The sequence below is a fragment of the Lipophrys pholis genome (genome assembly GCF_963383615.2).
Source record: "Lipophrys pholis genome assembly, chromosome: 9".
Lineage (NCBI taxonomy): Eukaryota > Metazoa > Chordata > Actinopteri > Blenniiformes > Blenniidae > Lipophrys > Lipophrys pholis.
The window spans coordinates 11,039,521-11,111,609 of NC_137639.1; the positions used below are offsets into that span (position 1 = coordinate 11,039,521).

General features: G+C 42.7%; 3 protein-coding genes across 4 annotated transcripts in view; 2 read left to right on the forward strand and 1 right to left on the reverse strand.

The window, feature by feature from the left end:
* Positions 1–16,371, forward strand: part of zfpm2a (zinc finger protein, FOG family member 2a) — a 125,446-nt gene extending 109,075 nt beyond the window's left edge. Inside the window, exons 6-8 of the mRNA XM_080470852.1 lie at positions 11,742–11,948; positions 12,635–12,862; positions 13,228–16,371. Of these exons, the coding sequence (XP_080326978.1) occupies positions 11,742–11,948; positions 12,635–12,862; positions 13,228–15,809 (3,017 nt within the window). The 3' untranslated portion in view covers positions 15,810–16,371. The remainder of the gene's footprint in view (positions 1–11,741; positions 11,949–12,634; positions 12,863–13,227) is intronic.
* A 1,712-nt stretch (positions 16,372–18,083) lies between these two features.
* Positions 18,084–46,323, reverse strand: LOC308114170 (uncharacterized protein). The gene is made up of 11 exons (XM_080470853.1): positions 46,142–46,323; positions 45,791–45,956; positions 45,564–45,635; positions 45,366–45,442; positions 44,671–44,771; positions 41,860–41,976; positions 37,059–37,133; positions 22,967–23,105; positions 18,616–18,698; positions 18,426–18,522; positions 18,084–18,319 (listed from the first exon to the last, which is right to left on the reverse strand). Exons 1-11 carry the CDS (start codon positions 46,199–46,201, stop codon positions 18,152–18,154), a joined length of 1,155 nt encoding a protein of 384 aa, XP_080326979.1. The 5' UTR covers positions 46,202–46,323; the 3' UTR covers positions 18,084–18,151.
* Positions 46,324–67,172: 20,849 nt separating this feature from the next.
* Positions 67,173–72,089, forward strand: part of oxr1a (oxidation resistance 1a) — a 175,774-nt gene continuing 170,857 nt past the window's right edge. For both annotated transcript variants that reach the window (XM_080471135.1, XM_080471136.1), the window contains exon 1: positions 67,173–67,384. The gene's annotated coding sequence lies outside the window, so the exon portion shown is untranslated. The remainder of the gene's footprint in view (positions 67,385–72,089) is intronic.

Below are 72,089 nucleotides of genomic sequence, written 5' to 3' on the forward strand. Positions count from 1 at the left end.
TCACACTGTCTGGATTGCTGCTGCTGCTTTTGGTGGTCCGTGTTTAAAATGTACTTAAGTGGATTTGGTGTTTGTCTTGCGTTTGAGCGAATGCCTTTGAATGATGTCACTCAGCGAAGAGGTCAGATTCATTATCCCCCTGCGTACTTCCTGCAGGAATCCGGCCTCCCAAGGTTAAATTCAAACATTCCAAGTTTTTCTTTTTCTTTTTCTTTTTTTTTTTTTTATTGAGGAACGAAAGGCGTTTGAATAGAGAGGAGTTTCATCTCCTCAGCCCCCTTGCTCCAGCTAATCTTAACCCCTCCTCGCAATAACATTTCCACTCCGCTTCCCTCGACTCCAGACATATTTGCTCTCCCTTCGCCGCTCGTGTCCTGTTAAGATTTTAAACAGCAAACATAAAAATGCGGAAGATAACCTGTGAGAAAAAAAGAAAAAGGAAAGAAAAAAAAAACACAGGGAGAGAGCTTTGGAGAGACTTGACTCCGAACATTATTTTAAAGACCAGATCTGAGAGCTCTGGCGCAGCAGTCGGGAGCGATTATCTGCTGTGATCCCTCTCCGATGCACCAAAGTCATTCATCTGCCGATCCTCCAGCCCCCCACCACCACTACCCCGGGTTTTTTTTTTTTCTTTTTTGTGAGCTCCTATGCAAAGGCGGACCCCTAATCATGTCGACACCGTGTGTCAGCGCCGTGGATGAGCAAGGCCTTAGAGATGAGAACGGCTCTGTAAACATGGGCAGGCAGCAGGGAGCTTCCCTCTCCCCCACCACGCTGCTTGGAATAAGCAAAAGGGAAGATTTAGGGATTTTGCGGGGCCAAACTTTGTAGTATCAGCTCCGGGTCTTTTTCGACGTTTTTCCAGGGTGCTGCCTATGGGATATTGTTCTTAGCTTATGAAGTGCCGCCCGCCTGTTATAAGCTGTGTCTTTTGTCAATAGTATTACAATATTTGGAACTGAATCTTCTCTCTCGCCCTCGCTCTCTCTCTCTCTCTCTCTCTCTCTCTTGCTCTCTCTCGTTAGATTCAACTCTTCCACGCCTGCCACAGCCCACATATTGTCTACATATTCTGTCCCTGACCTTTGCTGTTGACCTCCAACACTCAGATAAACCAGCAGAATCTTTATGACGAACTCCTGTAAAGCTGCGGACGCCATTTTTCGTTTGACCTCCGCATTCATAGAAGTTTCCCCCTTTCGCCACCCATCACTGTTGATTATGAACTATCATGACAAGAGTAGTAAATCTAGTGTAAATCAACCGTGTGCGTTCCGTAAACAGGTTAATACAATTGGCTGTATCAAAAGGGAAGTATATTAACAACAGTCAACTGTGCTCTCTTCCCCCCTGTCAGGATTCTATTATGGAGCAATGCTCCCGCCCCTTGTTTTGATACAGCGGTAATTTAAAGACCGATCTTAATTGACTTATTTTTTCCGCATGTCTGTCGGAGCCTGTGCATGCACTGCAATAAGAGTCTTGTTTCTTTATTGGGCCACACACAATGTACTGAGTTCAATTTTACCATTCATAATGAATGCAGCCTCGCCATTCAAATGCAGCCATAAGCACACAGCAGATAAGAATTTAATTAAATGTAGATTAAAACCAAACAGGAAAACACACTGGCTGATAATTTTTTATCACGTCCCCTGGTCATATTTTTTTTTTTTTCCCCCTCCCCTCCGCTCATACTTTCGACTTGTTCTTCCTTGGGCTACATCTTTTCTGCTTGCCAAAAGTGGCGAAACACCTCACACATCTCACCGTGGTGCGGCGAGATTGTGTAAAAATGCAAAAAAGAGAGAGGGGGGAAAAAACGAGGGGCGGTCACACGATTAATCAGAATCCTCGTGTCTGGGGAGGATGGAGGCTGGCAGAGGATTGAGGTGGTGGGGGTTGGGGGGGTGTAGTACAGGGGTTGCAAGGAAGGAATTAGTTGCTTCATCCCAAATTTGCATCATATTCCAAAAGGACAATCCCCAGCACTGTAGGCAAGGGGAAACATATCTCGCTCTCTGCAGGAACAATTAAATATATTTCGACAATGCTGAATAAATGTCACCTTCAGTATCAAATTGTCCATACTTGCTAAACATGTTGTTACAGTGAGTGCCTCGAAAGCATGCCCGAGCAGTGGGAGAGGAGCCACGATTTTCTTTCTTTATTATATTATTTTTTTTGTTAAGATGTGGACCACAGCCTCAGCTAACACAGTGTAACACACATTCAGGAGCTGTTCACCTCAGGCTCTAATAGTGTGCTGAACTCCACTGGGGATACCAGTGAGCAAGAGACAACCGCGGTCTTGTCAGGGATTTCCCACTACTGAAACCTTACACCCGGGTACTCAGTCACATATTAAACATACATTGTTTTAAAAGATCTGCTGAGACCCCCCTCCCACCCCCCCACCCCCCTCCTCCTTGTTGTACATTTTAATTATGAGAAAAAGTGACAGCCCTGGTGTTAATGATAAAGGGAATGTTGGTGGAGGTTTTTCATCTCTCTCTCAAGAAGAAATACATTAATTTCTCACCATCTGGTGTACTTATCATGCAGCATATTAACTTGCATCCAGTTTTTCCAACACTTTCAAGCAGCTGCTGGCGTCGACAGTTACCTGGATGACTTGAAAGATAAAGTCTGCACTTGTAATCAGAGGTGTTGGTCTCACCAGACTGGAAAATTCCAAATGAGTGGTTGTGGATCTGAATTTAAGGGGTGCTTTTCTTTTTCTTGTGCGGCGGGTTGCGTCAGCAAAAGAGGTTGAGAAACACGCCGTGGCGGTGGAGTTCTGCGCCGAGTCATAACCGGCGCGGCGCTCCCGGCCCGGCCTGGCTGTGCCTGTGCCCGCCTGCCCACCGTGCCTGGTGCCGCATCTCAGTTCCACTCTATTACCCTCACGCAGGCGATTGGCCTTTTCTGTGGGGAAAAGAGCAATTTCCTGTCGCAGTCTGTTTGATCAAGTGCTAAACCCTTGTGATCAATAGAGAGACAGATGTCGGCTCCAGATGGCCGCGTGGTGATACCTGGGGCAGCGCGGGGGCTTGCCAGGACGACAGAATGGCAATGAGCAAGGGCAGCGGCTGTGCTCCCGATGCACCAGCCACAGAGACACAATGTGACAAACGCAATTAGGCCTTTTAGCTGCAGATTATTTATTTCTCCTGCAAACCGACAGAAAATTTAATTAGCACATACTTTAAGCAATATGTAGAATTACAGGGGGTGCAGAGACAGAGGGCATGCTGGGATGTTGGCCCATGTGTGTGTCAGAGAGCGAGAAAGTGTGTGTATTCCGTCTGTGCGTGCCAAATTAGCGCGCTTGTAAGGAAAAAAAGGTAGCGGAATACACGTTGTAACGCATACTCGAGTAGAACATATAACTTGATAAATCCCATTCCTCGTGACCAGATCAATAAACGTTGAATTCCAAAATGGATGACAGGTGCATCTCTCTGGCTCTCTGTCCTTCTGGAGAGGAAAAAATAACTGCCAGCACCAGAAGGCCAACATGGACCTTTCCAAAGAGGAGAGACAGAGGAGGAGAGAGGCTCCCATTTTTTAAACGGCAAGCATTTGCATTAGGGCTGGCATCCACCATACACCCCCAAATTCACACACACACACACACACACACACACACACACACACACACACACACACACACACACACACACACACACACACACACACACACACACACACACACACACACACACACAGAGACTGTGGCCAGCCAGCCCATGTGGCGTAGGGCCGGAGCCATGTTGGAGGAACCACTGAGGCGCGTGGCGATGGCGCGGACGCTCTCCCAGGAAAAACTGAGCTTCGCCGTCGTTGGCCCCGCGCCGTTCACCTGCTCCCGCCGAGGCATGATGGGTATGGGGGGGACACGGGCCACGGGGCCGCAGCTGGAGCAGGAGGGGAGGAGTAGAGAGAGAGAGAGAGAGAGAGAGAGGGAGGGCGAGTGGGATAGCGGTGTGCTGTGGCTTCCCGTCACGAGGGGTCTTCTGGTCCCATTAGCGGGGCTCGGTCAGGACGGGCCCCCACCACCACCACCACCGCCCCCACCCCCACCCGTACTCAGCCTGCCCGCCGCCGCAGCGGGGGCCGCAGTAAACACATGTCGACCGGCCACAACCGGGACACAGGCAAAGCACTACCCGCAGAGAAGGAGAGCTAATAGAGTGCTCAATGGGACAAACCTGTCCAAATAAAGAATAAAGCAGAGTGGAGCCGAGCCGAGAGGAGCCAGTCACAGCTTTCCTTTAATAGTCTCCTCCACTTTCCTGTGGACAGGGAGGAGCCCACTGTGTGTGGCAGCTAATGAGGGAGAGCAGCTTTGTACTGGAGGAATGTGGCTGGTTTTGTTTCAGACTGACAGCTCAGGACTCCTCACTGATATCTGCAGTATGGAAAGTGTGAAATATTCTCTTTTTTTTTTTTTTTTTTCTTGCTGTGCATGAGAGAACATTTAATTTTTTATGGGTACAATTGAAGAAAAAAAAAAATAAGATTTGCATGTTTTTGGTGATGTTTGGGGTGCAAAGCAATTCATCCTATAATTGAATACATTTCATTAGGAAATAAATACATTTGAAGTGGAAATACTCGGTCTCTGTCGTAGCACAGTAATGGAGCAAAAATAGCTGCTAATTCTCATTTCTATTTTCTTCCCCCTCAAAATGATTACAGCACCATTACCAGGCAAACATCCCCCTGCCAGCCGGTATCGGTCTCACCGTGCTAGAAAAGCTCCTCGAATCTCCAGAGACGAGCCAGAGAATCGTCTTTTAATTTCAAAGTGAAACATTAAAACCAAATTTTTGTTAAACATTTGCTGAATCACACTATTGCATCATGCCCCCCCCCCCCCCCTTCAACTGCCTTACCCCCCCCCCCCCCCCCCCCCATCCCAGCATCTTCAAACAATTCATAAATGTGTGTTGAATGACATTGTTCAGTGTGCTGCGCTGCTTTCATGTCTTTGTTGCCTGTGAATGTATACAGTAAGAGAGCACGGCGTGTATGAGACTCCCCTGGGAGGACTTTTTAATTTGTGGATTCTGACCCGCGTGCCATTCGCTCAAGGCCATCCATGAGCTCTCGGTACTGGCTATATCTGGGAAAGAAGGAAAAAAAAAAAAACGTGATACTAAAATTAGTGCGGACAATGTGGAGCAAATAAAAAAAAGAGAGAGAAATGTAGTAGTGGGGGCTGTAGGGTGTCAGGAAAGACAAGAAGACAAGGACAGCCAGGGCTCTGTAAACACATATTTACTCAACAATATTTATTCCCCTGGAAAAATTAGTTGAAGCTTCTTCATTTGTCAATTGTTTTGAATAAGAAAAGTGATTTAATGTTCACGTCATTTAAGGAAATGCAGCAACAAGAGACAAAAGATCATCGGACATTAAAAGGAGATATTTCAGTCACACTGACACGATGTAATTTCCAGCCAAAGATCAAGTTAAAACGAGGTCAGAAGAAGAAGAAGCCTTTTGATCCCAACGCATCTCTCATGAAAGTAAAATCTTTAGCACCTACCTGCGAGGATGTATAGGCAGACTGGCGTCTGTGCTGCCCTGCCATGTCTGAGGCAGGCGTCTCTGCATCATCACAAGCAACAGCAACATCCACTGGGGGCCCGCCGGGGCTTCAGCATGAGAAGAGTGCCTCCTAGTGGCAGAGGGAAAACATGAGAGAAGGAGGAAGTGGGAGAGAAATATAGAAAGAGTCAATCTGTGTCAGCGCCTTAGTGAAAATAATAGTAGAGTCAGCTAATTCTAGTTTAGTGTACCGTCAATAATAGTAAGCTTGTTTGACCCTGTGAATGATGTTTCCTGCTTGGGTCTGGCTCAGCGTTTTCCTTTCTTGCTGCTTGGCTTTGCTCTGCTCTGCTCACTCTGGCCTCAGGATTGTGACGGCCCGTTTGACAGCAATGAGTCATCCTAATGTGTTCGACTCTGATGATCCAGAAACAGTCCAAATATTTACCAGCATTCATGAGGAGGGGTTTGTTTAGCGTTTGTCACAGCAGCCATCAGGGCCCTGCTTGTCAGGTGCAGATACAGATATTATTCACCCGGCACTCCTGATTAATGTTTCCACAGGTTCTGGAGAAGTTGACTGGGAAGTTGTTTATTGTGTAGGAACAAAGGGGGGGGGGGGCAGGAAGAGAGAATGAAAGTGGCGGCGGTGAGCAGCCACTTGATATTCGTAGGTGTGAGTGGCTTGTTCCCGTTTGACCAGGAGGAGTTGGGAGCTGATTCGAAGACAAGAAGAGGAGGGGTCTTTAATTACCAACCTCACTGTGGCTTCAGGCACCACCGGCCTCACTTCACAATTAAGACCAGCAGTTAGATCAGAGCCACTAGTCGGACAAGAGACGCTTTAAGTGTCAACATCAGGTTTGACAAAGGAGAATGAAAGCGGGTTTATTTGAAACTTTGCCTTGTTAAACCCTGTAAAAGGGTCACGGCGCACTCCCGTGTAAGCAGACCCGAACAAATCTTGCTCTGAAGCGTGCTCCTCTCTCAAACCGCTCCCTCCTGCTTTATAATACATGACCCCGCGATGCATTCGGATAATGCCAAGCGTTCCCAGGAGGCCCATTTGAACTCCTCCCTTCATACGTGGCTGTGGTGCAGTGGGACTGTACTCCAGTGCCTGTAATGGCCTCTGCAGCGGTAATGTGTTTGGACAGATGGGAGCGGCAAGTGCTGATGTGCTTAACTACGCATTTTACAGCTAAACTATTAAAGAGTTGTGCTGTTTACACACCAACATTTGAATACCTGTCTTCAGGCCAGTTTAATTATCCGGGCCCTTCTGTTATTTCTGCCTGCTTTGTTGTCTCTCAGCTTTTGCATGAGGCATGAGAGATTTGTTTGCAGCTTCATTAAGATATGGTGTTGGTGGTGTTGGTGGTGCGAGTGGTTTGCGGGGAGCAAAAAATAAATAAATAAAATAAAATAAAATCCTGCTCGAGTATCTCGCACCCTATTCTCCCATCCCCCCCCCCCCCCCCCCCCCATGCATTCGTAGATACTGTACACATCCGTTTTCCTATAAAGTCATTTAAAGTGAGAAAATTAAAAAATGCCCTGTGATGCCTGCACTTTGAAATCTCTCGGGGCTTTAGGCGAAGGGGAGGGTGCACACATACACACACACACACACACGCTCACACACCCACCTCCAGTCCCCCGCGATTTATCCTGAGACGTTTGATTAGTTTATGAGTACTTATAGAGAAGGAAAGGGTCTGCATTATAATTTTGTTTCATGAATTCCTTCATATGTTCATCTTCAACTGCACGTTCAAATAAACCATTAATCAAAGAGAAGAGAGGGAAGAGGGCATTTAGCCAGCAGAGCCATAGTCTTGGAGCCTCAGTGAGCTGGTGGATATGGTATTGAGAGACTGTAGGAAGCAGTGGTTTTTAATTATCTGGACTACGTACAGGATGCCGTTTTTGATTGTTTTAATGAGGCAGCTGGCCTATTGTCTCCCCTTAATTCCTCCATTGTTTTTAGAATATGTCATAGTTCTTTATTCTTTTATCAGGTGCTCTGCAGGAGGATTTAGACAATAGCCTTCATTCCAACTGCATTGGCCACTGCACAAAGGCAGCTCACACTGCAGACAGTTAGCAGGCAAACAAGTGCAAATCACAAGCTGCACTTTTCCCAGCCTTTTCCCCAGTTTCACCACTTTAGCGTTTTTGCTTTTCCGCTCTTAACTCCTGCCCCCCCCCCCCCCCCCCTTTTAGCCTCACCCCTCCCCCTTCGATCATTTCGTGCCAAACATGCCATTGTCAGAGGTGGCTCACCTGTGTTTCTGCGATTTGAATCACCTGCCATAAAATAGGGCTGTCATCTGGACAGAGGCATGACGAATCTTTTTGAGATTGTTTCCTTCATGGAATATTTGTTTCTGTCTGTTGCCCACCTGACACCCCCATACAGCTGGATAGTATTTTTTTATTTATTTTTTAATCCTTGCATCTTCATGTTACACATTTCTGCACAGGCGTACGGATTCACGCAAGTGTAGCACAGTGGGAATGTTTGTGCATGCATGGACTTGTATTTTAAGACGCTGTGGTTGCACACTTAATCATAGATATCGTGCATGTGGACACATGGACGGGACACATGCACCGTGACACCAACAGATAAGAAGCTACTTGAATATTTTGTTTGCCTCACTCTCTCGGTTGGGTTCTGCGTTGTGGTTCTCGGTGTACACTCTCGCAGGTGAAATCTGCGTCATTTGCACATATTTTAAACCTGTCAATTTGCTCCTGAAGTGGAAACGGGTCGACTTTACTGGGTTGTACACCAGCGGTATCCATTTTAATGTCAGAATTTGAACAAACACCAAATTTATGCGACGTTTGAAGCCGCCGTCTTCACTAATAGGCACCGTGTCTACAGGAGTCTAATGTTGGACTGTGAATTAAAATACTTTGCAATACTTTTTGCACATGATCCTATATTGCTAAAGCTACACAGAAGATAATGGTGCACTTCAGGGAATTTCCCGAGCGAAGTTGCCGTAAAAAGTGCGACAGATCAGGAGACAAACAGTGACAACTTCCAACTCTAATTGTGATGACAATATAAGTGCAGTCGAAACCGTAATCCTGCAGGCTGAGCACATGTATCTTACCGCCCTGTCGTGGTTGAGTGAGTGACTGTAACAAGCGGAGTGCTGCCTCAGTGTTTTGTATAGCTCAGTAAAACTGGGACATGCAGTCCTAAAAACTCACTTCCAGCATTCTCGCACACAACAGATGGATCTGTAGCATTCTTGGCTGAAGGGATGCAATCGGAGTGCATATTCCCGCTGTCAGAAAGCAGTAAAACATTTTCATCAGACTCCACATAATCTGCTTCATTTCAGCTGAGGAGAGCATACAGTATCTTTGATTTGGATTGATCTGGGGAGAGAGAGAGAGAGAGAGAAAAAAAACACAAAACACTGATTTGTATCGGAGCATCAAGGCCTAGTTCATGATTCTCTTTGTAAGCTGAGCGTGTGTGAACCAAGAGATCCTTACAGAAGAGGGAAACTTTTGTGGCTATGGCTGCGATATATTCCCCGCCATTGTCAGTGGCAGTTTGTATCTACCTTGATGGTAACTTGGGCAGACAGTGGAGAGGAGTTTTGTTATTTTAATTAGGAGATAAAAATTCAAAGGGCCTCTCCAGGCAGTGTGTGGTATGACAGAATCAAAACGATGAAGTGGAGCGGGCTGAAGTGTGTGTCTCGTCACAGCAGATTGGCCGACAGATAGGCACTGCTCTTTAAAGTGGCGCAGGCACGCACGTGCTCCTGCGCACACACACACACACACACACACACACACAAAAATCATGGCGGGGAAGTCTGCACACAAATGGGACTTTGAAAGATAGCATATTTTAATACCATTTCACTCCTTTTGACACGTTTGTGCTGGTCTAATTTTCAGTGCTTCAACAGCAGATAGGAAGGTTCTCCAGAGGTTTTAATCAGGACAGTGATGTGAAATCTACAATATTCAATTTTGAATTGGAATAATGGTGCCATTCAAACTTGAACCCAAATAATAATGTACACATAATTATTGTCAGCGTGGCTCTCATTCCATGTTTCCTGCCGGACAGAAATGTGAATTGTTTTCACACGGCGGCTCACTTGTGCGCCTTCGTCATGTCTACAGGGCGCTTTTAAACCTGGCGATTCATGGGGTTTGTGTAAACATGAGTAATCAGTGTTCCACATGTGCGGGGGCTTTCGAGCAGTGTCCCCCTGCCTTCACACCTCTCCTCAGGACTCTCTTTTATTCCACATCAGCCAGGGCTCAAATCGCATGTCCCCCTCTCAGCCTGACACTCCGTCGGTATGTTTGCACATCTTTGAAAGCGAACAGCGTGCTTTAATTAATTGTCCAGCTTTCCTCAGAAACAATGTCCTAATTCTGCCATTTAGCGGGAGCGTATCATAGTTTGTTGTTATCTCCCCAGCCAGATTTCTGTAAATAGTCATATTAAAAACTTTAATCTCTTCAATGGAAAATGAAGTGCAGCTGAAAAGCCTGTCATGTGCTGAGATAAATATTATCTAAGCTAAAACCTTCACTCTCTCCCTCCACCCCCCCTCCTTCCTTGCTTCCTCCTGCTCCCTCCCTCTTTCTCTGACTTAATGAATATGTTCTGAAGATTTCAGAGGAATGCTTAATCCCAAAACACAACAATCTAATAATATGGAGGACCTGTCTCAGTGTTCTAGCTGACAACGGCACTCTAGGCTTCAGTTTATTCCAGCCGCGGTTTTGCTTCCGGATACGAGCGCCAGCAGCCTTAAAAGACGTTTGAGTGACAGTCGAAAAAAAAAAGGGCATTACCTTTAAAGTGTGTATTCATCCAAAGTACAAAATATGCATTTTACCAGGCTTTTAGCATTCTGCCAACATAAATATGTGTAAATGCTTATAGCAATAAAGAATGACATTTAAAAGGCAGTGTCTCTCCCAAACCAGTGTCCCTCCAGACAATCTTCTCAGTTTTTCATTAATACTAAAGAAAGAAGGTCTTTAGAAACAGTTGACAGTCATTTTTTGTCAATTATCCAGAATATTGTGGGCCCTGGTTTTAGTTGCACCTGTTTTTGCTGAATTTTGTTGTAGTAATGTTGCTTTTCCACTCGCAATTGCTGTCAGTGTCAATGTGGTCCAGCCATCCATCCATCCAAAGGGTACAACTATTTTTTTAAAGGGATTTGGACATCTAAAAACCCCATTGTAAAGTAATATTTCCAAATTCAACATGTTTTCAGTTAATCCCATTTAAACTCCCGTCTCTGCACTGGCTGAACACTTTATTGAAATCCAATAATTTGTATTTGTTGTCTCGCAGACTTTGTCCAAATCAAAGGAGCCAAATTCAAATAAAGTCCGATAATTAGCGGAAATTTGGTGATTTAGTTAATGAGCAAGCAAAACGCAGATTGTAATGAATAATAAAACTCTGTGTAATTTCTTCTGTCGGGTACTAAATGTTCACTATGACTTCTCATCTCTTTATTTTTTCTAGTTTGTGAAACAAAAATCAAAGTTACCTCTCCGTACATTGGTTTGCTGTCAACATGTCTATTATTAGATGTTAACCCCAGAAAGTCAATTCAGAAAGAGAGAAGTATTAAGAACTGGGGCTTTAGTCTCATGTTGTTTAGGCTGTTTGACTTGAGTCCTGATGGCAGCGTCATGAAATGTCCATGCCAACCTTTAATAATAACAGCAATAGTGTCCTAATTACTGTTAGCTGTCCGGCTAAGTAGCTCACAACACTAGTTATACGTAGTTATCGTTACATAATTCACCTCAGCGTGAAGTGAAGCTCTTTGCCCTCCAAACATGATCACTTCACATATACCATTGAACCTTGCAGACATAAATCATATCCCCTTTGTTGAGCTCATACATTCCAGTCAAAATTATGTGAGCAACTCATTTATGGGAACTGTTTTAATTTGTTCTTTATAGGACGATACATGATGTAGTTTTATGGTTCTTCACTGACTTCTCAAGCGTTCAATTTCAAGAACCAGAGAATCTTTCCGAAGTTGTTTATCCAATGAGCAAACAACTCTTTTTTTCTCGTGACATTTAAGAATAGAAAGCCTTCTCCACTCTCGCAGCACGTCTTTAAATGTCTCCTCTATCTCTGCTTTGTCCAGGTGGCCAACTGTGGTGCACCACCACCAAGAACATGATGGAGGGCGAGGAGCTGGTGGCGTTCGCGGTGGACTTTGACTCACGTCTGCAGGCGGTGAACCACATGTCTCTGAGTGAGGGCATGTACCCAGCCAGGCTGCTGGACAGCATCCAGCTCCTGCCGCAGCAGGCCGCCATGGCTTCCATCCTGCCCACCGCCATCGTCAACAGTGAGTGTCTGTCGGCGCACGCACCGCGACACCGGTGCACGAACACCGAGCTGGAACCAGACGTGCTTTTGTTTAGACGAACACAATCTCACACACACATGCTCTTGTTTTCTCTCTGGCTCTCTCTGTCTCTCTCTCTCTCTCTCTCTCTCTCTCTCTCTCTCTCTCTCTCTCTCTCTCTCTCTCTCTCTCACACCAGTCCACAGCCTGCACTCAGTCACCTGCTTAACAAGGAGCGTCGTCTCCGCCGGGCGTAGATTAACCCAGATGAGTCTCTGCACTGGAGATAAGAGCCATCGACCTTCAAGTTTTGGGTTCACATAAACACACTGAGGCTCGAACTAACGTGTTAATTGCAAAATACACGCCTCATGCAAATAGTGTGTTTATTTACTTAGCGAGGGCTATCTGGGTTCAGCTCAACAGGGAGGCTTCTGTAAGCAGATGGTCCAGTGTTCTTGTTTGCCCTTGAGAAAGGGCACCAACCCAGTGGTAGCAACACAGCGATACGCTGCAGCTGAGGATTTGGTGGAAAAGCCTTTTAATGCAAGCTTTGAGAGTTAGAACGATAGAAGAAGAGTGTGTGCATGCATATGCTTTATCTTCATACTTATGTGTAAATATAAAGAAAGAACTGTTTGTATCCCGATATCACATCCCCTCTGTCCCTGTCTGTGTCCCTCCAGAGGACATCTTCCCCTGCAAGGCCTGTGGAATCTGGTTTCGGAGCGAGAGAAACCTGCAGGCGCATCTCATGTACTACTGCAGCGGGCGGCAGAGGGAACCGGAGACGGTCGTGGAGGAGAATGACAACGGGCCCCACCAGACCCCCAGTATTTGCCCGTTCCCACAGTGCAACAAGAGCTTCTCTGGAGCCAGGGCCTTGGAAATGCACTTGAGCACCTCACACAGTGGTGAGTGACAATGTCGAACTTGACTTTCACCACAATTGTAATGCATTGTTTATATTTTGTGGCTCCCGTAGCGAGCTTGATTTGATTTCTAAAAGGAAAACGTGTTTTACAAAAATATAACGCAAGGAAAGAGTTGTACGCATGTTTGGAAAAGGGACTGTCATATCTTTAAAGCAATATACATATCTTGCTGTCAGCTAGTATAGTTGACAGTTTATCCTTGAGCAGGAAAAAAAAAAAAAAAACCTAGTGGATGGGAATAAGCTTGGCATAATGCATGAGCGTTTGATGGTTTCTACAGTTAACTCTAAAGGAGAAGTGGGAGGCGAGATTCTGAGCATTTCTCCCTTTTATCTCCTTCACAGGTGTCAAAATGGAAGAGAGCCTCCCTCCTGGCACCAGCTTGAAATGCACAATCTGTAACTACACGGCAGATTCTCTTATTACATTCCAGCATCACATCATGTCTCACCTGTCACAGGCGGCCTTCAGATGCAATCACTGCCATATCAGCTTCCAGAGCCACAGGGAACTCTTACAGCATCAGGACTTACATGGGCACGGCAGCAAACTTCACAGGGAAGGCGACGGCACCGAGCATTCCCCCAGGGGGCCCGAGGAAAGCCTCCAGCAGCAGCAGCAGCAGCAGCAGCAGCAGCAGCAGCAGGCCCGCGCTGAGCTGGCCAACAGGAAGGATGCTCTGCTGGGAAGTCCCAAAGGGGCCCTCAACAAGGAGACCAGCACAGACGGAGAGGCTGACAAAGCTGAGAAGAAACCCATGCTTTCTGCTCAGAAGGGAGAGGCCCACCCAGGCAGCAAAGCCAGTTTTTCGTACACTAGGATCAAGTCTGAGCCCTCCAGCCCCCGACTGGCCTCCTCCCCTGTGCAGCATAACATGCCTACATTTCCCATGGGCCCCTTCTTGTCTCAGTTTGCTTTCTCCCAAGACATTTCAGTGGTCCCACAGGCCTCGGAGATTCTGGCTAAAATGTCGGAGCTAGTTCACCGGAGGCTGCGCCACGGAGGGAACAGCTACCCCCCTGTCATCTACAGTCCGCTCATGCCCAAAGGGGCCACCTGTTTTGAATGCAATATCACCTTCAGCAACCTGGACAACTACTTGGTCCACAAAAAGCACTATTGTAACAGCCGTTGGCAACACATGGCAAAGTCTCCCGACTTCTCCGCTCTCTCAGATAAAGTCCCTGAGGCGGTGAGCCCCAACAGTGGTCACAGTTCTGTTAGCTTGTTGGCCGGCTGCCACCCGACAGAGGCCGACAGCCACCTCATGCAGTCCGCTTGCCTCAACTCAAATGTGTTGGACATGATCAATGCCGGGGCCAAGGGGCCTGATAAGGATCTGGCAGGACAGGTGAAGAAGGTCTCTACCCCGACCGGGGCTGAGGAGCGGCTCAACGGCAAGCAGCTGGAAGGGAAAAGTCCCAGTACGGGCTTGGTAGAGAGCGACAATGATCCCAACAAGACGACTTGTGAAGCCTGCAATATCACCTTCAGCCGCCACGAGACCTTCATGGTCCACAAGCAGTACTACTGTGCCACTCGTCACGATCCTCCGATGAAACGTATGAGCGCTAATAAGGTGCCCTCCATGCAGAGAACCATGAGGACCCGCAAGCGCAGGAAGATGTATGAGATGTGTCTCCCTGATCAGGACCACCAGAGGCCCCCTATGGGTCAGCCGGGTTTTCTTGGAGTTCCTCCTATGAACCCCTGTACGTCACAAGAAGCTGTAGAGAGCCTTGCCGACCGCTTTCACCCCCGCTGCGATATCTTTCCAGGAATGGTACCCAAACACCTGGAGGCATCTCTGACTGTCACAAAACCTATTCTGGCTCCTAAATGCAATACGGTGGAGCAGCAGGAGCTGGACGCCCCCATTGATCTCAGCAAAAAGTGTTCACCAGACAAGACGTGTAGCTCTCCGAAAAGACTTTTGGACTATCATGAATGTGCAGTGTGCAAGATAAGTTTTAACAAAGTGGAGAACTACCTGGCGCACAAACAGAACTTTTGCCCTGCAACAGCCGCCGCCGCCGCCGCCGCTGCTGCCGCCGCCACTCAACAGCAACAACCACAGCAGCAGCACAATGAGAGCGGCAATCCTGAGTCGACCATGTTCCCGGATGTAAAGAGTGAAGGCAATAACAACCCAGACGACGTGTATGATAAGAGCCCGGGCAAAAGTGAGAAGAATGGCAACGGGAAGGTGATGGTGCAGAATGGAGGCATGTTCCCCCCTCACCTGGGGACCGTGCAGGGACTTAAGCCTTTTGCAGAGCCCCAGCTCATCCCATCGAAAGATGAGAACAAGAATATGTTTCTGCCCCACTGTCTTTATCCCGGAGCAATAAAGAAGGCGAAAGGTCCCGAGCAATTATCGCCATATTTTGGGATAAAGCCAACAGATTACGTGACTGGAGGACCGGTGATGCAGGGAGAGGCCGGCGAACAGGAACAGAGCGTTAATGGAGGAGGAGGAGTCGGTAGTAATGGAGGAGCAGAGACGGGAACAACCAGAGAGCAGACCCCACAGCCTGCTGCTAATGGCTGCCCCCATCCTGGCAAAGAACCCCTTCCCCTCCTGCCCAAAAACCGGGGCATGGTTATCGTCAACGGTGGGCACAAACCGGAGGAGCGTTCAGGCACAGCCCCGCCACAGCAGGAGAACCAGCCCCAGTCAGACAGCCAACCCCCTAATCCTTCACCGACGTGGGCCGCTGAAAACCAGGCCGACTCCAACGAGAACATGTCACCTTCCTCCAAGTCCCCGAACGAGGAGGCGGCCCCCACAGCCAATAAAGGCGTGAACGGCTCTGGAAGTGGCAAATACTGCCGCCTCTGTGACATCCAGTTCAACAACCTGTCAAACTTTATTACCCATAAGAAGTTTTACTGTTCGTCACATGCCGCAGAGCATGTAAAATAAGTAGAGAAGAATAAGACACCCTCTCCTTCTCTTTCCCAGTCCTCCCCACCCCTCCTCCCCCAAAAAGACTTTTTCTCCTTTTTCCTCCTTTGTTTTGGTACACTGTTGTGTCTGGAATAGTGCATCATGCAGTGCTAAACGCTGCTTGTGGACAATCAAGAGAAGCTTCTTCTTTCATCGTTTTAAGACTTAAAGATGCAAAACCATTGGTTAAAAAAAAGAAAAAAGAAAAAAGAAAAGAAAAAGGAAACAAGAATAATATTGGTGCCACTTTCACATTAATTTATTTTACAATCAGTATTAATAGGAGTAGTGATCTTAATTTAAATTCCAAATGAAATTTATATCAGAGTTGTTTGTAATGTTATTGTATAGTCATTCTTGTGTAGCACACATATTGTTTACACTGTAATGTAGGCTCAATGAAACAATAGACAATACAAAAATGAGATGCATTTTAGACACAAAAATAGCTACTGAGGCACTTGTGTATTCTTATTTGCTGTACCAGTTTCTGTATATGCACAAAATGTCACCTGCAGATTGCTACTAATGACTTGTGAGCCTTAAAAAGAAGAAAGAAAAAAAAATAAAATATCACCATTTGGGGGTGATCACGGGCACCACCCTGCAGCTCACATTTTGGCATATACACATGGCTTTGCATACATATGTGGCTGTTTGTCCCTGTCTCTTTTCTTCAACTCAGATGTGGATGTTTTCATGAGGATGGCAGCATTCTTGTATAGTACTCGTATTTCTGTTTGATGATACACTTTGGTCTCCCTTTTTGAAATTTGCTCTCAATGCAATACTTTGTAAATGAGGGAACATTACTGAAAGCAGTATTATGAAATGGGGACTGTGCATATAATTATTTGTAACCCCATTGGGAAAAAAAAAAAGAAGCTGTACAAGAATTAAGTTTATTGCTGACAAACAAGGTGGGTGGGAGGTCAGTGGGGATACTGATGTAAAATGATCATTCCAATGTCCTGATTATGGGAGAAAATGTTTCTTAAAACGTTGTTGCTATGCATGTATATGGATGGAATTAAATTCCTGATCTGTTGGAAATTTTTATTTTGATGTGGTGTCATAATTAAACTTAAATCCTCAGGATAAACCAGTGCTCTTTGGTCTTTCTTTCACATCACCACTGAAGATGCACTGTTGTTAAAAACAGATGCAACTCTGAAGAAGCTTTTATTCTGTTTGCAACATATACCTAATAATTATTAAGAGTCTTGTCTAATATTGGTCCGTGGAGGGCCGGAGCCGATCCCAGATGACAATGGGGAAAATACAGACAGTTACACATTCACATTTATTCAGAATAACCAGTTACTTTAACCCACGCGGCACATGAGACGATTCAAACTGACATTTCTCACTTTAAACCCAAAAGTGCAAACCACTATACTACTATGAAACCTGGCAATATTCTGTAGATCCCACCACAGGCAGCTGCCACTCTTCTTCTAACACACTGCTGATGCTCACAGGCTATAAGATTTTCTTTCCTTTTACTGGATCACGATTCTCAATAGGACCTCCGCATTGCTGGTGACCAATCCGATACTTCTCTGAGAATGGTGACAGTACTGAAGGCCAAAGAGAGTCCAACCCGATAATAAGAAAGTCTACCTGATAAAGTGGCCTGTGTGTGTGTGTGTGTGTGTGTGTGTGTGTGTGTGTGTGTGTGTGTGTGTGTGTGTGTGTGTGTGTGTGTGTGTGTGTGTGTGTGTGTGTGTGTGTGTGTGTGTGTGTGTGTGTGTGTGTGTGTGTGTGTGTTGTGTATATAAAAAAAAGTGGTAACTCGGTTACATTTGAGTGAAAAATGAAGCAAGAGTAAGAAGTGAAAGCAGTTTTCCTTCAGGCTTTAACATGGAAGAACATGCAGAGAGGAGTAAAATGAAAAGAGTTGAGTGTGTGTGTGTGCGTGTGTGAGTGTGTGTGTGTGTGTGTGTGTGGTCTTTGCATTGATAAGGAATAATGTATTAATTTTTCAGCACTGCCCAATCAGGTGAGGAGCCTGAAATAACAACTTGAAAGATAAGATGAATCTAAGACAGAAAATATTTCATCACACCGAATCCCCTCCAGTTATCTTCATTTAAATAGCTTCCAATGAAGCAGAACTGTGCAAAAATATTTTCAGGAATTGACTTCTTGATGAACCTTCACAGGTGCGGAGACAATCTGTACCAATGGCTGCAGAAAAAAGGTTAAAAAAAAAAGGAAGATAACTTCAATTTTTTATTTTTTTTTATTGAATGTTTAAAACGCATTAAACTCTCCCTCTGTCCGTGTCTGGGGTGCAGCTCCGTTTTGGCCACGGGTCACTCGCTCTGCTGTTTGGCTTGTCGCTGGTTGACGAGCTTCCTCAGGTGCTGGCTGATGGCAGATGGCTTCTTGTAGATCATTCGCCGGTCTGCTCCTTTTATGTGAATGTGATTGGCTGATGGGTAGGATTCCTTCAGAAACCTCTTTTGAAGCTTGGCTACCATCTGGTGCAGGAGTGGGGTAAGGGAGGGGAGAGAGTGATATTTACCAAGTTACTAGAGCATTGTTCGGCGGCGCATGACGTCGTGCGGATACAGGAAACACGCTCACTTGGTTCAGGTCTTCGGGCATTTCCTCGTCGAACGACTCCCCAGTGATCACGCTGACTGACGTCCGGCCGGAGAGGGGCTTGAACTTAGTGATGTCCCTGTTAAAGAACAACGTCAACATTGTGCAGTGTATTTACTTTTGTTTACTCCAGACGTCACACGAAAGTGATGGCTCGGTGTGTTTCTCCTACCTCACTTGAGCTGCACTTTCATTCAGAAAGTAGTGCTCGTCCACAGCGCTGCTCTGATGCGCCGGGTTACTGAGCAGGTACTTCTGCGAGAAGCACACAAAGAGCAACTCCACTGAAACATGAGCGCACCAAGCAATGCCTCCGTGACCTTCGCAAACAAGGAAACCGCCTGCGTGTGTCGAAAAGAGATGATTCACTTGGACTCGTGACACAAAGCACTGGTGTGAAAGTGGTCAACACCAAGGTGGACAAACATTTAATCGCAGGAAGACGATAGATTCTCAGGTTGGGCTTGTTTGAGCTCGATGGATTCTGACTTCATCCGGCCGTCACATTGTGTTTTTATACATCATCACTTTAAAAAAAATAAATCATAACATCGCAACCCAACTGATCTTTGAATTTTTTTTGAACACGTGTTTATTTTTCAGTTGTTCCTCTTAATATCAGAAGCTTCATAGTGTCATTTACTTCAACACTAAACTCCACGAGCCTCTAAAAACCACAGTGGACATCTTTTAAACCTAAACAGTTTTTCAGTGATGGGTGATCGTCAGGAAAAATGCATTTCATGTCCACACTTTGCTTTTGTAACGCTTGTTCCAACTATCTTGGAGAACTTCAGCTGTCTTCAGTGTCTCCTGTCTCTTCATGTAATCCCAGAATGCCTCCTTGATGTTGAGATCAGGGCTCTGTGGGGGCCATACAATCTGTCATAGCTCTCACTGCTGCAGCTCCTTCTTTATCAATCTGGCTATATATGTGCGCTTGTTGTTGTTGTTGCACTACAGCCTTAAAATAGGAGTAATCAGACCCGACTGCATGACGAGAATATATAGAAATGACAAAATATTGGACAGTATTGCTCACAAAGCAAAATAATGTTTACAAATATTTTATAAAAAAAAACCTGTTTCCATTACGGCCCGATTTGAACAGCTCAGAGACGTGAAAAAGTCCTTCTAAATGTTAATAAACACATTTGTTTGGGGTTTTTTTTTTTTTAAATGTGGAGTATGTGCCTCCGCTGGGGGTCAGGGAAATCAATGTGGGGGTCCAGGATAAGGGGACAAACGAGAAGAATTAGATCAAGATGATATAAAAGACATCAGTTTTACATTCCAAAATGTAGAATGAAAACAAAGAGGGGCAGTAGGATGATTCTGAAACATCACTGCTGCTGTGTGCTATAGACAAGAATAATCGATTGGATTCAAGTTTTTTTAAATGGTGACACACTTTACATAATTCATCACAATTACTCACTGACACACACACACACACACACACACACACACACACACACACACACACACACACACACACACACACACACACAGACAGAACCTGCTGTGTCCAATGTGCTTTCCCACCACTGTGAGCGACTTGGCGTTGGACACATGGCCGGGGCGAGATGGGGATTGAACGACCAAACTTGGGATTTCAGGATGACTCCCTCCACCAACTGAACCTTCTGTGGAGGGGCTCATCCTAATACAATGTGTAAACCCCGAATTAACGAACTGCACAGTCACAGCTTGTCGTTCTTCCCGTTTGACACGGCGTGGCTCCGAAGCAACATCGCCACACAGTCCTGACAGTTTCGGGGTTTTGTTGTTGTGTTTTGTTTTTTACACAAGATTGACCAAAAGAATCCCCCAGATTAAAGGCTCAGCGGACACACAAAGGAGATTTAATGATTAATGAGTGTTTGGAAAGTTTGGATGTGACTGGATTTCAGCTTTTCGCACGTGGTTCCTTGCAGGTCAGTGTGATTTTCATATCAAACTCGGCCCCGGCGTCCTGCGTGGTTTAGGTTTCTACCAGTTGCCACACACCAGACTGTAATGAAGGGCTCGTTATTGGGCTTTTTTTTTTTCCCCCACAAGCTTGACGATGACATCATCATTAGATTCAGATATACGCTGAAAGCAGGGAGAGCTAAAACATTCAGGTCTACAGCAAAGTCATTTGGATGCAGCGAGGGAGGCGTCCAGCTCGCTCAGGGGAGCCGAGACCCCGACATCACATCTGAAATCTCTCTCTGTGCTCTCTCTGGTTCTCTGCTGCAGAACTGGGGGGGGGGGGGGGGGAGAAGTTCACCGCGCTGCAAAGTAGATGCGAACTCTCAAATCGCGTGGAATTCGCCTTTAACCGTCTCCATCACCCACGTGTGATGGAGACCAGATAGCTTTTGGTGCCGTTAACACTGCAGCAAACAATTCTGCTCCAGTTCAATTAAGCAGTGGTTACAGAACATGCCCTTGAGAAATGGACTGCATGCTCTATTGAGTTCTCTGTGTGTGTGTGTGTGTGTGTGTGTGTGTGTGTGTGTGTGTGTGTGTGTGTGTGTGTGTGTGTGTGTGTGTGTGTGTGTGTGTGTGTGTGTGTGTGTGTGTGTGTGTGTGTGTGTGTGTGTGTGTGTGTGTGTGTGTGTGTGTGTGTGTGTGTGTGTGTGTGTGTGTGTGTGTGTGTGTGTGTGTGTGTGTGTGTGTGTGTTATAACCTTCACTAGCCCGTCTGCAAAACCTTTTTCTCTCCTTGGAGAATTCAAGCACAATGATGTCCTTATCTCCTTGGCAACAACTGTAATACTTGAAAAGCTGAAATAGGTCCCTCATCACTGCTGCCATCAAATCGTGGGTGGCTGGCAGCAGAGAACAAGGCGCCTTAACGAACTGCTCGCATTCATCCACGAGCCGAGACGTCATGGCATCATACAGACAGCTGCGGGCGGAAAGAGCATGGGGGGGGGGGACAAGAACGGTAATGCTGATTGAATGTTGGAGAAATGTCACTGAGCGTTCACATTGGGCCATGAGAGAGTAACTCGTTTGTTTAAACACACACACCAAAAAAAAAAATTAGCCCCTGTGCAATATTCGTACAGTCGCAGTTCTTAATGGACCAAACGTGAGTGTGAAGCCATTTGTTTCTCCGGTAAAATAAGGTGTCAGTGCATAGGGAGCATTCCTTCATGTTCTCCAAGATATTGGTTGTTGTTCATCATCAGAATCCATTACCACTCCTCTGCCTGGGATGTTTCCAAGAGGGAAAGTCAAAAAAAAAAAAAGAAAAAGAAAAAGAAATGACTACAGGACTTCATGACAGGCACCAGTGTCACGGCTGCACGTGTGATTCACAGCAGATCCCAGTTTGGATGAGAGCGAAAGGGGGAAAGAAAGAAAAAAACCTCATCTGCAACACACAGCAAAAAGCTTGTAGTTTTATATTAACAGCTTTTCCCTCACAAACCAGATGACCTGTCAAAAGGCCGAGTTTTTGTAATATAACAGGCGTCACCAGATACAGGGTGTCTGTGGCGTTGTGTCAAGCTCAGAGGGGAAGAAGAAGAAGAAGGAAAAAAAAACTGGGGCTCAATTTTCATTTGTTTAAAAATGACACGCGGTGTCACGTCGTGGTAACAAATTCACCGTCTCTGACGGTACAGAGACAAACGCTCCTGCAATCATCGGCAGCTCGTATCTCTGCTGAGGAGCAGGCGCCATTATTCTCGCACTAGCACCATCCTGTGGCTGCACGGGCACGACGAGAGGAATGTCATTACAGCACGTCTGGTACATGTCACCGTTTCCCCTCAATAAGTCTAAATTAGCCGGAGGAAGCTGAGCGCAGGGACAAAGTGGTGAATCGTAGTTGTTTGTCTGGTTTAGACCTCTGATCCCGCTGCATTGTCTTCCTTACTGTCGCACGCCACCGCCTCACACAGAAGGCCATTCACTTTTAATGAATTCTATTTTATTCTTCTTATTTAGTCCCGCTTTCATCTTTCAATGTTGTCATTCTCATTTCTAGTGATTCTTCAGTATTTTGCGGTGGCTCATGTTTGTTGATGTGAATCGCTTTCTGTTGCCTTTTGTGCTAAAAGGAGCTTCACATATGAAGGTGCAACGCCTTTGGTTACAGAAGCGCCCATATATAGTTAATAAACTCAATATTATAGTACTAATTCAGCTTAATGACGAGTTATATTCGTCTCTGAACTCATCGGAGTGGCAATCACACTATATTTCATGCAGAATTCTACAATTCAAATTGCTGCAGAAGCACATGAAAAGGCCACAATTAGATCAAACAAGAAAAAAAAGGAAATAATGAAAGAGAAAAAGAAATAAAGCGTCTTTTAGAAAGGTAACGGGATCATCAATCTTAAGTATTAAAAGAATTTAAAGACCTTGGAGAATAGAAAAAACAGAAATGTATAAAATGACAAGGATGGTGTTACAAACCATAGAAACTGTAACATTAAAAAAAGATCTGTACCTTTTTCCTTTTTTTTAACCTTGCTTAGAAGCAGGCATACAACAGGTACACAATAGACACGTACATACCTGACGTTGGACGAGCTCCTCCGAGACGTTTTGGCCTCTTATCGTGGGTTGAATCACCCCGAGGATGATGAGCATGCGGCTCAGACCCGTGGCGGCGGAAAACTGTCTGGCCTGCAGCGACGGAAGCAGCTTTCCATACCTGAAATCACAAACGCGTGTATTCACGCATGCAGCAGCCAAGTTTTTCTAAAAGTTGCGCGACAACAGCGACAATGGGTATCTCATTTCAATGTCCACTCCGAAGATGTAGCTTCTTTTCAGGCCGCTCATTGAACCGCAACGTTAAAAAAACCAATTTCTGGTCTGGAAAATAGTGTGTAATCACACTTCCATTATGAAACGTCACCGCTGGAGAGGAGTCTGGAGCACCGAAAACAATGAGCTCAAAAGCACCAAAAAAGGATGAGAGAGCAACTTTTCACACAATCTCTTCCCAACTGGTGTTAGTAACACGTCACCATGAACACCACAACCGCCCAGAATCCACACGCCAGGTCAGTATGAACCTGCGCTGGAGTTGAACTCCTCTCCAGCGACGCACACACACGCACGCACGCACGCACGCACGCACGCACACACACACACACACACACACACACACACACACACACACACACACACACACACACACACACACACACACACACACACACACACACACACACACACACACACACACACACACACACACACACACACACACAGGACGACTCCAGCAAAGGCCTGCATGATATTTGCCTTCCTCAAGTCTCCTTCCAGCCCCCAAAAATCTCAAAGTTTCTCTTCGAAAAACATTTGCCTGGGGAATGAGAAATACTCTTTTTTTTTTTTTTGCCAGGCGAGAGAAGAAGAGCTGTGGGATTTTGTAACTCAGGAGGCCCAATCGGTCTCGGCTCACTGGTGCTCTGAATTGGCTGGTCTCAGCCTGTGGAGCCCAATCAATAGTGCCGCGCGCCTGCTGCCGCCATCGCCGTGCGGCGCAGCCTGCCCCTACATGCAGCGCGCACACTGTAGATCTGTCCCACATGTCCCGGGAGACACTGGTTCCTGTTTTAGCCTGATCTCCGTCACACTTTCGGCGCCGTGCGAATATCTCTTTCGATATCTGGCAAAACAACCGTGAAGCGCCGTCGGGTTCATTCGTACGACCGGCTATCTCACCAATGGATTTCATGTTTAGGCCGTGAGGAAACCGATACTTTCATCAAATCTGTATTAACAAAAAAAAGAAAGAAATTGCTTTAAATCCACAAGTTGACAATGCCGGTCCAGTTTTTGTTTGTTGTTATCTTGTTTACTTTAAGATTGACAACAGACCCTTGAAGGTAAAATAATCCATGTCTGAATCCTGTGCAGACGATGACACAATAATGGAATTATCAGTAATATGGTCACACAGTTGCTGTTTGATTACATTTAGGCAGCCAAACGGCTCGGTTAGATTGAGTTCATTTCTAATATTTGCTTCTTAAAATTCTGTTCATAAAATCAGTCATGATTTTCATTAATTTTTTTCATCCATAACTTATTTATTACTGAATTTATTCAGTTGGTTCTGTGTCGATAAGACGTTTTCTGTTAAAATATCTGTATAAATAAACATTATCAGTGGCATTTTACTATGTTAGGATTGCCACTAGATTTTTGCAAAATAATAATAATTACTTCACCACTGTAATTGTTCTCAATCACACTTCTAACATACTGAAAACCAGTATGTTAGAGAACGTGAGAGAAATGAATAATTGTTTAATCCTCCACTGATTAAAATGAAAAGAAATCACGTTATCACTGAAGCAGATTACAGATTCTAGCATGACTTCACAACTGCATCAACCTTTTTTAATCCCGGTAACAATAATTATTCAGTGAAAACTTCAAATGACTGACAACTAAGAATCTAAGCAAGATTATATGAACATCGACGTAGTATGTAAACATATCACATTTCTTTACTTTCTGTGGACATTAAAAGGAACTCTTCAGGAAAAACGTTGCTTGGCTGTTTGTTTGTTTTCAGGCTTACATACTTGTACACTCCACAACTGATCCCTGACATGTTTATTTTCTCTGTATTTATTCTTCATTTGTTGTAATTACCACAGCTACTCAAGGTTATCACAACGGATACCAGTGTCTTATCACTACCTAACAATATTTGTAGCATTGATGGAAACTCACAACACAGATGGGGGAAAAAGACTTATTTCACACATATTTGGACTTTTAGATGTACCGTATGCGTTTATTTCATTTAAAACTTTAAAAAAATGAGCTAATGATGCATAAAAAAACTGTTGTGGTGTCATTTTATTCCAGAATAATAACTATAATCCAGAGCTAAACGACCAGGAGCCTTTCTCATTAGTCCTGACCGCGATTACTAATGTTAGAACATTTCTGAAAATCCAGTCGTGACCATTTAAAGAGCACTCATTAAAACACTTGAAAGTGGAAAATTTCAGCAGTAGAGTGTTTCTGAAGGGTATTTTGAGGGTCACAAAAGTAGTCCCAGCTTCCTTATTTGGCATCTACTAATGAGAAAATGTGTTGGAAAAGGGAAAAATGGACCAAAACGGAACTTATTTTATCATTCAAAGCTTAAAAATCTGTCTTATTGAGATATATTTCTCAACTGATTTCTAAAGGCGATAAAAAAAAAAAAAATGTTGTTTACATTTACAAATGTTGTTTACAATCTATTCGCTTTAACTAACTCAGGCAGGATCCACCCTGGACAGGTCTCCAGTACATCCCTGGGCAAACACACAGAGATACACAATCAAAAACAGCATTCACTATTTAACCTCACATACATGTTTTTGGACTGCAGGGAGGGGGGGGGGGGACTGAACTACGTAGAGGAACCCGCAATGAGAAAGGCCCCAGAGTGGACTCAAACCAGAGACTTCTCTGCTCCGTGGTTAGAGGATGCCCCTGTAGTACTACGTGATGTGTTATTTACAACAAAGCCCCCAGTGCTTTGTGGGTGCAAAAAGTAAATATGGTGTCACATTCTTTACAATTCCTAAGGTGGCTTCATGCACTCCAAAGCAGAAACGAGAGAGTTACCAAATACGACGACTCCTCCACAAAGGGTTAAAACGTCTGAATCAGCTGAATCAGACTTCCCTCTTCTCGATACATGACTGCAGAGAAATCCTAAAATGGTCCGTTTGACTCATTTCTCTAAAACATGGAGCAGTCAGTGGTGTCAGGGGAAGTGTGATGTGCCGGCGAGAGGAAGCTGCAGTGGCGCTTCACCTCCATTACACTCGTCATATCACAGCACCATCATACACGTGCACTTTCCGTGTGTAAAGTAACCCATTTAGAAACTGATTTTCAATATGACATGCCGCTACGCAAACAACTGCAGCTTGTCACGTCAAGCTTTTTCTCCAGCGAAGCGTGTCGGTGCCGATTGGTCAGATAAAGCTGAAAGAAACGGCACAGAACGGGGTGGTTTTTTTTTTTCACCTGCCACAAACGGCTACGTGAAGATAGCATATCTGTCATATTCACAGTCCCTTTGGGTCAAAAATGGATACAAGCAAAGAGGGAAGAGAAACACGTCGGCGCTTCTAATTTTCAGTCTTCAGTGGAGAGAGAAAACTTTTCAAATCAGACCTCCGGAGAGTGACATTTTGACATTTTCATCTTCCTTGCCACAGTTTTTCCCCTGCAGTCATTCTGGCACCACAATTTAGAAGCGACTCTTCGACCCGACTCTTAAGGGACTTCTCAGCCTCTGCACATTTTCCACCTGTCAACCTCTTCCTTACCCCTTGGTTCTAAAACTAAAAAGGGGTGGGGGGGGGGGGGGTACTCTCCTCCTATCAGCCCCCCAGTTTGAATCTGGTCAAATCATTCCTGGGTCTGGCATTGAACATTATTTCAAGGATTCTCCAGCCACCTGTCCTATTCCCTCCTCTTTTTTTCCATTTTTAATTCTGCCCCCGAGTGAGGATTATGCGAAGCAAGGCATGCGTGTCAAAGGGAAATTTAGTGGGTAAAGACAGCCAAGATTGGTGGGATGAATTAAGCAGATAACGGGAGGAGACGAAGTGGGGGAACCATGTAGAGTAAAACGCCTCACCGATGTTGGTCATTTCAGAGGGGCTCTTTTTTTTTTTTTTTTTTTTTCTCCCCACAGGAGCGAGGAGGCAATATCTAAATTAATAAAGTGATGAAATGAGTTTGTGCCGTGGACTTTCTGCTGTTTGACTTTCCCATCTGGATTAGTGCAGGCTGAATGGACGCTCTGTTACTTTTGTTACAACTGCGCAATTCACTGTCGGAATTTGGCCCTGTAGTGATAAGGCTCCCCTCCGCCTCCCCTACCTCCTCATTACCATGTCATTTCATATGCAGGGCCTCTGTTACCTGAGAGCCTGCTCACACACACACAACACCAACTATTACACGAGCTCCTGCCAACTATTACAATGAGCAGAGAACATTTAAACACGGACTATTACACGAGGCTCAGCTAACTATTACGCCGAAGGAACATTTCTTTAAAAAAAAAAGAAAAAAAAAAGAGGTTTTCTCTAAGAGCTGTATTGGAAAAAAATGGAGTCCATCAGAACGTGGACGGATAGATGATGTGGCTTTTAACTGTGGCTATAAGACTCTAGGAGAACCTCAGTCTTTAAGGGCTTGGCTAAATATTGAAGATAAAAGGTTACACACTTTATCAATATGTAACAGAAAATGACCCAAATACATGAAATGACTTGGTCGTCTCTATTCGCTGCACAGAGGTTTATGTTGTTTAAAGTGCTCGTTAATAATGTGATGGTAAGAAAATAGAAATTTAACAGGTTAAAATTCAATACTTCTCTTGTTTAGCTGCATCTTAGATACATACTGCTTTCTAAACGCGATGCAAACTCCATTCAGAAAGTCCCCGAGTCCATCTTCTCAATGTGACACACGGCAACTGTGCAGCTGGTTTAACTTCCTGTTAAGATGATGCTGATTCCACATTAATGTTACCTGTGTTAGAGCTAATGTGAGATATGGTTACACTATGATGCCACTTCATCACATGCAAATATCATCTTGTAGAAGACCAAGAACATTTGTGTTTCATCAGAAGACTTTGCTGCAGAAAAAGGCTTCTTGTAAAGTTCCCCTTCACAAAATCCCTGCTTCAGGTAAACTTAGTTGAATGACTCTCTTATAGTAAATGATCCTAATGTTGTTTTTTCATTTTCAACGCTTGAAAATTAGCAAATCAAACTATTTTTTTTACTAGTGGAAGTCATCTATTGGGTTTCCTAGGCAAAGGATTTGTTATTCATTGGAGTGCGTCCCACTCGGTGTCTAACAAGCTGAACTGGTTAAACAATGTTGTGGGGCCTCCTGACCTGCACCTGACTCAAAGCCAGAGTCCAAAACATGTGCGATGGAGCAGAAAAACACCTAAAACATGTGGGGCATGTTTCACTCAGGACCAGAAGAACAATGAGCTACACAGCATTGGAAATGTTTCAGTCCGAGCTGCTTGGTATCCTGCCCTCGCCCATAGTTGGATGGATGGATGGATGGATGGATGGATGGATGGATGGATGGATACAGGCACATAATCCAAATTTATTGTATGCTCCTAAATGATCAGGATTGTCCTCACATTCAAGCTGTTTCACAGTGAAGTCAGGGCAGAAACATGAATTAGAATCTGGTGGAGACTGCAAATTAATATATTGTAAAATGTGTTCCATTATATATTAAAAGATGACACACGAAAATTTGCATGTTTTCTCACCCAGATTTACTGTTTGAGCTTCAGTGTGTGAAATATGTGCATATATACTGTACACCAGCTGAAAACACTTAAAACATTTTACTTCAGTGTGAGGTAAATGCTGCAGAATTTGTCCAGCTATCATAAATACTGCATTTAAAAGGTAAAATGCAAAAATATGCTGTTTGTTTCTCAATGGAATTTTTGTTTTTCAAGAGCAAGATGATGGGAATGCACATTTAAGGATTTTATCAAAGCAATCGCATGCACTCAATATTAACATTGTAGGCATTCAACTAATCCTGCAAATAAAAGCATGCTTTTCCAAGTCCTTCATGAAAGCTTTAACTCCTGCACCCCAAATAAAGGAACAGCTAGAACTTGTGGCTGCAGTGCTATGCTCCTCCACACGGTGTCAGTCTTGCACCGCAGTGTGACACCCCTCCTGCCTCCTGGCCTCCCTCCCTCCATCAATATTATAGATTACACTGGGGTAAATACAGAGGGGCCGCTGCAGCCCTGCTTCATTAGTGGAGCGCAACAGCAATAGTTACGCTTACAGTGGTTCTAATTACAATTAATTGGCATTCCTGACTCGTCCGGGAGTCTCCGGGTGGGGGATGGGGGGGGGGGTGGCTCGGAGGGCAGCTGAGTCAGGCGAGGACTGAGGGAGGAGGCCCAACACACTGGGAGTCATTAATAAACCACAATCTGAATGTGTAATGAATGTCAGAGAAAACACACTACGCATGTGGAATTAACTGCAAAGCAGAACTCATTTCTAAGTAAAATACTCGTAAATTGATCAACTCAAACAACCTCTTCTTGGCAGCAATCCATCGCATACTTTTTCCGACATTCAAGTTAAAGAGTTTGAGTTAAAGCCAGTCAATAGCCTCTCATTGCATTGTGCTACTTTCGCCTGCCAAAACTTTTCCTTTATCTGTTCCTTCTTCTCTCCTCCATCTCCCACCCTCTACTCTTCATCCATCCATTCATCAGCCCACGGACGGGCGACTGCTGCCAATCTCGGGCGAGGATCCCTGGAGGGGTTTAAAGCAGGGCTGTGCTCCAGTGGGTTATTGAACGCAGGCTCCGAGGGCGAGCGTGGATATGTCATCACTGACTGCAACTGTTTACCAATGAGGGGCCGAGGAGAGCTTAGAGATTACATAATGCCACTTAAGGTATTAAATGAAGTACGGTAGGAAAGAGAGTTAAATTAAAACATCCTAATGTCTCAATAAGGGAAGGTTTAGTGAAGAGGCAAAAAAAATGATTCTATTAAGCCTGTAAATCTCTCAACTAGAAAAAGGTGCAGTGTGAAAGGGAGGAAACACTCCTCTTGTCCCTCATTTTAAAACCTTGTCTGGCTTATAAATCAAACCAACTGCAGCAGTTGTGAAACCCTGAACGGTCGTCAGTCAAAGTGACAGTCATACGCCGCCTGTCATCCAGAGCAGGCTCCAGGTGAGCCGCAGAACATGTCTATCCGCTGCACGCCGCGGCGGGCTGTGTGTGGGGAATATGCATATAGCCAATATGTGCCTGCATAAACGTTTATGTGATCCTAACGTTGTGTGCACAGGCCCTGCAGAGCATATTAATGACAGGTGGGATGATGAATGAGGCTGGAAGTGTCATCCTCACTTTGGGACTCATAACTCAATCAGGCTGCTGTCCGGGCCTGCAGACGAAGCCGTTACAGCCTCCTCTCCAAACACAGCGGATACTTAAGGGCATTGCACATCCCCACACACACACACACACACACACACACACACACACACACAAGGAGAAGATGAACTTAAAGTACACAGGCTCTGTAGAGCACTATAGTCCGAACAATCAAGCTTGATTATCTCAGCCACATTGCTGAAGAAAGAGACGTTAACTACAGGCTTCATGTGTCGGCTTTAAACTCCCACCTTCCAAACAATCAGCGGTGTGATGATGACTACCATTCAAAAGAAGTGAGATACAGAGGGAAGGCATGCAGAGGCTTTCAAGTGGCGCTCCTCTGAGGACCGAGTTGCACTAAACACAGTAATGGTACATTAAAACGGAGAGTATGCCAATCAATCAGCATTCATTAAATTGTAAGGACCATCCCATTAGACGAGAGCATTCCCCACTGTGTCTGCTCTCTGAGCAAATAAATTCCCCATGGGGTAAATTAGTTTTATACTCCACACACACACACTCACATACACACCGACACTCACACCCTCGGCAGCAGGAAGACAAGAGACACATTTGTAAATATAAATGTGCAGTTAAATCCTGTAGTTTAAGCACAAGATAAAATAAGCATGAGCCCAATTCTTCTGTTGATATATAATGAAACGTCTGATGGTATTTAGAACTAATGTTTGCTATGGGAAACTGGTTAGCAGCACTGCTAACCAAACTGACTCAATACGTTGTGATTTAATGTGACACCATCACGTTAACAGCTTTTTCTTTGAGTTACATTACAGTACATTACTGTTAGTTACATGAAGATCATCGTACCTGGTCAACATACAACATCACAAGATAATCCCTCACAGACACGACGTGTCTTTTCTGTTACACGTGGAGACGTCAACATCTTTTGAGTGGTTATGAACTGCAAATTAAATACAGTCAAATGTAATCCAGTTATATCAAAAGATGATTCATGACACTCTGCTTTCTCCACATGAGAGTTTTCTCAGCCCGACTTCCTGTTTAAGCGTCGGCGAGGGAAATATGAGTAATGTCTGACTGAATCTTACTGCACATCAGCAGAAAGACTTGAAATTCCTGCTTAAATCCATTAAATGGAACATCTCTAATACTGCACTTACACAAATGTATTGTGGATATTTGTAGAGTCTGTCTTGTTTAGTTTTTTTGTGTGCATTAAAACAATCACATGCACTCAATATTAAAGTTTTATTCATATGTATACAAACGTATTCTGCTACTGACAACGCTGCTTTTGTTTCGCAAGGCCAATGAAGCCATTTACTTTCATTTCAGCTGCCTTGCTGGAGGCCATGTTTTTAAATAACTTTTAAATTATGGAAAATGATAAAAGAAATGTATGAAGAGAGTAGAAGGTAAAACAATACCTCATGAATAATAACACCTCCTGTCTGTGTTTGACCACTTGACTTTAAAGCGGCTGGGATATCCCAGGAGGAGAGCGGCAAACAGAAAAATGAACTGGTGGGTTTTTGTAACTTGTCGTGTCTTCGTCTGAGTCGAGACAGATCATATGTGACTTCGCACCAATTTATCACCTGCTCTTTCTTTCTCAACAAGTTATGCACCTCATCACAGAGATGATGATTTATTCAATCTCATTCTAGCAAGTCTGAAGATTTCGTTTTCTTAGTTAGCCTTTAGTTGCATTGCTTTTATTCTGTTTGACATTTCAGTTCAGCCCTCAATGACCTTCAGTGGTTGCAGTTTGGCAGATTCCTTCTGGCAGAACAGCTGGGACTGAGACTGGCTTTTCTTTTTTTCTTCTTTTTTTTCAGTTTTGCTCACAGATAGTGTTTGACCGGGAGCCAGGACTTGTACCGGCCACTGAAGCATCATGGTCCTGAAGCCACAATACTTTCACTGTTCATTTGGAAAAAAAAAAACCTTTAACTTCCTGTAGGAAGTTCTGAGATGTTGCATCTTTTTTCTTTTCTATGGCTTGCACAGGTTGCTATTGCAGCTCAACTGGATACCATGATGCTGCCTCCGCCGTGCGAAAACAATGTCCTCACTAAACAACGCAGCACAGAAATTTAATCAGATCATTTCTACAGCTTCTGTTATTTTGTGCCACATTGAAGGAAGATGCATTTGTGGGATGTAACAAATGGATTTGCTACAAACCTTTCAGTCAAGTTGATGGGGCGTCGTAGAGAAATTACAATTTAAGTCATGTGCTGTAGCAATTACTATCATTCATTAGGTAGATTAGGTAGATGACCTCACTTGCCAAAATGAGAATTTCTTCACGTAATGTCTTTGAAGTGTGTGAAGAAGAATGATGACTTGCATCTGAGTATAATTGTCTGCCTGAAAGATGCTGGCGATAGTGAATCCAGATGTATGCTGGGGAGTTCTCCAAATCTCCGACGTGAGGCCTGCTGCTCGATTTCTCATCACGCAGCATTCTCTATGCTCGCAAGGAAATAAGACACACGCACCGCTTTCTCCAGCAGAGGAAAATCCCAAATAAGAATAAAAATCATCCTTTACAAGGAGTGCATGCTCGCACAAGCCTACAAATAGACACGGACAAACACAGCCCATTCTCAGGAGATGCCGGCGATTCATTTTGCAGGATACAACAGAACTAATTTTGGGAGTGAGCCTCTGTTAATGAGCCGCTCTTTGATGTGTAAATCCTCCATTCCCAGTGCAAAGCTGATACAGTCTCCCCACAATCCTGCTCAGGTGCGGCCCTGCTCCCTCCTGCATTACTTATCTTGTGTACCAAATACTGTAAGACCTCCAACAGCTTAGAAACCCGTATCTGAGAAGGAGAAATACACACCGAAATGCAACCTGGCAGAACTGAAAGCGAGGAAGAAAAGCGTGTTGAAGAATGGCCACTGGTACCGGGACGCTGCGGTGAGTGAAGCTGCTCAGCATCTCTCATATCGTCATACTGTATATCCCATTCCTGCTTCTATTTTTACTCCCCCGTGGAAATCAGGCACAGATGATAAAATAGTTTTTTTACCGACTGAATGTAAGTCTTTGGTTCATTTCATTTCAACGTTGCCTCTTCACAGAGTAATTGGATTGTGGCTGCACTGTCATGTACTCAGTGAAATGAATGCCTATTAATCAGAGGATAATTGGACACATACCCCTGATAAATGGTGCTGCTCCACTTAGAGTCACGTACAAATTAGGCCATTTTCAGGGATCCATTTCTTATCTGGCTTGACTCATGCTTATATAAGCTGTGAGCTAATATTGCTGGACCAAACTACAAATGCTTATCCTGGGCATAACTCCATAATCATGTTGTTTTTTTTTTACCTTGTCTTTTTTTCTCTCATATCAGGTATGAACTTTTAATTATTGTCTGTAGATAAAATGATATGGGTATCATACACCTTTGTAGCGCAGCATGGCTTTTCATATGGAGGAAGACGGAATTGATACTTTGAAAGAAAAAAAAAAAACCTTTTCCACTTATGAAGCTATTAATGTAACGCACGCTTGTGGTTGGACATATATCAGAGAAAACAATATGCAATTAGTGTCGTCAGATATGCAATTTAGAATCATTGAAGATTAGAAAAAAGGCTGGAAATTAGGTTACGATGTGAGAGACCACAACGATATGTTCACTTTTCAGAAAATTAACCTCAAAACATGTTTTAGGCCCAGAGAAAACCCATTCACGGGGAGAATAAACACAGAGACACACATTCCCACCTAGGGGCAATGCAGGGTCACAAATGAATCGCACATGCAAGTTTTTTGGACTGTGGAAGGAAACCGGAGTACGCGGAGGAAACCCACGCACACACGGGGAGAACATGCAAACTCCACACAGAAAGGCCTATTGACATATGACAAATATAAATAAACGATTTATAATAAACTATTTCTGGAGTTAATAATTTGAAATTACCATCAAGCAATTTTTTTTTTTTACTAAATGCATCTAAGCAAGTTTATCAGTATATTTTTAGAAACATTGCTCACTTAATCTATCATGTATTATTTACCGTAAACATAACTTTCAACTCTTTACCGCATCAAATGAGAGCTATAATAATTATTTCCGATCCCTTTAGGATGTAACTCTTCCCTCAGGTTTCCACTCCACCCACACTTTAACTCAAGGGGCAATAAACTAAGACAATGTTGATGGTTACACTCATTATAGTCTTTTGTTTAATGAAATCCTAAATTGCAAACTTTACATTATCCCGCAGCGTTCAGACTGACCTACAGAAGCCAGATTTCACAGGCTCACGTAGAAATTTAAATGTGAACGTTCAACATAAACCCGACCAATGTGTGAAATACTGAGTTTGTTTCTTCCATGAAGCAGCTCAGACTTCAGACTCCCCCCAACCAGGAGATTTTCTTTTCAGCTCTCTGGTGCACCACAGGAGGGGGGCCGTCCCACACTTCTTACCCCCACTGCTTTATACAGTCAACTGCCCCAGAAATACACACTGTATGCAGCCTATTGTCGAGGAGCGAGGCCTGAAGGATGAAGGTTTGTTTCAGACAAAAAAAATGAAAAAGGTCAGTGTGAGATTTTAAAAGGACTTTTTCCTCAACTGTGAACCATGAATACTCAGCCTGGGGTATGTTTAGAAATATGATAGGAGGCCCATCGAGCCTAAAATCGACAGTTTCCATACACGTGGCGTCCTTCCGTAGTCCAAAAACATGCATTTACTGCAAATGTATGATGCCCATACATTACCCATGATCTGTTCTGGCTGCAACTTTCCTTCACCGATGGGATCGGCCCCCGCCTGTTTGCACCCCGAGTTGTTAAAAGTATGGATGGAAAGAACAGGTGCTAACCTTGATCCTAACCTGGAAACATATTAGTTATCTATTTTTGATGGATTCATAAATAGGATGAATAACAGAATATAACTTAAGACTAATGTGGCGACTAAGTTTGTTTTTCCATACATTATCAAAGAAGAATCATCAAACTTTCTCCATCAGACTAAAATATATCATTTTTATACTCAAAAGGTCAACTTTAAAGATGCAATTATGACTTATTAAAATATGGCAAGCTTTCATTACTAACTAAAAAGTAATTTCTTCACTTTCCCTCCATGATGAATTAGATCATACATGTATTTGTGCAGATGATTATCATGAGGGAGGTATTGGGCTACTGTATGTTTTGAAAAGTCAATCCTGATGTGTAAACTGGATCAAGCCATGTTTGTATGGTGGATTATTTAGTTATCTGACCACACAGCAAGCTTATCCCCAGTTCAAGTCCTGGCCTGGTTCCTTTCAGCAAGAACTTTGCATGTTCTCTATGCGCTATGGTTTTCTCCCATAGTCCAGAAACAGGCATTTAAGGTCAATTATTGACGGTAAAAGAGCCCGTAGATGTGATTCTGGGCATGTGTTTATCTTATATGATAATGTGGAATGGACAAATCCTGTGTGATCCAGGTTATGTTGTATCAAATAGTGTCAAAAAGGCAAAATTTCCACACTTTGTTTGTTTGTTTTTAAATCAGAATGAGAAAATGCATGTGTACTGGTTACTGTGTCAGGAAACCTTGTTAACGACAGAAACATTAATTTCATCCGTCTTCCTTTCATTCTTCTATCAAGCTCTAATGTGAGCATTTGTTTACAAGTGAAAATATCTGCAGATGACAGCGACAGCGACTACAAGAGAAGCATCCACCGGGTTTTGAGGAGGGGAAAAATCTGTTTTGCACACTAAGTGACAAAAGCAGCAAGCGGCTCCAGAGACGGGTTCATTATGCAGACATCACTGTCAGCGGCATCTAAAAGCTTAGCACGTTTGGCTAAATTATGCAACCGATTAATTATTATCTCTCGGGCAGCGAAATACCTTTTAATGACGACACGTGGCATCTTGCACTTGTAAACAATCAAGAGAGATGGTCGATGTTGCGTAAGCGACACTTCTGCCGGCGACTCTCTCTTATCGTTTACAGCACCCCCGTCCCACATGTGTGATAATTAATGCTTAATGAGATATATGCCGCGACAATGACTACCACTTGACATATATCTCGCCTGGAGGATTAAAGCAGTGTTATTACACTCTGCCAGTCAGTCTCGACCACAGCCACAACCCCTCGCTCTCCCCTCGTCTGTTTCATGCTAAAAGACTGCGATCGGCTAATGAGTTTCTGCGGCCTCCAATTAATCATGCTGATGAGCCCCGCCCAGTGAAGATAAGCAACTCTTCCCAGCATAAGAGCCAATAAAGGAAGAGCTTGGAAGCTTTGACTTGTGCGGCTCCTCTGCCGTCCTTCTTCTCAACCTAATCCTCTTTTCTTTTCTTTTTTTTTTCCTGATGCACTTTCCCAGGTTTTCTTCTTCTCTTCCCAGCCTCCTGCTTTTTTATCTGCTCCTCTCTGGCCCTTCCGAGCTCCTTATCGTGGTCCTCGCTCCCCCTCCACGCTCCTCTCTTCTCAATCTTTCTCACCCCCCACCCCCCCAATCCGCTTCTCCACATCCCGCCGTCGTTTCAGCTCCTCCATCGTGTCCCCCCCCCCCTGTCCTCTTTCCTTTTCATCCACAGCTCCTTGCACCTTCTCTTCCATTTTATCTCCCGGTGCCGTCCTCGCCACGCCTCTGAAGGCGTCCGGTGAAACTCACCAGTACTCTCGCCACTGGTCCTCTTCAAACACGTCCTCCGGGATGGGATCAATCAGCACCAGGTCTGACACATGCCTGAGGACACACACACACAAACACACACACACAGTAAGACTCATCGACTGCTCCTGTCCCGTTTACCCTCCCGGCCTGGACCATAATGAGTGCTGGATGGATGGTGTCATCTCGTCGGTCCTCCGGTAGATTTGTCCACTCAACGTCCCCCCCATAGACAGATGACCACACTCGTACCCCACAACCAGAGGCAATAATTCCATTTGGAAAGGTGTCATCCTCTCACCTCCACTTAATTTTCTGCCCTCCCAGCAGCGGCATCACGCCTGATTAAATACTAAATCTCTCATCCTCGCACGTGCCACTTGTCCCCTTAATCACGATGTTGTCTCCCAGATAGGTGACTTATGGGAGGCGATGGAAATGGCCAGGAAACCATATGCTATGGAGCAATTCCAACATGAGTCATTTTTATCTTTCACCTGAGACCTGTTGGACGCCTGAACGATAAGTCATATCATCCATTTCTCTCATTTCTTTAAAACCACTGTAGCTTATTTATTACCATGTCAGTAGCATAGCACACGCTAATCTGCAGCTGGAAGTAATCCCCGTTCTGAACACCACTAGTGCATTTATTTTATTTTTTTAAGAAATTGTTTAAGAACATAAGTATTAAGTTGTAGTTTTTGTGCACACATTCATCAATCCATCATCACATCCGGCGAGCTGTTGTTTATGCTTGTTTATGACTCAAAGAACAAACAGAGTTAAAGTTAAAAAAACAACAACACAATAATCCTCTGAATCCTTGTTCAAGTGATAATCCAGTTATGCTGAATGGGAGTTTTTTGAATTAGGTATAAGAAGAGCAGAATGTGGTGTTTGGGAGTCGCCTATAGGAACAGTAAAAATGTCCAGTGCAGCTGGACGTGACATTTTTGATTATCGAGCTTTGATTTTCAAGCATCTCTTGTCCGGGACGGGCTAAAGTCACAAAGTGACTTTCAAAGGGGTTTAGAGGATTACGAGTGTCAACATACTGAAACGCTTGTTTGCTACTAAGTTACATTGTTCTAAACAAATAAAATATTTAGAACAAAACAATAATGCAGCAGAAACGATACCTTAAACTACATTCAGGAATATGTGACAGGCAGAAGGTAACACGGTAGGTTTATAGAGGCTTCACAGCTTTTCAATGGGTTTGAAACGTGTTATACGAGTAGCATTGAGCGGAAAGCATCCTGCAAGCAGCAAGAAGTGGCAGTTGATTTACTCGTTTAGTCGGCCATAAAGATTATATACTTACCTTGTCACCTTCGGGACTGAAGGTTAAAGCTAAAAGAAGCTCAGCGTAGCATTGTAGCCCACATTTTATCCATCATGCACATTACATTTAGTTACGTCAACTGGATGATACACGTTTTATATATATACACTCACTGGCCACTTTATTAGGTACACCTGTCCAACTGCTCGTTAATGCAAATTTCTAATCAGCCAATCACATGGCAGCAACTCAATGCATTGAGGCATGTAGACATGGTCAAGACTACCTGCTGCAGTTCAAACCGAGCATCAGAATGGGGAAGAAAGGTGATTTAAGTGACTTTGAACGTGGCATGGTTGTTGGTGCCAGACGGGCTGCTCTGAGTATTTCAGAAACTGCTGATCTACTGGGAGTTTCACGCACAACCATCTCTAGGGTTTACAGAGAATGGTCCGAAAAAGAGAAAATATCCAGTGAGCGGCAGTTTCTGTGGGCACAAATGTCTTGTTGATGCCAGAGGTCAGAGGAGAATGGCCAGACTGGTTCCAGCTGATAGAAAGGCAACAGTAACTCAAATAACCACTCGTTACAACCGAGGTATGCAGAAGAGCATCTCTGAACACACAACACGTCGAACCTTGAGGAGGATGGGCTCCAGCAGCAGAAGACCACACCGGGTGCCACTCCTGTCAGCTAAGAACAGGAAACTGATGCTACAATTCCCACAGGCTCACCAAAATTGGACAATAGATGACTGGAAAAACGTTGCCTGGTCTGATGAGTCTCGATTTCGCTGCGACATTCGGATGGTTGGGTCAGAATTTGGCGTCAACAACATGAAAGCATGGATGTCAATATGGACCAAACTCTTGGAGGAATGTTTCCAGTACCTTGTTGAATCTCTGCCACGAAGGACTAAGGCAGTTCTGAAGGCCAAAGGAGGTCCAACTGGCTTATCAGGAAGTGCCACAGAAATGACACGATGTTGGTTTGATTTTTCTCAAAGGATTATTTGCTAAAAAGTCCCACAAATTCATATCTAATTCACAGCAGAACAAAGACGCCTTTCAGATGTTGAATGTGTGACAGTTGTCCTTTTTATGTTGACTATGAGCTCAGTTTGAATTTAACAGTAGCAGAAATGTGAGAATTGTGGCTCAATGCCACGGGCTGCAAAGCTCGAACACACTATCGTATCTTACTGTAGATGCCAGAGTTCAGCGGTCTTCCTTAAACCACGCAGACTCACACTCTGGTACAGTTGTATTTATAAACCCATCTTTGGCCTGCTCTGCTCCTGCTTTTGTGGACATATTTTACTCAAAACTAGTAATTATTGTCTGCGCTCAAATGACATCCTTTTATTGACCGTCCCTAAGGTTTACACTGAACTTGGGCTTTTATGTTCTCTTCTCCTACAGTCTGGAATAACTTGCAGGCTGAACTGCAGCTTCAAGAACTGATTCCGATTAGGACTTTTAAGCACATGAAGAATGATGTGGAGGCCGATTCTATTGGAGTGTGTGACTTTTCGTTTTCTTCCTGGCCAATTTAAGGAGTTTCGGCTTTTCTTTGTGGAATTATTGCTGTATATTTTATAGTGTGTTTTTTTTTTTATTTTTATAATGTATGTGTTTTTTGTTTGTTACATGGAATTGTAACATGATGCTGCTGCCATCTTTGCCATGGAGCCCTCGAACAAGAGATCCTTCAATCTCAATAGGACCTACACCTGGTTAAATAAAGGTTAAACAAATAAATGCATCCCATTTTTTAAGTGACATTTGAAATTAAAGCCATGTGAAGAATAAATGAATACATATTCGTCACAATGCAAAAAAAATAAAATAAAATTAGCCCTAAAATGAAGATATGTGGTTCTCCTACAACCGGCGTGTCAGAGGAATGAAAGTGATGTTTCTTAAAGATTCGCATGCTTCGCAGGCCGAGTGGAAATATAAAGGTGTTGGAATTTTATATGGGGACTGACATGAAATCCGTTTACACAGCTGACGGCAGCGGCTTGACAAGAAAACAAGCACAGTCTGAGGCACCCAGTTGCAAATAATGGGTGCAGGTAGCATTAAACCGTGCGGATGTGTTCTGCTGCTGCAAGCACAGCTGCTGTCTGTTTTTAACTATGTCTTCAATATCTATGGAAATAACAACCTCAGCAGTAGAGCACTCCTGGTTGCGAGGTTACGTCAATGTTCAGCCAGAGGAGAAAAGTTCTGACTTAGATCAAAATGGTTTGGGTTTTATAGCAATGCGCATTTTAAGAAATAAAGTAAAAGATTGTATTCTTTAGGGCTCATCAACCAGCATTGGTCTCTGTCTTATTTACAAGTAAGAATTTTGTGTAAATATTGACAAAGAAAATGTCTTAAATCAAATATTATATGTTGATATAGCAGAGACATAAAATGCCTAATAAGCCATCTTTCTATTATGAGTAATGGTGCTCTTGTACATGTCTATATGTTCAACCAATTAAATACCACAGACCTTAATTCACTGTTCATATGGAAAATGTCACTTAAAGTGAATTAAATTACTAATTTTAACATTTTTAACACTGATCGTCTTGGATTTGCTTCATATTTGGCACAAATTCTGCTCAACAATGTATGTAAAATTTCAAGTCATAGTTTTACAAATGACCATGTAAGACAGAAGGCACCTAATATTTCTAGATTCTTCTCCATTTTAATGCATTACATAATTACAAAATACTCAAATTTGAGCGTAATATATATCACATTGTCAGAGGTCAGAGTTCATTTATTGTGAAGACGTAAACCTTTAACTGTGAACTTTTTGTACAATATTCAACGCGCCATAACACAAAAATGCAACTTTGCACCAGAAATTTCACAAATTGTTTATAGCGCCTTACTAAAGCCTTTTTTTGGGGTATTATTGACATAAATATGATAAAATCCTTGTCTCATAAATCTATTCATGAGAGCTGGTGTTGAGCAGAGTAGGAAAAACGATGGATTTTTCTAGAAAACAATTCCCCATTTGTCCTTCTACCAACATGGCTGCCTCTGTGTGTGTGAATGGGTGAATGTGATCAACAGGGTGAAGTGCTTTGGGGCTGCACAAGCAGTGGAAAAGTGCTATATAAGTAAAATACATTTACAATAAAATCCATTCTCTTTCCGCACCCAGTAAAACAAGAAAGTTCAAAATTCCTCTCCTGCTCTATATCTCAGTTTTAAACCTCATCAAAGCACTAAATTCAATCTGCTTAGACCAGATCAAACCTCCTTCACATCACAGTGGAAAAACACACTTTAACTGCTGCTGCACTGTCATTAAATCTTTCGAAAATGGAGGTTTTTATCATTTCCGCCTGCTTGAAGTCCACGTCTTTAAAACTTTACCTGCGTCCGTCAAGCACCAGCTTTCTGCTTTAGCCAAAGCAAAGCTCCTCCAGAGCCGCAGAAGGCGTTACACACACGCTCACATTAAATCCTGGCGGTTTTACTTTTATTGCGCAGCACTTACACGTCGTGAATGTGGCTGAAGAACCTGCCGTTGAGCGCGCCCAGCTCGGAGCCCACCAGGATGAAGGGCCTGGCTATCTCTGCAGCCTGCAGGAGTCGCTGAAGATCATCCACCATCCTGAAAGACAGACACAACCAGTCACCAAGTGCACAAAAGCAGGACACGCCGCAAACTGGGCCAGGGGCTTTATTTATTCATCGAGGTGGCACTTAGGTTCACGGCATGAGAGATGAATACAAGGAGCCGTCATTACACTCATTAATCTGTGATGTCCTCATTAACAGCTTTCTTAAGAACCCGCTGGAGAGGACGCAAAAAAAGGCAAAGGCAAATTCTATCATAAAATAACTATGAGGAATTTGACCATGTGAATGAAAAAGGAAGGTCAGCGGTATTTTTACTTTTCTGTTTAATCACCTTCCAGACGTGGCACTAAAATAAGCAGCTCGTCTGAAGCCACTGGCAGCGCAGAGGAAGGGGGACGACTGGCTCCTTTCCACCGCGGAACACCGCAGGAAAACTGATCACCAGCAAACTTCTGTCATCGGGGAGAGCGTCGTCATTACATGAGGCGCAGCGGCTACTCTCTGAGAGCCATCTGCCGTCCCGGGTTTGTTGTGCTAATAAATCAAAGTGGAGGTGTCACAATGGAATGAGGAGATTTCACAGGACTGCCGGGGTTAAGGTTAAGGTTACCCGGGCATCAAACTCCCTCAGATATTGAATTCTGGAAAAATTGACCACTTGCATCTCAAGCAGCCGGCCCATCGCATTCCAGGCCAGATGCCAAGGTAAACGAGGCTGCTGGCCCTCGGTGCACCACACCTGCTCATCCCTTAGGCAGATTTAAGGCTCAACCAACATGTTAGAATGTTTTAGATGGGAAGGCTGCAGCCTGAACCCTCAGCGGTGTGTCGCTGCACACACCAGGGTGTCCAATATAGACAATATATAGACTCGATGCCACTACGTTTAAACTTTTCACTGTGCCAGTGCCATTTTCACTGCTCCATATAAACTGATTATACTGGTAAAATAAAAAAGTTTAATTCTCAAACCTGAATTTTTGTCGACCTTTTTGGAAGACTTACATGGACTGAAGGAGTAGCTACAATAGCACAAACAAAAACACGGAGTCAGGACTCATCTGTCTTTAGTTTCAGCAAGCCAAGCAAGAATTTAGACTTTCACAGTCCTTTGCTATATTGGATTGTTCTCCTTCGATCAAAGACAAAGTTTGCTTGCACTCAGCTATTCAAATTAACGCTCCACGTTGTGTTTTTGCAAAGTTACGGTGGTGTAGTGGTTCGCACTCACACCCTACAGCCAAAACACAGAGGTTTGATTGTGGGCCAGGGGACTTTCATTTTCTCAGAATACTTTGGAGATGGTTAATTCATTCTGAATTGTCTCTCGGTGTAGGTACAACCCATCTGTGACTCACTTGGTCAAATGTGTGACATTTCATTGTATGTTTGGCACCTTAAATTGGAAGAATTAATAATTAAGTCATGTGAAGTTTGTTTCTAGCGCACCTAGAGCCCCGCTCTACTTGCTCATTAGTTTTAGACATCAGTAATGACTTGTGAAAAGTGCGTTGGGAAAATTAATGCTGCGTGACACTTTATGAACCAACTATTTAACAGTCATTTTAATTTGTTTTTAAATGTAAAAAAATTAACAGGTTCCAAATATATAGTCTGCGTATTATTAGCTCAAATGTTCCTTCATACTATTAAAAGAAATCCAAAGCTCATCCAGTTTGATTATTCCTAAGAATCTAGAGTGTATCATGTTATCATATCTAGACTGATAAACTGTAAATGTAATCACAGTTCAATTTTTTATTCAAACTAAAAACTGCACACACATTTTGAATCAACAGAAAACAATAATGTTTACTATCTAATTGCTCAAAGTGAAAACAAAACTTGAAAAAAATTATTCTGTTACAATTCAATTTTAATTGGTCTAATAATTCTGATAGAAACATTACCTGCAGGCTCTGAAAATGATCACATAACATGTTTTGGAGACTGTTGACATACAGGCACGGGAAGAACATGCAAACTGCACACAGAAAGGCTCCAGTCCAATTCGAGCCCCAAATTTCTTGATCAACCCGCGAAAAAGGATGATGAATGTTTACTTATCATTGGTGTTTTGGTTTGGAGATCTGATACGAAGAAACATTTATTTTGTTTATCTCAGGACACAAGATACAAATCAGCAACTTCAGGGATTCTTACAAGAAACAAATGCATTAATGTGCCAAAGAAAAGCATGCTAAAGAGGAATGAAAGCCACCAAATAATACTGATCGGTTGGCCATGGACAAAAAGAAAGTGACTTTCAGTGTCTACTCCAACACCTTGTATGTGAATCATTTCACATCATGTATCAGTATGACACCGTGTCCTGAAACTGACACTGTCACAGCGGTTGGAGGTCACAACTGAAAAATACGAGGCGGAATTAAACCACAACTGTGTCACACAACAATCTCCATCCATCTTCACTCAAACTTTACCTGTTCTAGGACTGCAGGGCCCCGGAAACCTCTCCAGCTTAAAAATGTCAGTGATAAAAACTCATCACAGTAGATGTACTCGCTTCACACGATACACATTTCATTCGAATCAGAACAGGAAAAAAGAATCATCCGACCAGCTGTGACAGAAAAAAAACTGACAATCATCTGAGGATATTTCCACAATGTTCAGGCTGACTACAGAAGCATGAATGTACACATCACACATCACACATGGTACTAAGTCTCACAGTGACAGCCAGCTAAACAAGTCTTCTCACCTTCCGGTTGTTGACATCCCCCAAACTTTCTCTGTTCCTGTGGTTTCATTCTGCATCAGCCGCTTGCTGAAGCCCAGTCCCATTCTGTCATAGGTGCAAACCTGCACGGTGTGACACACAGGGACAGCACAGGCTGAGATGTTTTAGAAGTACCGTAGTGTACGTACACATGAGATGATCTCCTCTCCACTGCGTAAGCAATAAAAATCCCTGACAGTTGAGAAGCCCTGAAAAGATGCAGATACGTGTGTAAACACTCAGCTGCATGTTTGTTTTTGTTGCTGCTCGGACAGTCTAGTTGTTCAGATGCATCAGGGTGCTTCCTCAACAAGTCTCTGACCTCATTTGGGTCACATCTTGGACAAACAACATGGGGCAGGCTGTCAGCCTAGACTTTCTGCTGTGCTGAGTCCTTGTTGAGCAGAGAGGATGTGGCAGAGCTACTGCGAGGACTGTCCCTGCGTGACCCGGACAACAAACAACAAGGCTGCAGTAGCTGCTCCTAGAGAAAGTTCACCACGGTGGACTCGTTCGTCAAAAGTAGAGATGTCAGTGCTTAATCACCCGGAATGTGTCTTACATCTCAGTTCCACAGGAATAGATCTGCTTTACTGAGGAAACTAAATATTTAAGGGGAATAATTTCATAATGTACTCCGTTTGTTCAATTTACAGTAACATAAGTCAAATTCTCACCTTTGTCAGTTTGGAAACACTCTCCTGGACATGACACCAAACATCTGAGGACATCCCAGTAGGTGCATCCAGTATGACTACAAAGAAGTACAGTACAGTACAGCTTAGATAGGCTTCAGTTAAAAAAAAGCAAGAAAAAAAAAGCACAAAGCAGCAGGATGCAGAACCATGGCACAATAAAGAGGGACTAGTTATTACCAACAGGATATCCTCTTCCTTTACACAACAGATGCATCTTTTGACCCAAACCCACATCGACAATCTGGCCATCTGGATTAAAAACAGAGGATGGAGAGAAAGACAAGTGTCATATATTTTAAACATCAATTAATCAATAAACCAGCAAACCAACAGATATATTTTATATGTACACTGTGAGCTGTTTTCTCGGTGATAATAAAATCAAACCAGAAGGGGACAATGACCTTGGGGCACCAGCATCTGCCCTTCCCTCTGTAGCGATGCATAGTTGAGGAATGGAGGGACGAGGATGATTAACAGTAAACACTTTCCAACGTTGAGGAGCACAGATCTGTATGATACTCTTCCTTCAGCTTCAGCCTGAGGCCTCTGATCTGAACTCTGAGGACTCTGATGAATGGAGACAAGAAGATATACTGTTTAAAGACAAATCTAATAAATACGTCACAAAGAGATCCGTTAGGAAACGAACGAATTGTAATACTTGTGTTATATCAGTTAACATGTCAGCTTCTGTAGTCAGACTGCTCCATGTGGAGCTTCGAGCTGCTTCAATACCATAAACGGAGCTTTACCTTTCTACGAGCGTCGGCGGGTGCATCGCTCGATGCTTGGGCTTCCGTTCTTCTGCGCATTTCGGTTTTGAGAAATTAATATTTTCTCACAATAACATTACTGACATATGTTGTAAAGAATGAATGAAGCTGTTGTTGTTGTTGTAGTACTGTCTCTACTTCCGGTACGAGCAGCGGAAGCCGACGAGGGACAAACTTGTTTCGCGTTGCATTAAAAGAGTAAACGTCAGTGGTAAATGTGCCAATAGAATAGAATAGAATAGAATATACTCTAATTCTCTAAAGCCTTGCTTCACACAGAATAGAATAAAATAGAACATAATGGAAGGATGAAATATCAAATAAGAGAATAAATATTGAATAAGTAAATATTAAATATTGGGTACAAAGCCTAATTTACATGAATAATATAAGGATGCAAATGGAATTAGCAGAAAAACACAATCAAAATACTATTTACAAAGAAGAGTGAATAGTAATAGTAAAGTAATAGTAAATTACTTGTGGTAGTAAAACCTGATTTTGCCATCAGAGAGCACTTGTCTTTTATTCATCAAATTATTCTGTTTTTAAAAATACATATTGTTAGGAGGTTTATTACAAATTATTATTATTGTTGTTGTTGGTGTTGTTTTATTTTTATTATTGTTATTATTATTATTATCATCATTACTGTTATTTTTATTATTATTATTGCTATCATCATCAGTAATATTATTATCATTATTATTATTATTATTATTATTATTATTATTATTATTATTATTATTGTTATTATTATCTTTTTTGTATTTCCTTTATTTTTGGCAACTGTAGCTATAGGCTTTCATCTATTTTCATCTGTACTATCTTTAATACACAATCTGACCTCCAGGAGTCGCTATATTTCACAAAGTCATCTTATATTCATCAGAGAAAATCAGCACTGCTCTCATTATATTAGTCCTTATTCACGGTTTAATTTGACTTTATTTAAATGTATCGAATTTTCTGATTAAAGTTGACCTTCCCACAAACTAGAGAACATTAAAACATAATCAAATGGTTTTTTTTTGGGTTTTTTTAGCAAACTCTGTTATGGTGGGTTTTTCTTCAGAGAGATATGAGATGAGGAAAACACTGGATAGCATGAAACACAAACAAACAGACCCCTTCAGATTTAGACAATAGAAATAATAATAATCATAAGATAACAATAGTAATTATATTAATAACTTTATTAATGATTGAAAAATAGAAAAATGGGAAGAAAAGCTGTAAAGAAGTTAAATATAAATACTGGAAAGTCAAATTAATAAATATATGAATATGTCCGCTCACAGCCAGACAACATTAGATCTTCATTGTATGTCTGCTGTCACTGCAGCCACACTTTGACTCACAAGTGTCAATGAGTACTCCACACAAGGTTCAGTGAGAAATCAACAGGGGAGTCATTTTATAACGAGCTATAGGAATGGACCCCAGATTTTCCAGATATTGATGGTGTTGCCTCGTAAAAATAGTACATTTTTCTTCAAACATAATCAAAACTTTGACTGTGTCCGCATGCAATTTAAAAATAAAACAGATAAAGCTGATGGCACCATGTGGCTGTGACTGCTGTTGCCTTGCTCCTCTTAAAGCAGCCCGTGAAATTCTTACCATTTGTAATATTGCACCAGCGATGTGCAGAGCAGCTGTTTCCGCCACATGTAATTTATGCAAATTGTAGTTTTTATGCAGTCATACACGCGTGGCACGCAATCCGGTGCTGTGCTGGTTTGCGTCATTCAGAAACTGTGACATCCATACCGATGATCCTTTACCAGACTCTAGCACACAGTCCTTGCTGTGTGCCAGGCCTGCAGTTTGGCTGTGATCCCCCTATATTTCTCAAACAAACAAAAAAAAAGCCTTGATGGTTTTACTCCAGCTCCACATGGATGGCCATTCAGAATCAAACTTGTGTGTTTCTCCATTATCTAAATATTCACCAAAGTGACGATTAAAGCCAGATGTTCCGGACCATTTATCTGTCAAACAGAGTCCAGACAAAGCAAAACCTCAACGGTAGAACCTGTTTAGATAGCAAGTGACTGGAGCCATGCAGACAATTCATTGCAGTAATTAAAAAGCCTGGCTGGCCCGATATGATGAATGTCAGGTATTGACTCACCGTCAGGCCGGCCGCATGTGTGCACGCTGTTTTTGTTTTGGAGGATCTCGGGTTGATTAAAGCTAATGACGCAGGGCCTCCTCAGCCTCTCACTTCTGTTCCAGCTCCACATACTAATTAGGGCTGAGAGAATGATGGTTTAATCACACAACTGTAGCTTCCTTCCACATTTTCCTTCTCCAGTCCAGAGGTTGTATAGCGGGAGCCGGGACCTTGACTCTTGTGAGGCCTGTCAAAACACTCCCATCTGGAGAAATGAAATACAACTCATTCCATCAAAGAGTTAGACAAAATAATTAAAGCTACTAGCGGATGAACGGGTCCTCGTATCCCTGCAGGTCAGCGATTGGATGCATGTCCGCTAGGTGGCGCTGTGATTGACCTATGGATGTGATGAGGGCGACTGTGATCATACATGTAAAGTTTCAGGCTGAGTAGAGCATGTACAGTCACCCTAACACTGAAAGTCCCCCCTTACACCCCCGACACCTCACCTGCCTTAGAGTAAGAACATCCTGAGTTCCGAATTGGAGCTTCAGAACATTTCTTTGCAGTTCACATGTTCTCACTGTGCAATGAATTTTTCGCCATTTACAAAAGGTTTCTTGTCCAGTCAATCAAATACAGTATGCATTTGATATAACTGGAAATTCTAAATTGGCAATATAAATGTGATTGTGTGTCTTGGGACAGCCCTCACTCCATCCCACACCTCACCTTTGCCCAGCTCCAGCATGAGGCCTTTCTTAGCCGCCACCCCTGAGAACCATCAGCACTGGATGGGCTGCGTTCTCTCCCCTCTGCTCTTCTCCCTGTACACCAACAGCTGCACCTCCAGCCACCAGTCCGTCAAGCTCCTGAAGTTTGCAGATGGCATCGGCCTCATCTCTGATGGCGATGAGTCTGCCTACAGGTGGAAGACAGACTGTCTGGTCACCTGGTGCAGGTTGGACAACCTGGAGCTCAACGCTCTAAAGACAGTGGAGATAATTGTGGAAGAACTCAGCCTCGCTCACCCCCGTCACCTTGAGTGGCTCACCAGTGGACACTGTGGTGTCCTTCCGCTTCCTGGGCACCACCATCACCCAGGACCTCAAGTAGGCGTTGAACTTCAGCTGCCAGTAAAGACGACGGACAAAAGCAGGCAGCAGCATATTATGCAATTCGCCTTCCCGCCAGGACCTGTACGACCTGGGTGTGGCTGACCCCTCCCACCCTGGACACAACCTCTTTCAACCATTCCCCTTTGACAGGAAGCTTTGGTCCATCAGGACCAGAACCTCCTGCTACAAAAATATTATCTTTCCATCTGCTACCGTCGTCCTGAACAAGGCCCAGGACCCCCACCCCGCTCCTCCACCACCACCATGGACATTATACATTACATTAACGTACATTGTAAATATCCTCCCCTGACACTTAATTCCTAATCTCACTTGGACACTAGCTCACCATGTTTGCACTGTTCTACTTTGCACCAATCTCATCAAATACAAATTCCTTGTATTGTGTAAACTATGCCTGACAGTAAACCCGTTTCTGATTCTTATTCTGGTCTGTCTCTGCTGGTGAAATTGCTGGTGCAGTTTTGTGTTTATGAAAATCCTGTTTTTGGTTAGACAACTGTTCCCAGCACCGAGGTGCTATGTTTTTTACTCTTACCGTGCAGTGGATTTATCTTTTTGCCTGTTGCTCTGTGTTGCTCTCCATTCCTTTTCTCTCCTCTATCCTCTAACGCGGACCGGAACAGCAAAAAGTCTCCACCTCTGATTCTGGAGCTGCAAGTTTCTTCCTGTTACAATTGAGTTTCTCCTCCCCAATGTTGCTTAATCTTGCTCAAGTGGAATTGTTGAGTTTTCCACTGTAAAAGTGAATTGAAATAACATGAAATGTGTTGTATATAAAACTAAATTGAACTGAATTGAATGACCTGTTAGATTCCTGTTTTACATCAGGCTCTTCTGTAGCCGTTCTAGTTACATTTATCAATTTAAGTTTGACCTGAAACACTAAAAATAAGTAATTTTACCTTCCTCTTATTAATGGTATGAGCAGAATTTATTCCAAAACTGTATAGTTAAGGAGGCATGCGGGGAAGTCCTGTAACTTGCCCCAGATGTTCTGTACATTCAGCCATTGTTATCGGTATATGCAAAGGGACTAGCAGTTTCTCTGCATCTTGAGTAATGTGGAGCCCAGGCTCTAAAATAGCACATATAATAATAATTATTCCCTCAAACAAATTATTAGGAAAGGAATCAAACTCTTAAAACATTACATTTTATTTTGAAATAAATAACCAATTCATATAAGTAGCTTTACATGCAGGTAAAAACAGATAAAATGTGATTTAAGAATAAATATTGGCGTAAACACAGTCACAAATATAGTTTTGATAAAAGCTCAATTAAAATCCTGACACTATTATGATTAAAGATACTGATTTGATTTGCCAAAAGAGGAAGTAAAGAATTTTGCATCTTTTTTTGAAGGGCCAGATCTGACAATCCTCTGTATTAAACTCCATCAGCCCCTCTGTAAAATCCGTGAGACATCGGCAAACTCCGTGTCCCTTCTTTCGGTAATGAGCCCCATTACGGAAAAGACGTGATTGCGGTCTCGTGCTAATCTGGATGCGAAGTAAAAGTTGAGACGGCTGTGTCATCCACAACCATCTGCTGGGTATGAGATGAACTTCACATGTTGTTCATGAAACGTCAAATTTGGGGTCAGTCAGATCATGGACAAGTTATGTGGACCACACTTAATGTTTCTAGCAGGTGGTGCTATGTGCAATGGTCGTTATCGTCAATTGGCTTTGATCACATGTGGACACTCATCCAACGTGGGACATTTGAGAGGGATCGGACCATAGACATGTTTAAACTCGAGACCAATAAGTCAATGAGCTCTGACTTCCGGTCGTGGCAGAACAACATTGCGGAGCATGACACGATAGTGAAGTTGGCTGAACAAATCGCTTTCGAAAGGTTCATCCATCACATTTAATGCGTAAATACATGAAAAATAATCGGTAAAACTTGCTTGTATGTGCCCAAGATAACATTTGTTCATTTTAGGGTTTTATATTGAAGCACGTTGAAGCTATTGTCATATCGTTGGCAAAATAAATAAACTGGCTTTTCCATAGACCCTTCATTTTATTTTTCTTTATTTGTGTTTCTCTATGTAAAGAGTCTTTCAGTGCCCCCAAAAAAGTGCTATATTAGTTTGATGTATTATTATTAAAATCAAACTGATCAAATTAGATGAGCATTCATTTTTAAGAGGCAGAGGAAGTTGGGCAGAGCATCATTGAACTGCTGATTATATTAATTATTCCTGTAATGCTCAGAGGACAGGGGACTTCAAAACAAATTCAAATTCTTCAAAAAGCTATTTGTGTTTCTATTGTATGAGGTTATTGTGAAGGTCTTTGTGATGTGAAACTCATATTTATACACATGTATGTTTTTTAAATTTTTACATGAATACATATCCAATATATGTATGTCATATCATGTATGCGGATTATCTTCTGCATGAATAACGATAATAGCACATTACACATTATTGAGTTGTATTTACATTATTTAGTTATATTTTGCAATTTCAAGGACTGATACAATATAATAGCTATATATATATATATAGAGAGAGAGAGAGAGAGAGAGAGAGAGAGAGAGAGAGAGAGAGAGAGAGAGAGAGAGAGAGAGGATGAATGGTTATTTTTGATACTCAAGTTTAATTAATTGTTATTTTATAGAAATAACTCAATACATTAGATAAAAATATTGAATAAACCTCTCCTTTTATAAGAGATTTTCCTTGTGGCCTTTATGTATTTCAGCTCCTTTGATTGTCATAAAGGTAATAAATATATATTTGTAAACTGTCATGCTGCTCCTTTATCATTGGTTATGTGTTGAATTGCAGTTAATATGACAACAAAGAATGAGAGGTGGGACTCCTAATTGCACTTCACATCTTTAACCTGCGTTTATGGCTCAGTTTTGATGAAATAACACAGCTGTCAGGAGCCACATGGGTTGTAAAGAGTCAGTTTAGTTGTTCAGTTGTACTTTCTCTCATAGTAACAGTACTGGCTGGTGGCTTTTTGCCACTACCGGAAGTCAGCGCCTAATTGCCATTGCAAAGCCGACCAGCAGCATTGAGTGCACGGTCTAGAGTTTATAGTTGTCTATGGCTGAGACGGTTCCAGTGAAAGTCTCAGTATAAATTCATGGCAACTTATATTGAAAACAAAGCATTTGGGTATTAGATCAGCCCAGGGCGGACCCCTGTGAGCCTGTGCTCAGGGCATAGAAACCCAGGATTTACAGAAACAAATCCTGTCTGGCAGAAGTGTAGCAAAAGTCATGTGTACAAAAAAAACAAAAAACAGCCAATTGTGAGTCTTAACTGGTGATGTGTCAGCACTTGCAGCAGGAAACAGACATTTCAAATATCTTTGTATGTATTGACACATTTTCTTACATGAACAAATTCTAATCCAGACAAGCAGAGGTTTTACATATTCGAAAACTTAAGCCACGTTTCCCCCGCACAAAAAGTGCAGGGATGGAATGAAGCGGTTCGGAGTGGTACGGCAAAGCAGACCCAGACCAAAATTTGGGTCGTGTTTCCACCGCAGAGGGGAAGGTTAAAATGTAGGCGGGGTGTAGAGCTCAGATATGTGAAGTCGCTACAGTAATCTCAGCCAGGGCGACATATCTGGACCTTATGAATCCTCTGTTGTTATTTACATACTTCACTTTGCACTTGTTGTTTAGCTATTTTATTTTTAATTTTTTTCTGGACAGTTTTACTCCACTAATCCTCCCATACTGATGCCATTGCTTCACAGTTGGAGGGGAAGTTGGGAGGCCTGCATGGTTCTGGGGTTGTGGGAGGTGTGAAGGGTTCAGATCCACTTCTGGATTACGATCCATAGGCTTGTGGCATTTTCAAACCCGAGAAGTGACGGGCTCTCTTCCAGACTGACCGCTTGTCATTTTTGTCTGGGAGGAATGTCTCTGAGTCTGAGTCATCTTCCAGGGCTTCGGGGTCATTGTGTAACGCAGACTTGGCCTCCTGCTCCTGCTGTTCTTCACGCTGCAGCAGAGTGAGGATGGACCCCTGCTCCTGCTGCTCTGGCGTTTGTGGTAGGAGGAGCTGGAGGTTGAGCACCTCCGCCTGTTGAAGTCTCCTCATCTTCTTCCAGCGGGGAGACCAGCACTCCAGTCTTTCCTGGATCTCAGTCGAGAGCTCGCCATGGAGGGATCCTTCATAGTTCAACAGGCGCCTCCGCTTCCTCAGTTTCCTTTGTCGACCCACATTGTGCTCGTCCGCTTGTTTCTCCTTGGCCAAACTTGAATTAGAATTGAATTTGTTTATTTGTTTCGGACATGATCAACAAACAATCAATTAAAAAATAAGGTCAAACAAGGCAGACAAAAACATGACTGCCACAGGTAGCAAACCTTTGACGTGGGGCATGCTGCTTGGCTCGTGGGAGGTTGATGGTCTCCAGGCCCTTGGATGCCCTCTCAGCGTGGAACTTGATCTGTGTGTCCAGCTCATCCTGCAGAGTTAGGTTCTCCTGCTTCATTTTCAAGACCTCAGCCTGGTATCTGGAGCTGAATTCTCGTTTTGAGGCTCGAAGGAAGTCTATTTCCTCCTGGAGAGCTTTGTTCCTCTGCCTCTCCTTCTGCAGGTCAGCTTCCACCTGCCAGCGTCCCTGGCAACAATAAATCCATGTTATTACCTTTGTCTTGAAAAATCATTTAGTTATTCTCCTTTTTTTGTTGCATTTAATGGCTTTGCTTGAATGTATTTTTCTCAGGCCACATCCACACGAGACAAAACGATCTTTTTTCTCCCCGGCATTCTCAAAAAAAGTTCCGTCCACACGTCACTATGAATATGGCTCAACACGACGCTTCAGGACATGTAGTACATATGCCAGGCCATTAGGGATTGTTGAGACAAGGAGCATATAGAAATTTATATGTAGACTCCTGCTCATAAACCAATCCAACTCTCAGTTTTATAGGTCTAGGGCCCCGCTACGCCTCCAGGTAGGTTCTGCAGCTCCACCTTGTAGTTGGAGATTGTTGTGATTATTTGATGACCTTGCAGACTGCGGTGGGGAGGAGAAGGGGGCGACTACATCATCTATTTTTCCAAAGAGGATCGCTGGGGTTTTAGAATTTCCTCACTCTGGGTCTTGTGTTAAAAAAAAAAAAATATATATATATATATATATATATATATATATTTTCGGGCTTCTAAAACGCTGCCTCGTATGGGTGATCAGCCAAAACCGGCTCGTTTTATGTGAACCGGTGTTCTCATGTGGACGGCCCCTTTCAGAGTCTCTGGGTTGGAAAATCTCCGTACCCTCTTCTGCTCCTGCTTCGCCTCCATGTCACGGTTGATATCCATCTTTTTCATGGTTGTTTGCTTTTTCAGCTTAGATCTGGTGTAATCCAGCTCCCTGGTAAGCTCGCAGACTTTGCGCCTTTCCTCCTGAGCTTTGCCTCTTTTCATCTCCAACTGGTGCGGCAGGCTTTGGGTGTCTTGGTGGGGCCGCCTGACAGGGCTTCTGCTGTGGCTCACGTTTCTTTGAACAGAGCCCATCCTGTTGCTGGGTGAAGTATTGGCGTTGGGGAAGTACTGCTGTCAGTTGCACGTGGCGTTGGGGAAGTACTGCAAGTAGCTTCTGTAGTTTGTAGATCTCTCTCCTTCACAGTGACGAATCAGCTGCACGAGGATCGAAACAATAACAGTAAGTGACCTGCTGCAGCCTCCTGTCATCTGGTGAAGTCATGATGTCGACTGTCATCTTCTTTGATCTGGTGCATTGGTCAAAGGGATGTCACACACGCAAAGCTGCCTTTGATGTATGTTTCCATTATTTGATGCGCTCACTTTTAATTCCAGCTCATGTATTCTTTGACGATGAAAATGTTAAACAAGTATGAGATCAAGTCCCAAAGAGGATTGAATAAATATGTGATTAATTCAAATAAAAACTGCTATTACACAAAACATCATGATTTGACAAAAAGTTATTATGGGGATGCATTTTATGATTTATATCATATCATGAAGAAGTTTCTGTTACCATTGCCTTGAAAATAAGCCAAAAATCTAAATGTTTGGGAAAACGCTACACCAGTGTCGGCTGGTGGTAAATTTCTTAGGTGGGGCTCTTCATTATTATTCAAGAAGCCCATGTTAACTTCATTTAAATACAGTGCATTTATAAACTATATTACAACAATCTTGCATATTCTTTAGATTGAGAGAGGCCCCCAGTTATGAAATATTATAGTTCTTTTAAACAGCGAGTGAATGGAGAGCACTTTTTGACACTGTTTTGTTAACATGTAAACAAATATAAGCAGAAGCTTCATTAGTCCCTTTAAGAAAATGAATGTGTTTTGGGGCTGGTTTACTGGAAATGACAAGTAGCCTGAGTTTAGGGAAAACAAAAGATATATCAGGTATAGTTTCAAACAACACATCAATCCATGTTCCGAAGCAGTTTACAATGCTTTGAAAGAAACCTCAAAAAAAGAATTGCAAAATAAACTGCTTTTTTAAGTTCTTAAATTTTCAGTCATTAATAAATATGAGCATATCTGAACATTTATAAACATTTACAAACCTGGACACATTTGCAAAATTCTGAACACATTTCTGTTTGTGTGCATTAAAAAATAACTACGATGGAGAACGTTGAACCTGACCTGCAGCTATTCAGCCAAATTTCTCCTTTCAAACGGTAAATTAGAAGCAATTGTGGAATCCCGCAGCCTCCCTCCTCTCATTTAAATACATGGGAAAGCAAAGATTTCTCCTGGAAAAACAGCCGTGACAGAACACCTCGAACAAGTGGCGACTGTGGCTAAACCGTGACTCTGATCGACAAAGCGAAGAGATCAGAAGCGCGACAAGAACCTGCCCAACAAGACGATGTAACACATGTGGGGCAAATTCCATAAAACATGACCTTTTGGATGAACAATGCTGTCTTTTTTTTTTTCACCCACGATTTCAAGTGACACTTATCATCGAGTCAGATGGAGCAAAATCGTGCGTCTGCGCCTCCTAGTGTCTAAAGTTGACATTTGACTGCTTCGAAACCCACACAGACTGAAAGACAACAAATTTTACTCTCAAGAAATTATAATTTCATTAAAATATTTGCCCAAAAATTAGGGATGGGGCATATCTGATCCAGTTTTGGTATCGGGTTCCGATACCAACGTAATTCACAGATCCATGAAGCCACGTCTGTGCTTTACTGTTGCTGAAATGACTCCAGAAGTGTTTCCCTGCCAGCTGCTCTGCTCGCTGGCTGCAAACTGTGGAATGGATTTCCTGAAGGGAGGCGGGTCTCAATTAGGGCTTTTCCATCAAAATGAACCAGGAGCGAGTTCAGGGCCGGTGCCAGAGCCAGTCCTTAAATGAGCACCGCCAAAGAACCGGTTCTTTTTCCACCGTTAACAGAGCCAAGTGAGAGCCACGTCATTGCGTCACTTCAAAATGTGATACGTCACTGATCTCACCAATTTAGCGCTGATGGCGCTCGTAGAAGAACGAGGAGATGGACCGTCTTCACCAGTTTGGTCCGGGTCGCTCCATCTAGTCTGGCCTGAACCTCGGATGCAGACCAAAGAGCCAGAAAACATGACGTCTCTTCGTCGCTCTATTAGCGTTTTTTCACATCCGTCATGTTTTACTCCGGAGCCCCGGAGTGGCCAGAGAGAGAGAGAAAAAAATTACGAGCATGGGGCTTATTTTTCAACATTTCTGCATTACATTGTGAATTTCTGCTCCAACGAGCAAAATCTGTTCCGACACTGACCGACTCTCAATCAACACTATTATTTGCCCTACCTGCCGAACAGGACAAGGTAGGAACCCCCCAAAAAATTTACTAATTTCATTAATGCCTTACAGAATTGGATTTCATGCGGCTCACGCATAACACAAAATGACGAACTTCCTGTTGGCTTTAGAGTATGGGTGTCACTGACATTTTCGTATAGCCTGACGTGTTGCATTTGACTACCAAATTTATTGAACAAAGACGAAGTGTGTTTAACGTGTTGCTCATAAAAGATGTTACAAGTGTGAAAAAAAAATGTAGGGGACGCTATGGAGCCATTTTGCCAGGCACATGCCCAATTACTTTAAAATTCAAAATGGTACACAACTTCTAAAGTGTGTGCAATCTTTTACAAATTGTTTAACATGTTTAGGCCATCAAAAATGCAGCAGTATTAGAAAGTATTATAATAATAATAATAATAATAATAATAATAATAATAATAATAATCATTTCTTGCATTCCAATGGGGCCTCAGCTCTGCTCGGGCTCAGACTCAAACAAGATTTACCCATTGACCAAAAAATTGAAAATGAAACCCTCTGATGATGCATGACGTCCTTGACTGCTGGACTCGAGGTTGATGTATGTAGTTTGCTCTGTGGATTACTGCTGCAGGGTTCAGGGCGTTATGTTTCTGATTGTAGACAAATCTCTAAATCTAACCCACAGATTCCCATAGTGATTGAACCCTGAGATTGTCTGACATGACCTGCAAAACCTTTCATATGATTGCAATGTCTAGGTGCGTCTATCAGCCCTGATGAAAAAGAATTATCAGTATGATTGTATTTATGCAGGTCACGGGGAAGACTGGCGGTCAACACTCTCGCCTCATGGAAAATCCACAGTAAATTTTTTTGCATGTTTTCAGGTACTCAGCAGTACAGAAGAACACAGTTCCTTTAGCATATTACTATTAGAATCATCTTTGGTAGCAACTCAAACTCTGAAAAGCAAGTGCAACCATTCCTATACTTCTATTCAAATTTTTCAGTTAAACTCCCAAAAGGAGCAAAAGTAATGAAGTTCTGTTGGTTGCACAACAAAACAAACTTTCATGTCCTTTAGCTCTCACAAGACAAGTACAGACTGGCCTTTACAGTTTGCTGCTTTGCATGCTTTATTCTTCTGATTTGGCATCGCCCCATACATAAACATCTGCCTGCAAGCCACATGTAACATCTCCACACAAAGATGAGGAGCTGTTCCTTCAGTGCCGGGTCACCTTGACTCCATTGTTGCCATTTGTGCCATGTCTGGAGGCAGCAGCCATTTTTAAGGTGTTGCTTCCTCTCCCACCCCCGAACCCCTAGCCGTTGACATTCAGAGGACTCTCGCATAACGCATTTCACCCTCAGTAACTGGGCACCCTTCCCAAACAACACATAAAAGATAGGACAGCAAGTGAAAGTGAAGAGCCGAGCAGAGCTCCGGTGTAAATGATAACCTATTATTCCGACCTTCCTGGCATGCCTCTGCTTGGCGTTCTCCCCCGGCCACTTTCAGTTTCTTCCCAGGCGATGTTTCTCACTGCTGCCTTCCCTGAAAATTGATTCTTTTAAAAGAGGCGCACGTCAAACCAAGACAATGAAACACACATGGGAGATGTTTTATTCGTACCTGGAATCAAATGGTAATTGAGATAGCACGGCAGGTGGATAAAAAGGCCATATCCTGTTGGTCTTATCTGTTTTTGTCACATCAAGCGGGTTAACTGGGTGACGTTTCTGCACCGTGCTGTCAGTATCACCTCGGGCCATCACCAAATTCTACGGGGGCATTCATATCTCATTGCATGTTGGCTTGACTTTATTAAATCTGCCTCGCTGAATGATGTGGTGTACCTTCTCAAAAGGAAAACAACTGTTAAAAGTACAGCTTTGTTTTGAAGCCACATGGGACTGGTTAGAGGATCTAAACTGACTTTGGATCACTTTAATAGATAGTCTGCTTTAATCCAGCTGATTCACATTTTAATCCATCAATTACTAAACTGCACTTTCACTGTTAATTATCCAATGTCTTTCATGCGCACATAATAAACGTTTAACATGTTTTTTCAGGCTAGATTGCAATCATGAGGCAGGAATAACTGACTGGCAGAATGAAGTTATAGCTGAATGGATAAGTCAAATCCCTTTTCACTCACTAATGAAGCTAATGAGTTTCACAACACCTCCTGTTAGAACGGATTTTAAAATCAGAATTTGTGGATTTTTAAAAGAGTGCCTGGCTGAATAATTGAAATATGTGTTGAGCATTGCTTCAGGGAATTCACACTTTTTACTCTGCTGTTCAAGGTACATCATGAGACACATAAAGGACATTTAATCAAGATTTTTGCAGTCACTCAGTGGTGTTTAGGATTTTTACCTTCTAGTGGGATTTTGGGTTTGAGCTAAGACTTTTATGTTGTATCTGGGTTTTTCTCCCAAGGACACTAGGTTCCTCCCAAACTCCATAGAAGCATCTGAGATACACTGATGACCCTCCATTTTTAGATGTGAACGTGAGTGTGTGTGGTTTTCTCTCTCTGTGATTGACTGGTGGCGTGTCTAGCGGATAACCTGCCTCGGGATAAAGCAGTGCAGATGCTGAATGGATGGCTGGGCCATTGGAAGAATGAGCCTTCATAGATGGTCACTAACAAATGTTCACTATATCTTGAAAGCATGGCAACATTTCTTCACAATCATACTTGGAAATTCATACAAACTATTAACTACATGCTCTGTTCCCCGCATTCGAGTGGCGGCCATCTTGTCGCAGGTTCTGTTATTCGGCCTGTAAGACCCAGAGAAGGAGAGCGACCTTAGTTCTTAATGCTGTTCTCCTCCGGAACTCTTAAGGAGTTAAAATAACTTCATGCTTTGTGCAATATTGTCTCGTGCAATGTCACAATGTCCTAATGTGCAATTTTACAATGTCATTGTGACATGCAATCTTACTTTCACTTTACACTATGGAATATTATAATTCTGCACATTATGTTGTTCATTATGCTGTTGCTTCTTTTAATATACTTGCTGTTTTATATGGACAATGCTGCCTTTACAACCTCTGCAGCAACTACTCACACTGTTACTGGCAACTGGCCTGCTACTGTAAATAATCTGCTGCTTTTGCCCAACCAACTTTTTTTTTTTTTTTTTTAATGTGCCACTGTTTTCCCATCTAATTGACCTTAGGGGGTCGGTAAAGTTTTTTCTGTGTCTGATTCTGATAATATGGCCTACATCTGCCAACTCTATGCAATCGTCAAAAATCCAAAAATTGGTTCTGAGAATTTTTGTATGACAGATTGTATTTTCTGCAACCCAAATACCAGTGGATAAATCCTACTAGGTCTTTGCATAGGGCCACTGAGCTGCTGAGAACCACAGTAATCTTCTCAGGTGGCCTACTAAAGTATATTTCTCCCTATAGCACACCCCATGGAGCTGAATAATCCGTCTCCCTCTTGTACACTGCAGTATATATACTACCTATCATCACAGTCATCAGTGTGAACTAATTGGACCCCCAACTCGCAACAATGTCAGAACTTGTGCTGGAGCTGGAACTAGTGATGAAGCAGCAGAGTTTCAGAGGCCATCCTGAAGTGAATGGAGAACCTGGCAATTTACAACTACACAGCGGCTCACTCCACACGTTCCCTGGCTAGAGCAGATTTACTGACTTCACTTTACCCTCTACCAGGCTATTACTTGTTTTTCTCTGGTGTTTTTTATTGAAGTCTTTTTTCAATTTTCATAAGCCTACAGATTAATTTAATTGATAATATGATTGGTTCCTAATAACTCTAGCTATACAATGTGAGAGTTTTCACCTGTGAAATGCGGTGCAGAGAGTCTAAGAAGAAAAAATATAACACTATAGTGAAGTAATTCAATATTTTACTTAAGTACAAAAAGGTAGAAGAATAATAAATAAAAATGTCCATATTTAGACTATATAGTCACAATGTTTTAGTATTGACATGGTTAAAATAAAAAGTTAAATTATACAAGTGATAAAAACACAGGTTTTCCTTGTTTATTCTTTCAGTAGATTTATGCAGCTATGTTATAGAGCAGATGGTATAATTCCCTGGCCTTCATATATTTCAATATCAACAATATACTATTATTCCTGACTACTGCAGACAGACTCTTCTCGTAGCAATCTATTAATTGTGGCTACAGAGCTTTAACACAGACACAACCAAAGTAGAAGCCGTTGTTACCAATTCAAAACCTGTTGTTGAGCTGAGCTGCAGTGCCCTCTCTCTGCCTCAGGTCACGTTTACACGTACCTGGGTTTTTACAAAAATGGGCATTGCCCCCCTCTACCTTAAAAAAATAAATCTTCATTCACTTGTACCCACGTATACACCAGGTTCTGTTCAGAGATGCTATGAGCATGCCAAACCTGTAGGGGGCAATGTACCAAGAAGCATGAAGCTATGATAGCCAATCAGAATCCTGGAAAAAAACACCACTTCACAAAGTGTCATGTAAATATCCGCCTACCCCCTTTTAGATGCAAACAGAGACATGGATTTTATCCAGATCTCCACTGTGGCCGGAGTTTTCAGGGATCATCGTTTGTGGTAAGTCGTAGCTGTGTTTATGTGTAAATGTGCGGCCCAAATGCAGAGAAATATCACTGTTTTTTCAAATACCCGGTATTTTTCTACTTAATTTGAAGGTTCATTTTTAGTAGTCTAAAATTTAGGTATTGGAATAATGGGTTCCATTAGAGTATCTATTCGTGTTTGTATTTTAAGGTTTTTCACCTGTTTGGTCGGGGCAACTTTCAAAATAAAAGAAAGAAAAGAAACAAAGTGGTCGTTGAGTGAATTCCAGTCGGTGTCTTCTGAAGCAAGCTACCCTTTCAAGTGGGTGAAACTGCAGACGAAAACCTCAGTAACAAAAGTGAGGAGCACTTGACACGCATGTACACTCACTGGCCACTTTATTAGGTACGCCTGTCCAACTGCTCGTTAACACAAATTTCTAATCAGCCAATCACATGGCAGCAACTCAATGCATTGAGGCATGTAGACATGGTCAAGACGACCTGCTGCAGTTCAAACCGAGCATCAGAATGGGGAAGAAAGGTGATTTAAGTGACTTTGAACGTGGCATGGTTGTTGGGGCCAGACGGGCTGCTCTGAGTATTTCAGAAACTGCTGATCTACTGGGATTTTCACGCACAACCATCTCTGGGGTTTACAGAGAATGGTCCGAAAAAGAGAAAATATCCAGTGAGCGGCAGTTTCTGTGGGCACAAATGTCTTGTTGATGTCAGAGGAGAATGGCCAGACTGGTTGGAGCTATCAGAAAGGTAAACAGTAACTCAAATAACCACTCGGTACACCCAAGGTATGCAGAAGAGCATCTCTGAACAAACAACACGTTGAACCTTGAGGAGGATGGGCTACAGCAGCAGAAGACCACACCGGGTGCCACTCCTGTCAGCTAAGAACAGGAAACTGAGGACAATAGAAGATTGGGAAAACGTTGCCTGGTCTGATGAGTCTCGATTTCTGCTGCGACATTCGGATGGTTGGGTCAGAATTTGGCGTCAACATGAAAGCATGGATCCATCCTGCCTTGTATCAACGGTTCAGGCTGGTGGTGGTGGTGGTGTAATGGTGTGGGGGAGATTTTCTTGGCACACTTTGTACCCCTTAGTACCAATTGAGCATCGTGTCAATGCCACAGCCTTCCTGAGTATTGTTGCTGACCATGTCCATCCCTTTATGACCACAGTGTACCCAACTTCTGATGACTACTTCCAGCAGGATAACGGCGCCATGTCATAAAGCGCGAATCATCTGACTGGTTTTTCTTGAACATGACAATGAGTTCACTGTACTCAAATGGCCTCCATAGTCACCAGATCTCAATCCAGTAGAGAACCTTTGGGATGTGGTGGAACGGGAGATTCGCATCCTGGATGTGCAGCTGACAAATCTGCAGCAACTGCGTGATGCTATCATGTCAATATGGACCAAACTCTGAGGAATGTTTCCAGTACCTTGTTGAATCTATGCCATGAAGGATTAAGGCAGTTCTGAAGGCCAAAGGGGGTCCAACCCGGTACTAGCAAGGTGTACCTAATAAAGTGGCCGGTGAGTGTATAATGTTGTTGAAATTGTTATTGCTAATGCAAGCTATTCAACAGGAAGTGGAGTGATACCATGCTTTATACTGACTATATATGACTTGTTAGTGATCATCAGAGGCCTGAAGTCATGTTGATTTTTGTTTTCTCTCACCAGTGTGCTGAGCTTTATTTAACACTACAGGCTGAGCTTTCCAAGTAATTTCACTCAGCCTCACTCAAATGAGAAATTCATATTTATTGCTTCTCACTAAGTCTCACGTCAAATTAATTTGTGCAAGAGTGTTCACAGGTTGCTAATGGGTGTGAGAAACACAAATGTTATTGCTGCAATAAAGAGACTTTAACTACTTTGCGAAGGACAGACTTCTGATGCCGCTGAACAAAATGGATTCTACTGTTTATGAAATGTTTATCTTCAGTTCTATTGTAGGATCCTTGTGTAAAAAGGTATGCAGAGTCCGTCCCTCTGACCAAACAGGCCGTTTCTCAGGAAACACTGTCTCCTTCACTTATTTATGAGTAAGCTCTGGGGTGTTCAGGAGGGTCGGCATCGCAGGCATCAGTCTTCAGCCCGCAGTCTTCAGACTCCATGTGGTGCTCATCGATTTTAGCCGCTCGCTGCTGAAGTGCACCATCAATCAATACAGTAACAAGTCTTCATTTATGCTTGAGAAATGCAGTTTCCATCTCAGTGGGTACGGAGCCGTGGTGCTGTCGGTGCGGCCGGAGAGGGACCCCGCTCTGCATTTGGCCTCGGGCCTCATCCACTCACCGTGGCTGTTTAGCATCGAGTGACAACGCGGCTACATACAACATACATAACATTATAAATGTTAAATGAGGGAACTGTTTGCAATGTTTAAAGGCATGTATTTTAGGCAGATATGTTCCTCCCATACACTGATGCTTCAAATGATCGGATAGTAGATCCCATCAATTAGTAGATGAGATAGTAGGACATTTAGTGACAGATGATTATGAACCCTCCCACACATTTGTTTGTTTAATGATCCATTTGACTAGGCTTGCACAAAACATTGCTGGTTAAGTAAAAGGAATAGTTTTAATCATTGTATGTCTGTTACTCTCTTGGCACGCTGACAAAAACAGATTGTGTTGATTAACTGTGTAACAGCTATTTCTTTAAAACATCCATTTTTGTCCTAAGTGTCCTTATGAGTATTTATGAGGATTTTAAAACCTACAGGGTAAACTTATTGAATAGAAGTGATTTTCAAGAACTACAAGGTTCAGAGTGTGTCCTTGTCTGCATCAACACTGTATAAATGGTGCCCAGCAATGACATTTAATAAAGCCTTGTTTCTTTGGTTACTGTTCTCTCGTTTGTTGCATAAACTGTAACCCTGAGCTTTTTCTTTTTTTGAACTTTTATTTAATAGTCAAAGCAAATACAAACGATAGCAATAGTCCTGAGATTGAGCCCTAGGTCTCAATGAAAGACATATATGGTTGCAATAAAAGTCTGGGAAAAAGGAAAAGACATACCTCAAGAAAACATAAAAAAAATTAGAAGAGGCATAAGTCGATCCAACAAGGCTAAAAACTGACCCCCATCTTCAAAGATGTGAGTCTTCAGCTGTAGTTGTGCTGTCAACTGTTCCATTGAGTATACCTGTCTGATTTTTTTTGTATCCATTGTCAGACCGTAGGTGGTTCAGGTTTCAACCAATAAGTTCTCGTTTTTCTTGCAGCCAATAGGAGATGCAGCAGAAACTTCTGATCGTGGGACAGATCATCTGGGAATATGTCCAGTAAAAATGTTGAAGGGTCCCGGGAAAGGTTCAGTTTAAGTAGGTTTTCTTGTAGTTCTTTAACTTCAGTCCAAAACGTGTTGTATATTGGGGCAGTTCCAAAATATGTGTGGTCGATCACCCACAAGTCCACAGTTTCTCCAGCACTTATTGTTACCCCAGCTCCCAGAACGTAGAGACTTTAGTAGACTCCCGAAAAAATTGGATTTTAGTCTTCCAGTTAAACTCCTTCCCCTTATGACAACCAGAGCAAATATATCCCCAAGTATCATCATCAATCCTGTGCTTTTTCAAGGTTTTTTATTTTTCAACAAGATGCTTTTTACATTTTTACTCTCTTTCACTATTTGACACAGGGTGCTTATGAGAATTTCTTCTGACAGGAAATTAGTGATTGTTTAATATTCACATATTCTACCAATAACCAGATTATTTCAGCAAAAATTCCTCCACTATGAAAATACCAAATTACCATTAAGTTTGACACATTTTTTGTGTTGTCTTTAATGGGTATGGGTACATTTTTCAAGCTGTGCAGTATGAACGTGCTCTGCTAAAAAGTCTGGATTTGAGTCCAGGTCAGGGTCATTGTCCACTGTATGTTGTCCCTGTACCTGTACTGGTGTTTTCAAAGGACTTTTTACCCCAATGCAAACATTCCTATTTAGTTACATTGTGATTTTGAATTTGTCATTGTTATGGATGTATGCTTTTTTATGATGGCGCTCTTATGTGCTTGATGGATGGATGGAATATAAGAGGTCCCATGGCACTTTTTTGAATATTTGCTTTTGCACTTATATCAAAGAAGCTGAAAGGCTAAACGAAACCCACATCATTAGTAGAACTGTATTTTCTATGCTCTGACGATCTCATATCTGCCCTGAGAGAGCCTTTTAGCTCTATTACAACCCACTTCAACCTTTCCATGCTGGCAGGACCTGTAAAAGAACTGCGAATTATGTGTTATTAACGAATAATCTGTCATCTTGAAAGGGTTTTTGAATCTGGCACACAGATAGTGCTGTCCAATTGTCCCGTACTTGTTAAATTAAACTGCATATAGTACCTACTGTTTCACTTCATTGCTGTTGCAGCAAATGTGGAGTCGAATCAGCTCCACTTTCAAATTTTAGAACAGGTTCAGGAGCCACAGCTTTTTCATAACTCTCTCTAACTGAATATCTAATTTAACTGGTTTTATATGTATGAAAATCAGTTTTGCTGAAACCCTTCAGATTTCACTCTGGCATAGTGGTGAGAAGACAGATATAGCTTTGGAGCTCCAGGACCTGTTATTGATCCAATATTTGTGAGGTTGAAATTTGAATAATATGAATTCCATCACCTGATGCAATGCTGAGGATAAAGCTTCGAAATGTGAAAATATGATCATTTATTGCATTTCCTCCTACTGTGCAAAGACATACATGTTAGGTTCAATATTACTTTAAATTGCCCCAAGGTGTTTTTATGTGTGAGATTGACTGACTGATCAGGGTGTACCTCAACTTTCAACCATTGTTAGCTGGGATTGGCCATCTGGATGGATGGATGGATGGATGGATGGATTGTATTCCTAAATGATGTGAGGACAGTGTTGGAGGGTGAGAGAGTACAGAAACGACAACTTCTTTCTGTAATGGACATTTGAAATGACAATATGTTGTGTTCGATTTAAATCTGCGTTTCCCAATCTCTAATTACTGGTAATGACAAATTGAATGGCTCAGTGTGGTAAATGCTCTACATGTTCTGGCTTTAATCCCTCTTTAGACTTTTATTTTTTATTTTTTTTAAAGAGAGAAAGTATGCCTGTGTGCTGTCAGAGAAGGTGAAGAGTTTAGAATATTCGACAGTGAAACCAGATTAAAATGCTTGTTTTATGGACAATGTCTTAAACTTATCCAGCGTTTAAAAAAAAAAAAGGCAAAAAAAATAAAGGAATGTATTTTTCTTTTCTAAAGCTCCAGTTTGACGCTCATCCGTGCAGTGCATCCTCAGATGACAGCTCTCCCCCCGCCCTCCTCTGTCGGGACTCCCGCTTGGTACGGTCCGCTCCTCCCCTCTCCTACGTCTCTCGGATGGTAGTTTCTATTGGGAGAAGGTCAAATGACTCCGCATGTCTGCCTCTGTGTACATTCCCGCTGGAAGCGCACGCCTGATGAAGAGTCCTCTCCTGTAACATCCCTTATCGGAGCGGCGATCTGAGCGCGTTTTGGAGAGCATCCGAAGCGGTGCGCCCCCCCCCCCCACACACCCCCCTCGCGCGCGTGTTGTGCGCCTCCCCTGAAGTGAGTACGGACGCGAAGCGACGCGCGCTTCTTATTTATTTCCGGCGCGATCCACCACCCCGGCGTATATCTGCATGTGGCCGGGATAAGTCGAGTCCTTATAAAGGTTTAATGTTTGCAAAGTGTTGTGTTTCTGTGCAGCTGGTGCAGCTCGCGAGGGTTTATAAATAGTTGTGAGGGGATGGATGCTGAGTCTTGTGATGCCTGCAGACCCTGCGGGTGAAATCCAGGTGAAGGGGCGCTCAAATTCCTCCTAAACGCGTCCCGGTTCGCTCCTATTGCACTTTTTTAAAACACTTGAATTATTGTTATTGTTATTATCATGTGCTTCCTCATAATAATTTTACCTTTGGCTATAAATAGCTGCTGATGTTGTGCCTTAGAGAGTAGTTCTTCTGTGCTGGGCTACAGTGAAAGACTTCAAGTCCCTGCAGGGATACTGAGAGAATACAAATAGAATTAAGTGCTGAATAATTTAGTAGAAAAACAAAGCCAAGAAGTGCTGCAAAAAGAACAAAAAAAAAACAAACCCCGTGATGAAACAGTGTCATGAAGCAGGTTTACCTTGTCTGCTTCACTTATCATCAGTGGTTTGTGTTTTGTGTGAGGGTGGAAAGTTCACTCTGAGGAAGGCAGACTTAATGAAGTGAGTCATCTGAGTGGCCAAAACTCTCTCCTCCCTCCCCTCCTGCAGAGTAGTGTGGTGCTAAGCCTATTACATCATTGCATAATGCAATAAGGTATAGTCCCACAAGGTGCAGAATGAGCAGCCCCCAGGGTAGGATTGGAAGAAGGATGTACATTGTCCAGGCTCCTTTTATAATCTCCTATTAAACACCCTCATCAAAACATATCAGTCCAGAGTGCGCGGGGGAGGCGAGGGGGTCATCATATGCAGAGCTGACAGAGGGGAGCTGAATCACTTTCCAGAGACGCTTGGCGCCTCTCTGATGTACAAGTTAGTCAGCCCAAGGTCGGTGAGACGTGAAGGTCGAGTTCAAGTGCTGTGAGACGGATGAGTGTTGTGAAGCACAAAAAGAATATCTTTTTTTTTGGCAGGGTGGATTGGTGGCTGTGTTTTTTTTATATCACTTGTAGCTCACGCTGGCTTTTGCAGAGGCAACAATCATCCAAAGTGCTGATCATTTGAGCCAACTTTCAAACAAGGCTGCCATTAATTTGTGTAAAAAAGGTACTGAGTCATCTGCTCATTGTTTAATCAGTTAAATATTGTGAAAAGGGCTTTTCGTTGTGTGGAGCTGAGTGCAACACATTGCTGATTTTGTTGACATCTGTCGCTGTAGCGTAGGACTTGAACAGATTTGTCTGCGTGAGATGTAAATAGAAATGGAAACTAACCAAAGCAAGTTGTTGATGAACTGTTTTATTGAAAAGTTAACAACAGATATGATTGTTCATTAACTATTAACAGATGCTTACAAGTATGAGGTATGAAATTTAAGAACTGAGGTTCAGTTCAAGGTTGCATGGCGGTGAAGTGATGACTTTTCTTTCAGTTTCATCCCCCAGTTCATAAACATGCGGTTCAAGCCAAATTTACAGCAAAATGAAAAATATATAGTGACTGTATAAAATATTTGAAATATGATCTAAAATTTGAAATATAAGTCTGGAAACGTATCAAATTAACAGGTCTTAGTGTTCTTATTTCCATTAGGCTCTTAACTTCATATTTCAGGGTATTTATGGAAGACAGTTCGTGGACAGAATAACCTACTGGTAAAAGACTTTATCCAATATTCTACTGTGAAAACTTGGTTTTCTGACCTCCAAAATGTTTGAGTAACTCCTGACTCATTAGAACCTGTCACCCTGGATATAACCGGAGATTTCACCCAAATAAAGGATGGCAGCGACACACGCACATGCACACACACTCTGAGTGATGACTCTCATGATCAAATTATGCATGGTCCTGCTGGCTTTGATTAATCCCTCACCCTGCCGTCATCAGCGAGTGCTGCCTGTTACCAATTGATTATTTGCATTGAGATTCATGTTGATGAAACTGAACTACATTCACTTAGCACAGATGATTACATACATGCTAGTTTAAAAGGAAACAAATTCAATTAACTGACTCCTAGGAAAAAAAAATAAAACTCCTTATCGGTATTTTGAGTATATCAAACTGTGCCTCAGTGCTTTTGAAGTTTCTTTTTTTTCCCCCGTCGTGGTGATAAGCTGTAAAGGACGAGGCTTGATGTTTATCGAGATGGCCGCGACAGAAATTTAGTATGAGGCTCCAGAAAGGCGCGTTGTGGCTGCGACTTTCTCAGCTCCGTCTGCAGGCTCATTAATGTGCACACACACAGGTAGGAGCTGAGAAGCTGTGAGCTACCCCGAGGAAAACAGACTGAATCACTAACGTCAGGTCTGACTCATTGCCATGCAGAGACGTTCCCCAAAACACACTTTGTGCCGAGTCAGTATGAGGGTTAAACCGCGGTAGGTTTTTTGTTGTTGTTGTTGTTGTTGTTTTGTTGAATGAAGTGCTCCATGTCATACATACTGCATCTACACTGTTTGACCTTCCATAATGTGAAGGTGAAGGAGTGTAACCCTGAGAGGCTCCATGCAGATGAGAGTGGTCCCGTGGCATCTCTGCGGTTTCTCAGCACTCCAATTCAATGGAAAATGTCTGATCCTGCAAAGTGTTCCTACATACCCGTTTCGGGTTCTGATTTGCTCCTGAATCTCGCCATGTAGGCAGTGAGGCATTATAATAACGCGTGTTTGTAATACATACGGTTCTTTGGGAGCTCTTAAACACACCAGAGTGCAGCAACGTCTTAAATCTGCGTCTTTGACTGCCTGGTGCTAATCCACACTCACACCCTTGCCACTTCATACCTCCATGAAATAGCAGAAAAAAAGCACTTCAGCCTGAATAGCACCACGTGAGAGTGATAATCTTAAATAATTCATTGTTATGGGAGGGTTTGTCTGCAGCCAGATCCCCTCCATCCCCCTGCAGACGCGGTTTGACACTTTCAGACAAACTTCATGCTTTTATTTTTTTTGTTTTGTCCAATAATAACACACATTACTGCGAAGAGAGGTTTCTAGATTGAGCTTCAAGAGAGCGAGTTCATTGGTCTTTTCACGAGGAGCCAAGCAGAAGAAATACTGTTCATGGTCTGTGTAGTGAATCTGATTTAAATAAAAGTTAAACCTTGAGCTGAGCAGTCAAATTTGTGATCAGGGTTTATGAATAAACAAAAAGGCTGAGCTGCACCAATGAGGAATAATTTAATCTTCCATCAATTCTAAAATGAATTAGGTTTGAAATATGTAAAAAAAACAAATTTTGAATTAAACATACAGTTCTGCTTTTAAACTAATATTAATATCTGTTTATAGAATTTATTTGTGTAAGCCAAACTGAGAATCAATTCAACACAAATAAACTTTATATAAGCGAAATAACTTGTGGATGTCTGTTTAAAACATGTGCATTGTTCTTAAAATAAATGTATTATTTATTCATTAAAAATTGTTAAAAATACAGACAGAAGACAGAAATATTCAACTTGCATCAGCATACATTTTGCTGAAAATGTCAGAAACCACTGGGAAATCCTAATCTTTCACCCCTGCTGTCTAGTATTTGTACAGTGATCCAACAACTAAACCAACCTCATTAAAACTCATATTTGAGATACTGGAACCAGAAGAAAAACCTTTTTGTTATGATTAGTTGAGAGAATGATTTTCAGTTTGTCGCCTGCCTGTTGTGGATCGCTTTCATGGATCTGAAACATTTAGTCTGTAAATGTGACGGCCATGACCGTGTTGTAGTTCTTGATGGAGAAAAAAAAAACTTAGAATGTGATTAATAATTGCTACCAGTCAGTTATTGCAGTTGTTCTGCAGCTCTATCGCCACTCAGACTGTTTCAAACCAGAATATAGTGACGGGAATTCTCCGCACTGTTGGCAAGCAGCTGTACGTGCATTTGAATTAATCTCCCTGCCAGCTATAAAACTGCTATGGAGGGATTTATTGATCTTTTATCATTTATTTATTTATTTCCAAAGCATTTGCAGTTGATAATCTATGACAGGGTGCTCTTTTCATTTGGTTATCGCAGCTGTTTTTTTGTGGGGGGGCATGAGAAGGAGCGTTTACAGAGCATACATCTATACAGGGAGGAGGAACGTGTGTGGAGGGCGGGAGAGGAGGGTCTTGAATCCATAACAAGGCAATTAGATAATGACAAGATCAGCCACTGTGATTTGTGGCCCTGTGTTGTGAAGTTATTCCAGGAATCCAGACTAAAATGAATTTTAAAGCTTCCAAGAAACATGTTCGCCCATTACGTTGCTTTATGGGTGCATGGATGCTGCTTAAAGTCATTGTTTACAAAGACGGGCTCGAGGTTCCTGAGCGGGATGGAGCTTTTACGCTACAAATAGTTTATGTTTGCATCTACAGGAGGCTAAAGTCATTAGTAATGGGTTTATTTTCTGTCTAAAAATGCAGCCTCTCTTAATGCCTGAAAGCATCAAGCGTCCTCCAGCTCTCCGTCGTTTTGGGTGTAAATACCCCGAAGGCTGTTTTGTTTCCTCGCCCCTCGCAGTGTGATTTCCGTCTGGTTTGTGTGGCTCCCTCGCGGTTATCCCACCGTCTAATGATGCTAATCTCAAAAGAGACTTACGGAGGATAAACATCCTCAGCAGTC

Excerpts from the sequence above, each read along its gene's own strand:
- LOC308114170 (XM_080470853.1), bottom strand. The coding sequence starts at position 46,201 with ATGCGCAGAAGAACGGAAGCCCAAGCATCGAGCGATGCACCCGCCGAC. Across the intron at positions 44,772-45,365 it reads GTGTTTCCAAACTGACAAAG|GTTTGCACCTATGACAGAAT; the intron begins GTGAGAATTTGA and ends CACACCGTGCAG. Across the intron at positions 41,977-44,670 it reads GGGATGTCAACAACCGGAAG|GATGGTGGATGATCTTCAGC; the intron begins GTGAGAAGACTT and ends TCTGTCTTTCAG.